The following is a 72,089-nucleotide window of genomic DNA, read 5'->3' as shown; positions in this document are numbered from 1 at the left end:
GATGGATGTGTTCAGACGTCTCTGATCAGCGATGAGTGTGGATCGGGATGCAACGCAACAGTGATGACTGACCGGTGACTATGGACATTCATAGTAATAAGCATTAGACATTTATATATGTTTGACTGACTGGGAATCAAACCCAGGTATCCTGCATGCCACGTGATTGTGTAAGCCAGCTTGTGGTAGCTAACGCAAGTCATCAGGTTTCAAGTGTCGAGATTAGTCATCACGCAAGCTAAGTTCTTCTGTTGCTCTTGTGTAGCGGGCTTAGATAAAAATGCTATTTTCAAGTTCGTCCCTTAAAGCACATTCAACAGTTGAAACAAAAACAAACTGTTTTCCTTGCCCCTGTTTCAGTAAAAATCTGAGGGATGGGGCTCGAGAAATCGAGGCACTCTCAAATTCATAGACAGAGCTCTGGATGCAAGGACTGACCACACATGAAATCAAAATTCTAGTTTAAACCATGTCTATAAAGTGTTTGTTTACATTTATTTTGTTTCCCTACATTGGAGTAAAACAAGCTTAAAATGTGGGTTCGGATGGGGTATGACAGTTGAACAAAGCTTATGAGGCATTTATAAGTTATATTCTTCAAGAATCAATGGGTACATATCATACGGTACATTTCTAAGTCCAACAATGGATGTAGCAACTGCAGATTGCCCCTTTAAAGGGGCATTGCCATTGACTATAAAAATAAGTTACTATATGGTAATTCAGAGTTCAAAGATGCAATGATGTTCGTATAGTTAACATGTCTCTCAGCATGGGGGCTCCTAGACATGAGGGGAAAATGATCATTCATAATGTGTAGTGTTTGATATAGATTAGAATATTCACGGATATAATATAGAAATTAATGTACGGAAATGAAGGTTTTATCCTTCTCAATTCCAATAGTGTGAACCTTCACTTTTTCTTCTACTGACGATTTCAGGACTACACAGCAACAAATCCTACCTAAAATACTGCGGGCATACAGATTTCATTGTCTTGATTCATTGAGGTGAAAGGTTAAACCTGGCAGGACTTGAATGGAATGGAGCGATGGGTTGGAGGAGTGAATAACACATATTAGGTGCCATTTGAAGACACTGAAAAAATGGCAGGCACACGTGGTACTTTACCGTACCACAGACCTAGGACTGCAGAGTTCTCATTGATGGTCACAGTAAGTGTACTGATCACAGGAGGTTGCTGCTGTAACAGTATAACTTTGGACCGTCCCCTCGCCTATACCCGGGCGCGAACCAGGGACCCTCTGCACACATCAACAACAGTCACCCACAAAGCATCGTTTCCCATCGCTCCACAAAAGCCGCGGCCCTTGCAGAGCAAGGGGAAATACTACTTGAAGGTCTCAGAGCAAGTGATGTCACTGATTGAAACGCTATTTAGCGCGCACCGCTAACTAAGCTAGCCATTTCACATCCGTTACACTGCCGCCTTAATTTGGGAGGACGGGTTCGTGGCAATGGTTGGAGAGGAATTAATGGAATGGTATCAAATACATCCAACATGGTTTCCATGTGTTTGATGCCATTCCATTGACTGCGCTCCAGCCATTGTTGTGAGCCGTCCTCCTCTCAGCAGCCTCCTGTGGTACTGAAGTATGACAGGCTATTATTTTGGATTTCAGTCACATCTCTGTAAGTCCAACATCAATCTTGCGTTGACGTGGGTGTCACACCCTGATCTGTTTCACCTGTCCTTGTGATTGTCTTCACCCCCTCCAGGTGATTGTCTCCACCCCCTCACCCATCTTCCCCATTATTCCCTGTGTATATATACCTGTTTTCTCTGTTTGTCCATTGCCAGTTCGTCTTGTTTGTCAGAATCAATCAGCGTTTTTGTTCTCAGCTCCTGCTTTTCCCAGTCTCTCTTTTTCTCGCCCTCCTGGTTTTGACCCTTGCCTGTCTGGACTCTGAGCCCCTCTGCCTGACCACTCAGTCTGACCCTGAGCCTGCCTGCCATCCGGTACCATTGCCCCAACTCTGGTTAACTGACCCTGCCTGTCTTTACCTGTCCATTGCCTGCTCCTGTTGGAATAATAGACCATTGTCAATTTGACATGTCTGCATCTGGGTCTTACCTTGATACCTGACAGTGGGAGTGGATGGTACTTGTCACATTTTCACATGCATCGCATCCTCTACCATATTGGTCAAACTCTAGCGAGGTAGGTAACCACTTCATGCTTGAGCTGAAGCACAGTAAGCCAGACACTTGACATTCAACCACAACACCACTCAAAGATCACAGCTCATATGTCAGGGCAAGAATAGAAAAAGCACTAATAACCTGCCAACTCATCATCATTTTAATGCACATCTAAGAGCCTGTTCCCCAGCTGGAGGAGGATGAAGCAATGCTGTCAGGCCCTGTTAGCAGACCAGGGAGGTGGGCTGGCTAGTCCATCCAGGTGCTACTAGGAGCCAGCAGGCTGGAGCCCTCCTCACAACGACCACCAGACAACCACTAGAGCTGCTTCCCAATTCACCTATTCCCTTAATAATGAACTAGTTTTGATCAGGTCCCATAGGGCTCTGGTCAAAAGCAGTGCACTATATAAGGAATAGGGGGCCATTTGGGTTGCATGCTTGCTAACTAGCTACAGCATTACAGAATCTGAAACATAAATTAGAAGAAGCTATAGAAATATTTTATAGATGGGAAAATAAACAAAAGAATGAAAGATTGACTCCCTTGAATGTTCTAGTCAACGTCCGCTTGGCTTTGTCCATATACTGTAGGTCTTTAGTAAAAAGATGGTTAATCGTAGTAATGCATCCTGTGGTTGTGAGGGTACATGGTGGGTTTTGTGCCTCGCTTTGCATGGGCTAGCTAGTTCGTACCGAGGTCAAACAGAACAAACAACACTGTAAATCTGCAGCACGTAGGGAAGGAATGGATGAGCTATATAAAAAATAATGAACACTACGTTACAGGAAGGGAACAGAGAGACCTAACCTCTGACCTATGATTCATTCCAGTCTGAAAAACAATGCCACAGACCAGCTATGGTGGGACAAAACAGCATATTAAAAAGATGTGGTTTTTAAATGGTTCCAGCTATGGTAGGGGAAAACAGGGCATATTAAAACGCTATGGTTCCAGCCCTGGTGGGGGAAAACAGGGCATATTAAAACGCTATGGTTCCAGGTCTGGTGGGAGAAAACAGAGCATATTAAAACGCTATGGTTCCAGCTCTGGTGGGGGAAAACAGAGCATATTAAAAAGCTATGGTTCCAGCTCTGGTGGGGGAAAACAGAGCATATTAAAACGCTATGGTTCCAGCTCTGGTGGGGGAAAACAGAGCATATTAAAAAGCTATGGTTCCAGCTCTGGTGGGGGAAAACAGGGCATATTAAAAAGCTATGGTTCCAGCTCTGGTGGGGGAAAACAGAGCATATTAAAAAGCTATGGTTCCAGCTCTGGTGGGGGAAAACAGAGCATATTAAAAAGCTATGGTTCCAGCTCTGGTGGGGGAAAACTGAGCATATTAAAACGCTATGGTTCCAGCTCTGGTGGGGGAAAACAGAGCATATTAAAAAGCTATGGTTCCAGCTCTGGTGGGGGAAAACAGAGCATATTAAAAAGCTATGGTTCCAGCTCTGGTGGGGGAAAACAGAGCATATTAAAAAGCTATGGTTCCAGCTCTGGTGGGGGAAAACAGAGCATATTAAAACGCTATGGTTCCAGCTCTGGTGGGGGAAAACAGAGCATATTAAAAAGCTATGGTTCCAGCTCTGGTGGGGGAAAACAGAGCATATTAAAAAGCTATGGTTCCAGCTCTGGTGGGGGAAAACTGAGCATATTAAAACTCTATGGTTCCAGCTCTGGTGGGGGAAAACAGAGCATGTTGCAAGGCTATGGTCCCTATTGTCTATCGGTTACTTCTACATGGTCATAGATTATTAATAAATCCTTTATTACATAATAGAGATGCATGTTGATGTTGTTGTTAATGTTAGCAGCTTTCATGGCTCAGACTAGTAGTGAGCGTACAGATGAATTATGAAGCCTTCCAGTCCAGATTCTTCCCTGAAATATCGTCAATCTGTAATATCGTCAATGCAAAAAAATGCATGAAGGCATTGATATGAATGGGTTCCAAAACATTAGATTTATCACTGGGATGGAAATTTCTATTAAACTATAAAACTGGGAGCTATTGAATGTCAAGCATTATTGATGTCCCTCCCTATTGGGACGGGATGAGTTAACACGCTACAAACAACAGCCTACTTACGGTGCTTATAAAATATCCAGACTGCATCCCAAATGGTAACCTATTCCCTATTTAGTGCACTACTTTTTACCAGGGCCCATAGGCCATGTTGGATGTATTTTATCAGGGCCCATAGGACCCATATAGATTAGGGTGCCGTTTTGGCAAAGCCCCAACCTGATTGGAGCAAAAAAAGTTGTGTAGATGATGTTAATGTGACACGTGAGGAGGGGCGGGAGGAGTAAACTGCATAGTTGAGAGAGCAGATAAACTGAGCCATATCTTTAATGAGAAAGTGATTGTGTGATTCATCATGTGTGTTTACTGGGCCCCGTTATGATATTCTCGTAAATCACTGACCACCGGGCCAGTGTTTAAAGATGCAATAAGTTAAAATAACCTCTCCCCTCTGATATGAAATATAATTTTAGATGTGAACCAAAGCCATATTCGATTTAGGGCTGGTTTCCCTGACACAGATTAACTCTAGTCCTGGACAACATTTTTGATTTTTAGTCCAAGACTAGGCTTAATCTGTGCCCAGGAAACCAGCCCTTAGTGATCATGAGTGTGTGGTCATCGTAAAGTCGTTGTGGTTGGTTGTTCTGTTGGTTGGTCTGCTAGTTGGTTGGTGATGTGACCAGTAAACACTAATAGTCAGCTCTCTTCTCTGTCTCGCCTGTCAGTAGCTTCTCGTTGGCAATTAAGGTCGGGGGCTTGTGCTCATTCCCTGACTTCTCTTGCTGTGTAAAGGTTGGCATGCCCTCTAGGAATGGAAGTGGATACAATGTTTTTCCAAATATAATGGTCTGAATTAGGGTTGCAAAACTTCTGGAAATTTACCATAGTTACTGGAACCTTCAGTATTATTGGTAATTAGCAGTAACTCTATGGCAATCCATCGTAACTTTGGTAATTTATACTTGAAAATCATTTAAACATTGTATCATCTCGTTTAATTACTTCATACATTTTACGTGATAATATGAAGTACCCAAAAGGGCCACTATGTGATAGAATACATAACATTCTTGAAAGATACCAACATTCTGGTAGTTTACTGGTAAATGCACAAAGTTTCCAGTAATATATTATAACCTCCCTTTGCAACCCTAGTCTCAATACCTGTCAGTGTACGCGTTCTGAGCACCTTAGTGCATTGAAGATCCATTCTCCTTCTCCCTTGGGACGCCAACCTCACCTCTTTAAACCAGGTAGTGTAGATCGGCTGCAAACTTTCATAGAGCTACAGTCGGTTGGTTGATGCCAAGGAACACTTGCTGAACCAAGCCAAGGTAAACTTCTTTATGTCAAATCTTAGACGGATTCAACCTGAAGAAGGGTCATGGTGATTAATCTACTGTAACTGATTATCTGTCTCAAAAAGACACATCCAACATTCTTCAACTTGTAAAATATGTGAGATGTAAGTTGCAGTGAACCCTCACTCCGCTAATATTACAATGTCAAAAATATGAACCTCAGAGTTATGGGCTGGCTGGTCAATCAAACTGACAATATCAACCCGGGATATGCATGAAATGGAGAAATGCAAACTTCTGTAAGCTACAGACAAACTGGTATTACCACTGGTATTACCGCTCCTTCTGAATACATCGTTGAGATGTGAGTTTACGTAGTTTTCTTGATTTTCCATCCTTACTTTAACACCCATAGAACAGAAGCCTTTTCTTCTCCTAAACCAAAGGAGTGATATCATCTCAATGTGTGTGTGTGTGTGTGTGTGTGTGTGTGTGTGTGTGTGTGTGCGTGCGTGCGTGCGTGCGTGCGTGCGTGCGTGCGTGCGTGCGTGCGTGTGTGTGTGTGTGTGTGTGTGTGCGTGCGTGTGTGTGTGCACTGTATGAGATATTCCAGCTCTCGCTCTCGCTCTCTCTTTCTCTCTCTCATACTCACTCTATCCCTCTCTTGCTCTACTCTCAATTCAGTTTAATGGCTTTATTGGCATGGAAAACATATGTTAAGCAAAATAGATAAGAAACCAAACAAAACAATTTACAGTAAACATTACACTCACAAACGTTCCAAAAGAATAAAGAAATTTCAAATGTCATATAATGTGCAAATAGTTAGAGTAAACAAGGAAAAATAAATAAACATAAATATGGGTTGTATTTACAATGGTGTTTGTTCTTCACTGGTTTCCCTTTTATTGTGGCAAAAGGTCACATATCTTGCTGCTGTGATGGGACACTGTGGTATTTCACCCAGTAGATATGGGAGTTTATCAAAATTGGGTTTGTTTTTGAATTCTTTGTGGATCTGAGTAATCTGAGGGAAATATGTGTCTCCAATATGGTCATAAATTTTGCAGAAGATTAGGAAGTGCAGCTCAGTTTCCACCTTATTTTGTGGGCAGTGTGCACATAGCCTGTCTTCTCTTGAGAGCCATGTCTGCCTACAGCAACCTTTCTCAATAGCAAGGCTATGCTCACTGAGTCTGTACATAGTCAAAGCTTTCCTTAGGTTTGGGCCAGTCACAGTTGTCAGGTATTCTGCCACTGTGTACTTTCTGTTTAGGGCCAAATAGCATTCTAGTTTGCTCTGTTTTTTTGTTACTTCTTTCCAAAATGTCAAGTAATTTATTTTTGTTTTCTCATTATTTGGTTGGGTCTAATTGTGTTGCTGTCCTGGGGCTCTCTGTGTTTGTGAAGAGCCCCAGTACCAGCTTGCTTAGGGGGCTATCTCTCAATCTCTCGCTCTCTCATGCTCTCTTTCATGCTGTCTCTCTCACTCGATCTCTCTCCTGCTCTCTATGTATACACACCATTATTGCCCACCCCCTCGTTGTTTAACTACTTAACTCCCTTGTATGACTGGGGAAAGAGACTACATTTTCTAACCGCAGTAGTTCCACTTGGTAATTGACCTCTTTTACTATGAGTGAGTTCTCACAGCGTGCAGATAGAGACCACCTTGTTGCCCTAGAATGTGTAAAGGGTACTGTCTGAGCCCCCTGCCGGGTACTGACACAGTGCCTGCTCTCCCTCAGGAGAGGTAAAGGGAAAAACTCATCCAGTCTAAATAGCAGGGCCTTGGCCTTGACCGTGTGTGTGTGTGTGTGTGTGTGTGTGTGTGTGTGTGTGTGTGTGTGTGTGTGTGTGTGTGTGTGTGTGTGTGTGTGTGTGTGTGTGTGTGTGTGTGTGTGTGTGTGTGTGTGTGTGTGTGTGTGTGTGTGTGTGTGTGTGTGTGTCAGTCATGTCTATGAGTCAGCTCATAAATCCAACAAGGATAATTTAAAGTGGCAATCAGCAGTTACATACATTTTTGGACTTATAAATTAATTATACTGCATGTACCCATTTACTCTTCAAAAATATAACTTAGAAATGGATAATGAGCTTAGTTCAACTGATGTACCCATCAGAACCCAAAGTGGTTGAGAGTGGTTACATTTCTCTAGCCCCATCCCCACGCTTTCGTAATGAATACTCAGGGAGAAAAAGGTATAGATTCACGCGCAGGGCACGGCAGGTGTTTATTTCACAGAAGGCAGGAATCGTGGTCACAGGTAGGCAAACAGGCAAGTGAATCAAAACTAAGACTGAAGGCTATAACTAGTTCTCACAAACGAGCTAGGAAAAGGCTTAGTAGAGTCAAAACGAACAATACCTTACAAAAGCAAAAACAGAATGAACTGAACTAAATAAGGAGCTGATGAGACCAGGTGAGTAATTAACACAGGTTAAATCAATGAACAAAAATGAAAGACAGGGCTCTGTTCAAGAACACAATGAAATAGAACACAAGGTTGACAAAGAAATAAAAACAAACCCTTACAGCTGTTTACCAAGAACAGCTTCTTATTTTCAATGATGGCATGGGAACAGTGGGTTAACTGCCTGTTCAGGGACAGAATGACAGATTTGTACCTTGTCAGCTCGGGGGTTTGAACTCACAACCTTCTGGTTGCTAGTCCAACGCTCTAACCACTAGGCTACCCTGCCGCCCCAAATATGTAGAATGTTTAGCAATTACGTATACTAAGGCATTTGTGAAAATTCTATAGCAATATAGAGTAGGAACGCGGCCATGCGTTTGGGCAATTAATAGACACTGCCCTAAAAAAAAACCTAGTAAAAACATCTGTCTCATTCAGGGCCGGAGTCTATGCAGACCGGTGCACTATAGCCAATCAGAACTACAGTCAAGCAAACAAGGCATTTGCCACACAGGATTGCTATCATTGACTTTGAATTGGACTGTGTGTTTACAGGCAGTCGCAAAGGTTCGACTTTAGATCATTAGAATGCATTTGCCAAAAGCAAAAAAATACACCTGAATCAATTTCTGCAAATATGTCAATACCACGAGAGTCCTCTTACATTTGTGAACTTTATAGTCATATTGATCAAACAACCATGAAAAGGTAGGCTCTTTCTCCCTCAGTTATGCACATCAACAACAACAACTAATGCTAGCCAGAGCAAGATGAGCTAAAATGTAGGACTGGATGATATGGCCAAAATATTATATCACAGGATTTTTTTTTTAATTGCAGGGTATTACGGTATTTGACGGTATTTTTAGTTTTTGAATAATAAAAGTTCTACATTTGCTTTATGAGTAGTGGGGGATCCTAGGGGGGTTAACACATACATTCTAAGTGATTTCAATTAGTCTTTCTCCATTCTGATTGTTTTATACTGGTCACAACTTCCGCCGAAGTCGGTCCCTCTCCTTGTTCGGGCGGCGTTCGGTGGTCGATGTCACCGGTCTTCCAGCCATCGCCGCTCCACCTTTCATTTTATGTATACCTGAGTTTTGTGGCAGCCGGTATGTTGTACTTTGTTTGTGGTACTGTGTGCTGCCTTACTTGTTTTGGGAATTTGGTATTGGTGACTGTTGCTTTCTGGTCTTATTATTTGCCTCAGTAAAGTGCTTCGTGTTCACTCATCTCTGCTCTCCTGTGCCTGACTTCTATGCACCAGCTACACCCACCGTTGACAATACTGTTCAATTCAACTTCAAACAAAACAAATTTCAGTACTTTTATAATTTCTGCATTTCCTGCACTCAATTGCAGTGGTGGAAAAAATACCCAATTGTCATACTTGAGTAAAAGTAAAGATACGTTAATAGAAAATTAATCAAGTGAAAGTTACCCAGTAAAATACTACTTGAGTAAAAGTCTAAAAGTATTTGGTTTTAAATATACTTAAGTATCAAAAGTAAATGTAATTAATCAAATGTACTAGTAAAAGTATAAATAATTTCAAATTCCGTATACTAAGCAAACCAGATGGCACCATTTTTTAAAAATTTTTTATATTTACGGGTAGCCAGGGGAGCACTCCAACACTCAGACATAATTTACAAACAAAGCATTTGTGCTTAGTAAGTCCTCAAGATCAGAGGCAGTAGACAACCAGGGATATTCGCTTGACAAGTGCATGAATTGGACTATTTTCCTGTCCTTCTAAGCATTACTTTTAAGAGTACTTTTCAGTGTCAGGGAAAATGTATGGAGTAAAAGTACAGCATTTTCTTTAGGAATGTAGTAAAGTAAAATGAAAAGTTGTCCAAAATGAAAATATTAAAGTACAGATACAAATAAAACTGAAGTATTACTTGAAAGTATTTTTACTGAAGTAGTACTTGAAAGTATTTTTTACTGAAGTAATACTTGAAAGTATTTTTACTTAAGTAATACTTGAAAGTATTTTTACTTAAGTAATACTTGAAAGTATTTTTACTTAAGTACTTTACACTACTTCTCAATTGAGATCATTTCCACACTGCCACGTAGGACTGCATGATATGGCCAAATAATCTAGGACCATTTTTACCAAATGTTGCAATTGCGATTTGACTTGCGAATTAGCGCAAAACTGTTGGAAACATGGAAATAGAATGACTATTCTAATTCTCTAGTTAGAATATAATAGTGGGCACTTTGAATACAGTGTTGTTTGAGATGACAACGAATTAAAATGCCAGGGAGGAGTTACTGTGACAGGGTAGGAATTAAAGTGTTGATAGGTGTTTCCTAGGGTACCCTATAAACTTTGGCTACGTTGCATGTTTTCTCTTAGCTACTTCATGTAGCTAACATATTCTTGCTTTGCATATTCCTCTTTGACTTAGATAACACTGTTGCACAAACAACATGCTGATTTACGTAGGTCTACACCATCACTGGTATTATCAGGCTGTATTAGCGAGCTATGTTTGCTCTTACTATGTACATTTATTAGCTAGCTATTAGCATTAGCGGCTAACAATTAGCATCTCACAAGATTTAGTGTAACTTGCTAACAAAAGACAAACTAGCTGTTTGCTGATGTAAGAAACACAAACTAATAGTCTTATTATAGAACACTAGTGGATTCATATTAAGAAGCAAAGTGAAAACAGCATTGTTGTCATCAACATTGTTGCATGTGCTGCATTGACCATGAAGACTGAACACAAGCCTCATCAAATGAGCTGCTTGAGTGGCAGGGGGCGTGGCTAGGTCTGTGTGGAAAGTGGCACAGAGAGAAAGAGCTGAGAGAGATGACTTGAGTAGCGAAGTAAACTATAAAAATTGACATTACACATTGCGTATCACAGTTAACAAAACAAACATTTAAATACCGGTATAGAAGGTAAAGTAAACCGGTCCCTGCACCAATACTGGTATTTCATAAAATATGGTATACTGCCCAGCCCTACTAAAATGTATCTGTGTCCAGTATAAAGGAAGTTAGGGGTATGTTCGTGAGTCAATGCTAACTAGCATTAGCGCAACGACTGGAAGTCAAAGGGTATCTGCTACCCATTGATTTACAGTCATTGCGCTAACTCTAGTTAGCAATTGCGTTAGCGCTAGTTAGCAACTTCCTTCAAACAGCACGCTGAGACATAGAAATGGTATCCACGTGTTAATCTGACTCTGGAAGATAATGGGCCTCATTGCCAAAATCCCAAAGTGTCCATTTAATACTTCACACATACTGTATGCATCAAATTGACTTGCCTAGTTAAATAAAGCTTTAATAAAAAAAAGTTTCTCACTTTTTACTTTGATTCCTTTGACATTTAAAAGGATAATTTCCAAACATTTTAATGTATCGTTTTTATTTTTTCCCCAGACAATGAGGCAAGCCAGGCTCTGAAGTTTAGACTCAGAGTGGAGCTTGGAGGAGGATGCAGCTAACAAGCTTTACATCAACTTATGCAGATACAGAGAAATGAGGCTGCCAGAGAGAGATGAGAAAATGAGAAGAGGGTAAACTTGCAACTGTAAAATGCATAATGCTCAATAAATAACAAGACCAATTAATTCCATTCCATTAGTGTCAGTTAGCTGGACGGTAAATCAGACAGACTTCATGGACCCATATGTGTCAGATCAGCTGTTCTGCTACAAAGGTGATGAGAAAAAGACCAGATTATTCAAAACTTTTCCATGAGCCAATATGGTTCAATGGTTGTTTTAATAGCCATATTTTATTGTTAATTAAATTAAGGTGGAGCTGGTATACAGAAGGTCAGTGTTGGGTAGCAGTCAGGGTGAAAAATGTGTCATATCTAGAGATCTATGTCCCTCCACTCTCAATGTTCTCATGTGACTGACTGGGTTTGAACTCGGGTCATCTACACACCAGAAGACAGTGTAAGCCCGCTTTCCAATGTAATGTGAATATGGGGGGGGGGGGGGGGGTCATTGGTTTTGATAGGGCCCCATAACAATTAGGAGCATTTAACTGCCTTGCTGCATCCAAGCCTTAATTAATTCCTTATAATGTAAAGTTTCCCCACCAACCAGCTCCCCCACCTCAGGGGAACCCTGGCAGCGAATGAAACAGCCTCTCCGCCTCCTCATGCTGCTTGGCATGTCTGTTTTTTATTACAGGTTGAACTCGTTTAGCTACGTTTAGTTTTTTCAACTTTCATTACACAAACCGCTCTTTTTTGGAAATAAGTTATTTGTGATAAATGACTGTTGGAAGCCCACACTGTATTTCACCACTGGACAGGAGTGTGTGTGTGTGTGTGTGTGTGTGTGTGTGTGTGTGTGTGTGTGTGTGTGTGTGTGTGTGTGTGTGTGTGTGTGTGTGTGTGTGTGTGTGTGTGTGTGTGTGTGTGTGTGTGTGTGTGTGTGTGTGTGGGGGGGGGGGGGGTGACTGACAAGGATATTAAATAATTTTATACACAGCTACAGTAAAAAAACACACACACACACTAGCAGACCCACCCCAAGGATGAATCAGGCTTACAAACAACTAGGTGAGGATGACTGCATGGCTGCTGCCTGTGGTCCTGTGTCAGGATAGTAGCTATGCCACCAGCAGAAAAAACACCCACCCGCCATGGCTGGAGCAGCTCCAAACTCCATGTTTTAACTATACCCTTCTGAAGGTCGGCTGATGAGGTGCTAAGTGTCTAATAAAGGCAGATCAATACTCCTTAAATCAGGACATTTATCCTTTAATACCTCACCAAATTCAACTCCAACTGATGTGAAACGGATCAGGCTTTCTATAACATCATCTGAAGAGTGGATAAAAGACACTTTTTCAAAGCGCCCTGAACATTTTTTAACAAGCTCTGTTTTCTCTTTCCTTCCATGCTTCCAAATGAGAAATTCTTGAATAAATATTAGTGTTTCATATTTGTTTTCCAGAGATTGTTCATCTACCCCTTGCAGTTTTAGCCTCGATACTCATTATGCCTAAAATATTGCTACTGCACATGAGATCAGTTGAATATGGGCACTATCATAACAACTGAGCAGCAGCGGTAGAGGTATCCCAACCCTACCAACACTATAAATCTATAGCTATCTATTTCCTTATCTCTACTAAACTGTTTCTTTATCTGATCCTGGATAACCTTTGTCTCTCTTGATTTCCCACTGAGTTCCTGGCACTGGTTCTATAGCTCTGGCTCAGGCCTGTGATCCATGACAAATCGTATGGTGTGTGGAGAGCATGGAGCCGCAGGGAAGCGCTTCACACAGCAGAGCTGTAAACACCAGACTGTATGGGGAGTGAGAGAGCGATAAACACGCGTGTAGGTTTGGGAAGCCTGGGTGGATAAATATGCTAGGCTTTGGGACTATAAAGTTCTATCTGACATTTTGGTATAAAATGATATATTCACTAAGGCCCCGATTCTGACCCGAGTTAAGCGAGCATGCGTAAATGGAACGTAATTAAGTTTTTATGCATTTTTCCTTGACCTTAAGCATGAAAATATTGTGCTATTCACCTGCTGTTTGTTTTGGGTGGAGCTCGAATAAATTAAAGTGTGGCATATTATGACTTTGACTTAATTCCCTAATAATTCCACCTACTTTATGCGCGGGGAAACCTAGAATAACATCTAACGAACCTACAGGTTCCAAGTGGAAAAACATCTAGGCTTACTTTCTTTTTTCTGATAGAAATAACACCATTCTCCATGCACTGTAATTTACAAATAGACAAGAGCTATCGATAAGAGCTAGATAAATGTGTAATCTGTTTGGATAAGGGAATTGTAGCCTAAATATAAATCCTACTTGTTTTATATCTATTTTACCTTATAATCGCTGGAGACAAATGTGAAACCAGTCACTTTTTTCCACAGTAAAGTTTATGAAATGCTGTGCATTTATGCAGAATTTAAATTGTACGGCCTTTTAACTTGCAGGGATGGGCACTCTCGAAAGTCTTAATTATAGGCTACCCCGACTTTCTCTGTCTCCTATGTCTATCATGTTAAATATTAGCCACTATCAATATCAACCATCAGTAGGCCTAATAACCACACATATTCAACTGCCAATTTACTGTTAGTTCCCTTCAGTTGGTATAGTATACATTATCATTCCATTTAATTACATTGTTTTGTTTACCTTCATTTGCTTCTTCCTCTGTAAACGCCATCATGGCCATGTGGTTGTTGCTGAGGATCATTAGTAACAGTTGATAATATTTAAAAAGACATGTAAGCGAATTAAATTGTTATGGAGTGAAGCACAGACCAAGCCTAAGAGTTTGAACCCGATGCATGGTGCAATCCTTGACTGTCATCACACAGTTCCAAGGTTAGTGCAGGCAATAGACTGTAACGATGTGCACTGAGAGTCAGGGAGCAAGTTCAGGGAGTGAGTGTTTTAATAAATAAATAAATGCAACATAAACCAAGAACCACAAACACCATACAGACTAAACACTGGAACAGAAACAATAACACCTGGGGAAGGAACCAAAGGGAGTGACATATATAGGGAAGGTAATCAGGTAGGTGATGGAGTCCAGGTGAGTCTGATGACGTAATGATGGTGACAGGTGTGCGTCATAATGAGCAGCCTGGTGACCTAGAGGCTGAAGAGGGAGCACGTGACATAGACAAGAGTACAGCCTACTATTAAACATATTATAAATATATGTACACTAACCTGCCAATATTATCATGGGTTGATAAACTGAATATCGCAATTTTCAGAATGAATCAAACCAGTTTTCTTTCTTTTGTGCGTAAAGGCTCTCCAAAGCTGTTATTTTATGATTCATAAATACTTTTCTTACCCTAAATAATCAAAAAATTGCATCTACCAATTGGTGCTGAAAGAGACGAATATGCATATATTTAGATGGCTTTCTTTCATTGATCCCTAATATTCTGAACCTGTTCTCTCCATATATTCTCGTGAGTCTGTCGACAAAATTATAACTGAAAGGTACACCGTATTTGTCACGACTTCCGCCGAAGTTGGCTCCCCTGCCTGTTCGGGCGGTGTTTGGCGGTCGTCGTCACCGTCCTACAAGCCACTATCGATCCCTTTTTCGTTTGTCTCTTGGTTTTGTCTTATTAGTTTCACCTATGTGTATTTTAGTTTAATTAGCGTCCTTATATATAGAAGGTTGTCCCGCCCTTGTTTTGTGCGGGATTGTTTTTGTTATCCTGTTATATGGTGGTTTTCGTGTGTGTTATTCTCCGGACTATTTTGGTCCTGTGTTTGGGCTGGGTATTGTATTCGCCCTGTGTGTTGACGTGACCGTTGTTTGTGCGCCGGAGAATAAACTGACAAATTACTGAAACCTGCTCTCTGCGCCTGATTCCACCCACCACTCTTAGTATATCGTGACAGTATTTAAAGGGATGGCTTAAGATAAATGTACTCGAAACTCTATTGAATGAAAACTCCACAAGAAAATCTGTTGGTGCGCAAGAGGAAATGTTTTCAAAGATTGAATTAGATTTATGCAGCGAACGCAAGGGAACCATGCCTGTTAAGTCTGAATACCAACTACTGAGAAGTGAGTAGGAAAGGTGTGTGTAAGAAAGATGTAACTTACTCCTTTGGAATTGGGCCAATAGAGTTACCCTTTAGTTGGTCCTTTACATGTGAGATATTTCAGAACGATGAAAAAAATGAAACCTCTATCTGCACAACACCTTTGAACTTGGTGCTATAAGGTTCTATCTGCAATCCAATCACACAATGCTGGGTTGTCAATCACAAATAATTGTATGTAAGGTGATATACTTAGTCGTGAAAGAGGAAGACATCACAAAGCAGATCTGGGACATGAAACATACTCATTATCTCAAAACTATACATTTTGCAGTTAGAACTTTATAGTCCCAAGTCCGTGATTATTCATATCCTCTTTTTCAATTCATTACATTTTTTTCACCACTTTTTCAGAAGAATGGCCATAACGTAAGCTCTTTATGGTAAAAATGAATAAATACAGGTACCTTAGAGCATGTTTTAGTCCCTTAGGAGAGGAATTGTTGTTTTTTGTCTTGTTCTATATCAACACGGAAACCTACATGGAAGAGGGTATTTCAAACATTACAAACTTACCACATTCTATTGATTAATAGCAAGTATTTTACTGACTTTGGGTGTCAGAGACCAGGAAAAGATATCAGTTTACTTATCCAGAGCTAAGCTCTAGCAATGATGCTAGTTCTCCATAGGATATAAGGTGCATTCGGAAAGTACAGTATTTAGACCCCTTGACTTTTTCCAAATTCTGTAACATTACAGCCTTATTGACAAATGGATGAAAAATAGTTTTTGTCCTCATCAATCTACACACAATATCCCATAATGTAAAAAAGCAAAAACTGGTGGAAACATTTTTTTGCACTTTTTATTCAGTACTTTGTTGCAGCACCTTTTGGCATCGATTACGGCCTCGAGTCTTCTTGGGTATGATGCTACAAGCTTGGCACACCTGTATTTGGGGAGTTTCACCCATTCTTCTCTTCTGGTTCTCTCAAGCTCTCTCAGGTTGAATGGAAAGCTACGCTGCACAGCTATTTTCAAGTCTCTCCAAAGATGTTAGATCAGGTTCAAGACTGGTCTCTGGCTGGGTGATTTAAGGACATTCAGAGACTTGTCCCGAAGCCACTCCTGCGTTGTCTTGGCTGTGTGCTTAGGGTCGTTGTCCTGTTGGAAGGTAAACCATCGCCCTAGTCTGAGGTCCTGAGCGCTCTGGAGCAATTTTTCATCAAGGATCTCTCTGTACTTTGATCCGCTCATCTTTCCCTCTATCCTGACTAGTTTCCCAGTCCCTGCTGCTGAAAAACATGATGGTGCCATGTTTCCTCCAGATGTGACGTTTCAGACCAAATAGGTGTGTGCCTTTCCAAATCCTGTCCAATCAATTTAATTTACCACAGGTGGACTCCAAGTTGTAGAAACATCTCAAGGATAATCAATGGACAGGATGCACCTGAGTTCTATTTCGAGTCTCATAGCAAAGGGTCTGAATATTTATATAAATAAGGTATTTCTGTTTTTTTATTTTGAATACATTTCAAAACCTTTCTAAAACCCTGTTTTTGCTTTGCCATTATGGGGTATTGTGTGTAGATTGATGAGGATTATATACATTTTTTAATCCCTTTTCGAATAAGGCTGTAAAGTAACAAAATGTGGAAAAAGTCAAGGGGTCTGAATACTTTCCGAATGCACTGAAGTGTATTTGCCATTTTAGGGAACTACCACTTTAACACATGTGTGATGAACATGAATTAATATATTTGATGATGTGTTTAGAAAGAAGAAAGGGTATTCTCTTTATTTCATTATTGTATGTCTGTACTTTTCTACTTAAATTACTTTAACATTCCGTGCCACATGGCCTTATGGCTGAACCCAGATTGACATTTCTACTCGAGATTGCACCCCCCAAAAAAACTAATTTGCAAAAGTCTTAGGATTTTGATACTCAACTTTAGGTACCTTTAAGGTGAGGACCCTGGGTTATGAAAGAATAATTCATCACAACCTGGGATGTGAAAACTTTGATGCTCAATATCTCAGAACTATGCTTTGTGCAGATAGAACTGTATAGTCCAAAGGTCTCGTATTGTTACTTGGGAGAGTCGGCCATGTGTCTAAGGGACACGTTTGGGGTTCTAAGTCTCAGACAGGGCTACGTCTTCATGAGCGTGTTTCCAAATCACCTCCATTACACCATGTACTGTATTGTAGGTTTGGTTTTTTGAAGCTTGGGTTCACATGGTCTCAGGTTTGAATGAAATACCTAATTCAAGGCAGGCCAGTATTACTGAAGTCTGCAGAGTAATTATGTTGTAGTTACTGTAAATGTTTATTCTGATCAAACACCTTTTTATAGGATTTCTCCTGAATGGACGATCCAACCAACAGAAAATCCCAGCGGAACAAAGGTACCACCTGAACTACAATGGTTTTTGATGTATCACTGTCTGTGCTGATTCACTATATTACCTTCAGAGGTGAAACTAGATAGTCATCAAGAGAGAAAAGAGAAGCACATTTCAGTGTGCGCAAGAAAAAAGTGTCAAGCACAGGTTTTGGAAAACCCCACTTTGACACATAACCGCAAAGATATGTTAATCTCTCTCAATCTCATAAAACACAAACTCATGCACGCACACACACACATACACATGCACGCACGCACACACAAACGCATGCACGCACACACACACATACACATGCACGCACACACACATACACATGCATGCACACACACGCATGCACGCACACACACACAAACGCATGCACGCACACACACATACACATGCACGCACACACACACATACACATGCACACATACACATGCACGCACACACACACATACACATGCACGCAAGCACAAACACACACACCAACAAACAATTTGCCTAAAACAACCCACACACATTTACAAATTTAACCCAATCAACCCCCATACACATAACCAATATTCACACACAGCCCAGATGAAAGCTGTCTTTAAGCACGGTGAGTTTGTACCAGGAGGGTAGCTACTGTTCACATCCAGTGTACAACCTATTTCCAACCACCCAGACCCAGACCTGACAACCTCCAGCAGCACTGCAGGTTAGGCCTCACTGCTTCTTTGTGGTTTATCCTTTTATAACAAAAAGGGGGTACTATGGCAACATTGTTAAATAACAGTAAAACTGAAAAGAGCAAAAATAAACAGAATTTCTGGCAGTAGCTTGAAATCAGTTGTAAACATAAACTTGTTAACCTGCCCATAACACTTGATTTTACACAAGCCATTTACAGTTCCTGAAGTAGCTACTTTTCCTTCTGTCTCTAGGGAGGAAAATACAGCGCTGTGGTTTTCCTGATCAGCCCCATCCAAATATGTTTATTAGAGATCGAATTCCAGATAAAGTAAGCGAATGGATGGAGAGGGGCTGGAAGAGAGAAAGATTCCCTCCTTTTCCAAAGGCTGTCTGATAAACTTGTTACATTGCCACATTGAACCTTTTCTCCATAGAGAAGCTGCACTGAAGGCCTGTGGTTCAGAACCACTCATATTCCACAGATTCAGCAACTTAACTCGCAACAAGTTCAGTTAAAAGCTACAGTACAGTAAACCTCAGAGCACATAGCAGTAAGTTTGTTTTATTTTCTGGCTCGTACTGTCAAGTCCTGACCATAGAAAGCCTGTATTTTCTATGGTAGAGTAGGTCAGGGCGTGACTAGGGGTGTTTAGTCTAGTTTGTTATTTCTATGTGGGGTTCTAGGTTTGTTTTTCTATGTTGGTGTTTGTGTATGATTCCCAATTAGAGGCAGCTGGTAATCGTTGTCTCTAATTGGGGATCATACTTAAGTTGCATTTTTTCCACCTGTGGGTTATGGGATATTGTTTATGTTTAGTTGCCTGTTCGCACTACATTGTCATCACGGTTCATTTATTCTTTATTTTGTTTTGTATTAGCTTAAGTTTCACTTTCATTAAAATATATGGAACTCGAAGTACGCTGCGCCTTGGTCCGACCATCTTTATTACGAACTACGTGACAAGTACAGCTACATGATGTTTGATACTAAAACCCATGGTACTTTTCATCATGTTCACAATCACCATCATGTCCAGGCAATGTGTGTACAGTACATAGCCCCTCACCAGTTCAATGGAGGTTTGATCTAACATACACCATGGATTACAACAGTAAATGACACAGCTGTCTTTGTTGGGTTCATTGGGTATGAGCTGAGCTCCATCCAGTCGTTGGCAGCCAGTGTTACAGTTGGACCAGCCTGGGATAAGGCTGTACCTGAGTTGAGGAGCAGGCATAGCGTGCAGGTGAGCGGGCTGAGGGAGGGAGGCATCCAGCAGGCTCACCTGTACACCAGCAGACAGGTGTGCCTGCAGCCTGGGCCTACCTGTACCTATAGCTCCTCAACACCCAACACCAATCAGCCGGCACAGATTCCTCTATCCGCCCCAATAGGGGTGACTGTCTCCAAGGTCCCAGGCAGGCAGAGAAAACAACATTTCAGCACCATGCGTATTTCCTGGCCCCTGCTAACGTAGACCCCCATGGATAACACATTCCAGTGATCAAGGCAGCTGTGAGAGCCACCCCCCCAATTCACCTCTCCACACACACACCCCCACACCCCAATCACACCCTCCCCACGAGCACTCAGGCGCATCGCCGAAATTCAAACCCAACGACCCTCACAGGCAACACTCCAGTTCCTGGAGAGACAAGAGGCAGAACATCTCATCCTGAAAGATGTAATATGTCCTCAGAGTGAGATGAGTGTGAGGGCTGCAAACACCGTGTAGGCAGGGATGGAGGTACATATGGTTCAGACAGGAGTTGAAGTTAGGAGCAATTTAAGTACCGTTACCTGAACTCTAATAGATTCATTTGATTCTATCGAATTAATTGATTCCACTTTATTCTAATAGATTATATGCTAAGAGATTCTATTGTTTCAGAGAGGATCCTTCCACTATAGGCCCTATTTTCACAAAACAAAGAGAAGGTTTAAGACTATAATACTCACAATATCTGTTATGAAATCTATTTCAAAACCATTTAACCGAGTCAGTCTTGCAACTGTTACATACCAAACTCACACGCCAACTATTTGAACAAACACAGTGCATTGCCATCTTGATATAAAGTATAAGGACTGAAGAGGCTTTCTGATTTAAAGAAAACATCTACTTATTCCACACACAAGAAGCTCTGACTAAAATACGACTCTGCCTATAGTATACATTACAATTTGCTTTGTTAAAAATAATTAGCACTTCTCGTCTTGAGTCCCCTGACGGACTGGAAAAGAAAATGTGTTATGGATGGTGTCACTGCCGCCCTGGTTGCCCACTTGGCATCTCAGAGTCATTATACAAGGGCTGGGTCATTGTGAGCCCGGCGGAGGTTTGCCTTGTTAACGAACCAGGAACTGAGAAGCATGGACCAAACTGAAAATGTACCCACTTTTTCCTCTCTCCATTGTGCTCTCTCCCATCCCTTTCTTTCTCAATATCTCTCACCTTCTCTCCTAATCTCTCTCTTTCTACATCACTCTTTCCCCTCTATCCACATCTCTCTCCATTTTCTCTTTCTCTCTCCAACCCCCTCCTTAGCTGAGCTCACCCTCCACTTCACTCTGGTTCTTCTCCCAGTTGCTCTGTATATTACACTTTCTCTGTAGAAACCTGTCAAATAAAGTGATGACCCTATTAACACACTACATGCAAATGACCAAACAGTCATGAATGCAGTCTTTACTAGGGTGAGCAACAGAGCTATTGAAGGCTCTTTCCACAGTTTAATTTTCCATATGCAGGGGCCACAGTTGTATAATGGCAGTGACTCACTTTTTAATAGTTGTGTAATTACATATTATTGAGGTTGAACCAGGTGAACAAACTGATTATTTAGTACACTATAAGGGAAATAGGGTGCCATTTGGGATGCACACTAGGCCTTAATAAGAATAAAAGGCACTGAGGGAAGAGGGGTGTGTGGCAGTGTGGGGTGTGAGTTTGGTGACAGGGCGGTCAGTGCCCTCTTGTACTTCCAGGTCACTGACCTGCTCCACGTCCAGGCGTGTATCTTCAACAGCATGGCGTGTGTTCAGTGGTCATCTGCCTTTTTTCAAAAGCAACTCATCTAGACTATCCACCATCCAGGGGAGGCACGATACAGCAGGACATGTTGGTTGGTGTATCCTTTACTCAAGGCTGTCACCTAGTGGTTTATTTTTAAAAGAATAGACACTCTTTTACTTGTTTACATTTTTAAAGGTTAGACAGAGAGTTTGAGAGCTGTAGCCTGTCCTTGATGTTGAGGCAGTAGCCTACAGTGGCTTTAGTTTCACACAGCTGTATAAAAACAAGCCACGGTCTCCTGCAGTGATTTGTGGCTCCACAGCTGACTGCCAGAGGAGAGGAGAGGAAGGTAGAGGAGGGGAGGCAGGTCGATGTGGCGTGGAGGGGGCATTGGGGTGACCTGGGGGCAGAAGGTAGAGGTGGGTGGGTGGGGAACCTGCAGGTGTGTGTGCCTGGCTAACTCCTCTGGCTAGGGACAAGTGCACTGCACCTGCACCACATATGCTCAATCAAACCCACACTCATTTGCATTCCAACATCCGCAATGCAAATACATACACACGGACAACAATAGTGTTACTGTGTGTGTGTTTGTGAGTGCGTGATGCCTTGTGTTACAACATAAAACACCTCTCTCTCTCCCCCAACACACGTCATCAGTCAACAACAAACAGATGTGGGGCAATCTATCTGACTGGGTAAGAGACATCACCATGATGAATGTCTTCTTCTCCCTAGACCTGGACTCCCTAAATCTCTGGGGAGGGGGAGGGGGGGGGGCGATGACACTCCTCCTTATTTTCTACCTCCTCCTCCTCTTGCTTGCTGGCAAATCATGCTAATCGCGGTCTGGTTAGCTCGACTGACTCAGCAGTTTGGAGAGCACTTTCACACGCTGGAGAAAGTAATCAGGAGTAAGCACTGTTCTGGAACAGCGGGCCTGGAGGGGCGGCTAGTTTCCAACCCCTCCCCCAGACTAGCAGTCAGACCTCCAGGAGCTCGGGATGCAGAGGAGATGCCTTGACTGATATAATGGCATGGACATGGACTTTCTGGTCTCACAGGGTATGTGACTTGTAATGGTAGTACCTTTGACCTTTAAGTGTTTCCTGCCACTTCAACAATATCTCCCTCAGGTTATATAGACAATCCCTCAGTATCCTGCAAATGATCACATTTTAGAGGACATTTTAGAGTGGCAGACAGTACAGACAATGAATCACCACAACCAACACAATCACCTATTACCAATAGACAATGTGCACAACAAAGATGACTGTATGCAAGAAGAGTAAATACACCAAATTCCCTTCTGGTCTAAGAGAAAGGAAACAACTGAATCCACTGTAGGGTTGTTCCATGTCATTTCCACAAGCCATGACACTCACAATCTCAGATTGTTCTGAAATATTTTAAGTTGTTAGAAACATAAGATAAGCATTCCAGAAACTTAATTTTGTTTAAATATAATTTGATCTCTGTGAATTTAAACTAATTGATTGCACCCAAATTGTAAATTTAAATTTATAGGATTAATTTAATATGAAATAATTACAAGTACTATGGAGCTGCAGCTCATAGTATTGTTCCCCCTATTTTTATAGGGATAGTTCACCCTAATTAAAACATTGCATCAGATTTGGACCAAACATTTTCCTAACAATGAGTAAGAATACAAAGAAGTGGTCAAAAACCCTCCATGGACTCCCCACGTCAATCCCACCTCAACAATGAGGATATAGCATCAGTTCTCTGTTTGACAGGTAGGATGGAGCTGCAGCTCAGAGGACTGTTTCTTCATCCTATGTAATGCATTCTCAATGAATTTGGTGATGTTTTTTAACCTCTATTTTACTAGGCAGGTCAGTTTAGAACACATTCTTATTTACAATGACGGCCTACCCCGGCCAAACCCGGACGACGCTGGGCCAATTGTGCCACCCTATGGGACTCCCAATCACGGCCGGATGTGATGCAGCCTGGATTTGAACCAGGGACTGCAGTGACGCCTCTTGCACTGAGATGCAGTGCCTTAGACCGCTGTGCCTATCGGGAGCCATCCTACGTCCTAATATCACCAGCGTCTGACTACTATATGGTGCTGTTCCTGCTATTAGGTGCTTATTTTTTAAAGAATTCCCCCACACACATGTTTAAAGGGATAGGTCACCCTAATTAAAAATTGCATTACCTGTTAGCAGTCTATGGATCATGAATGACAGCAACTTTGGTTTGTTAACCTGGGCACTGTTTCAAATGCAAATATTTTATCATTTGTGGCACAAATCTAATACAAGTCAATAGTACAAATATTATATAAACATTTTCACACTCTTTAAAACAAAATCACTTAAGACCAGGAACACCACCATCTAGTGGTCAAAACTTGGTAATATCAGGATGAAGAATCGGACATAAACTCAACAACGTCAATTACTAATTTCTCTGAACAGAGAAACAAAACAACCAAATTCACTGAAAATGGGGATCCTCATTAAATAAAAATACAAAAATACATTACATAGGATGAAGAAACAATACTCCATGCCGCAGCACCATACTACTTGTCACTTAGAGAACTGAAAATAAACTCAGTAAAAAAAAAAGAAACGTCCACTCACTGTCAACTGCATTTATTTTCAGCAAACTTTACGTGTAAATATTTGTATGAACATAACAAGATTCAACAACTGAGACATCAACTGAACAAGTTCCACAGACGTGACTAGGAGAAATGAAATAATGTGTCCCTGAACAAAGAGGATGTCAAAATCAAAAGAAAAAAAGTCTGTATCTGGTGTGGCCACCACCTGCATTAAGTACTGCAGTGCATCTCCTCCTCATGGACTGCACCAGATTTGCCATTTCTTGCTGTGAGATTACCCCACTCTTCCACCAAGGCACCTGCAAGTTCCCGGACATTTTTGGGGGGAATGGCCCTAGCCCTCACCCTCCGATCCAACAGGTCCCATACATGCTCAATGGGATTGAGATCTGGGTTTTTTGCTGGCCATGGCAGAACACTGACATTCCAGGAAATCACGCACAGAACGAGCAGTATGGCTGGTGGCATTGTCATTCTGGAGGGTCATGTCAGGATGAGCCTGCAGGAAGTGCAGGAAGTGTACCACATGAGGGAGGAGGATGTCTTCCCTGTAACACACAGCGTTGAGATTGCCTGCAATGACAACAAGCTCAGTCTGATGATGCTATGACACACTGCCCCAGACCATGACGGACTCTCCTCCTCCAAATCGATCCCGCTCCAGAGTACAGGCCTCTGTGTAATGCTCATTTCTTCATAGAGAAACGCGAATCCGACCATCACCCGTGGTGAGGCAAAACCGCGACTCGTCAGTGAAGAGCACTTTTTGCCAGTCCTGTCTGGTCCAGCGACGGTGGGGTTTGTGCCCATAGGCAACGTTGTTGCCGGTGATGACTGGTGAGGACTTGCCTTACAACAGGCCAACAAGCCCTCAGTCCAGCCTATCTCAGCCTATTGCGGACAGTCTGAGCACTGATGGAGGGATTGTGCGTTCCTGGTGTAACTCGGGCAGTTGCTGTAGACATCCTGTACCTGTCCCGCAGGTGTGATGTTTGGATGTACCAATCTAGTGCAGGTGTTGTTACACGTGGTCTGCCACTGCGAGGATGATCAGCTGTCCGTTCTGTCTCCCTGTAGCGCTGTCTTAGGCGTCTCAGTACGGACATTGAAATGTATTGCCATGGCCATATCTGCAGTCCTCATGCCTCCTTGCAGCATGCCTAAGGCACGTTCACTCAGATGAGCACTGACCCTGGGCATCTTTATTTTGGTGTTTTTCAGTCAGTTGAAAGGCCTCTTTAGTGCCTTAAGTTTTCATAACTTTGACCTTAATTGCCTACCGTCTGTAAGCTGTTAGTGTCTAAATGACCGTTCCAGAGGTGCATGTTCATTCATTTTTTATGGTTCATTGAACAAGCATGGGAAACAGTGATTAAACCCTTTACAATGAAGATATGTGAAGTTATTTCAATTTTTACGAATTAGCTTTGAAAGGCAGGGTGAAATCCCACCTCCGTTGTTGGGATCAGATTGGTGTGGGTTCTGGAGGATCCGTGGGTTCTGGGGGGCTTTTGACCATTCCCTTGGATTCCTCATGTCTAACTCATTGTTAGAAAAAAGTCTGGTCCAAATCGGGTGTTAGGTACTATATTTATTGAATATTATATGAAACCTATCAATTAAAATGGCAAATTTGGGTGCAATCAATCAGCTTAATTAAATATTATATTTCAACAAAAGAACGTTTCAGGAATGCTAATCTTTCTAACAGAAACGATTTCAGAACAATCTGAGATGGTGGGTGTCAAAATCCTCTTTCTTGTGCTTTTTGAGGTGGAACAACCCTGTATCTACTTGTGTCTGGACAGCATTAGAGAGAGAGCGAGAGAGAGTGAGAGCGAGAGTATGCATGTACACCACATGTCCGAAGAAAGAAGGAACCCCTCCTAATTATAGTCTCCAGCCACACACTGGAAGTTTCTGAGTAAACTTTTTCTCACTACGTGGTGGCAACACTCCATAGAGAGACCAGTAAAAATAACAAGCCTGAAAAGCTCTTCTGTTTCTTCATAGGAATTGTTTGTTTACACGTGATGAGGGGGTGAGGGGGAGTTTGGGGGGATAGAGGGAAGATGGGAGGTCTGTGTGTCGTGTGGTAGGGTAGAGTTTCCCCTGATGAGCCAAGGCATGTTGGGTAATCTAAACGATATGCACCACAAACGATGCAACTGGTGATCGTGTGATCATGTTTTTGCCATTTTTCCTCTGGGGAAATTGGGGGGAATTATGGGCGCAGCTGAACCCCGTTGATAAACAGGCTGAGGAGTAAAGTATATAAATGGTCACTACGCAGGCTTTGGAGATGAAAAATGACCCAGCCACATGTAAACTGTGGTCGGAAAACACAGAAAGCTGCTGACTAACTACAGTGGGGTAAAAGGTGGGGGCACCCTGTTATTTGGTCTGGGCTTGGGCTGCCTGACTGAGAGTGCCTCACTCATCTAAACATGTCCTCTTTAGTCTGGTTATACCAACCACCCAACCAACCCACCAACCAGGGCTGTATTTTTTGCCACCATCTGTATCACATAAATAAGTGCTCATCACCTTCCTCCTTCCATTCAAAATAGCCCTGCTGTTAAATAGAGACCTGTTGCGGTTATTGTTTTTGCTCTTTATCAGTTTAAAGGCCTGTTCGTGGGCACCCTATTTAAACGACACAGCTCATTTTAAAACACACGAAAGGAGTTCACTGACTGCAGTTTACAGAGGATAAAGAAACACTTCAATCTGAGGAGTTTTCCTAAGTCTTCAAGTGTCTCATTAAAACTCCAAGTGACTTCAATACAGATGGCATTTAATCGGCTTGGGGATTAGAAATAATATCGCATTGGGTTCATATCTCTAGTAAATTTGTGTCTTTTACTGGGTTGACAGGCATCATACTCAGAACCAATGAAATCTCTCATTCCCTGGAGCGAATGTCCTGTTGTACTTCTGCTGTGTAAACACTAGAATGTAATGATGTATCAGGTGAATGTTTTAAAACTGGGCTTTTTATATGGATTCTACCACCATTAGTGCAAATCAACACATCATTAAAAAAAGATAAAATAAACAAGCATAACCCTGTCACCTTGGAAACAGATTAACAACAGGTTTCCTACTGGACTAGAGGTTGGTTTGTAGACTGATGATGCCCTCAAAATACCACTCAGGGCTCCAGAGTAATGTTATTTCAACCCAACACGCTGACAGGCCCTGTCCAGAAACAAAACCTATCCCCTACCCCCCTAACAAGCCCTAGACACTTGGCCTCCACCTTATACCACCAGCACTGAGAGAGAGCTCAGCCTCTCAGGTCATGGGTTTATTCATCTGTCTCAGTTCAAAGGTCACAGTTCACCAACAGACAGGGTAGTAGTATTCCATCTTTATTACAGGAAGGTGCCAACCCAGCCCCTGCTCAAAACAAGATCCCTGATTGATTTATGGTATAGTAGCAACAGGGTTCATACCCAGGAGGCACCTTAATTGGGGAGGACAGGCTCGTGTTAATGGCTGAAGCGGAATCCGTGGAATGGCATCAAATACATCAAACACATGGGTTCCATGTTTGATACCTTTCCATTTGCTCCGTTTCGGTCATTAGTATAAGCCGTCTTCACCTCAGCAGTCTCCTGTGGTTCATACACATTTTGACAGATGGAATTTCATGACCTTTCCATGACCAACCATTAGCAGTGTTTCTATGTACATAATGTATAAAAAAGTAAGTATTGTTGTATTAACACCAGGAGGCTGCTCTCTGATCCCATTTACAATCTCCTGTAGTTGTGCAAGGCACTTAACCCCCAAAGTAAAATACCAGGTAGGCAACTGAATAATACTGGATGTGCAGGCATTTGATCAAACCCTGTTCAAACACATCAGAGGCAGTTTATCAAGGCCCGGCTGAGCAGCTCATTTCCAAAATGTGCTTTTTGTTAAATGGAGACTGGAATAAAAGCCCGCACACCCACACGTGGTCTGCCACTGCGAGAACGATCAGCTGTCCGTTCTGTCTTAAGCGTCTCACAGTACGGACGTTGTCATTTATTGCCCTGGCCACATCTGCAGTCCTAATGCCTCCTTGCAGCATGCCTAAGGCACATTGACGCAGATGAGCAGGGACCCTAGGCATCTTTCTTTTGGTGTTTTTCCAGTCAGTAGAAAGGCCTCTTTTAGTGACCGAAGTTTTCATAACTGTGACCTTAATTGCCTACTGTCTGTAAGCTGTTAGTGTCTTAACGACCGTTCCACAGGTGCATGTTCATTAATTGTACTTGGTTCATTGAATAAGCATGGAAAACAATGTTTAAACCCTTTACAATGAAGAGGGCCTGCCTAACTAGCTTTTTAATATTTTTTATTATAAATTATCCGACTAATAATGGGGGCCTCAAGGGAAGAAAACGGGCCGGTTTGGGGGCCTCAAGGAAATAAATTGCCGATGTGTTACAAATGCCATTTCTGGTCCCAGTCCGCCCCTGCTGACTATCATCTATTCAGTTGCAATGTCCCATACGACGGATGCCCAAATCAACTGGAAGTATCTACAAAACAAGTTTTGAAGCCAAATAATCCAAAAGAAAAGCTACATCTAATCTTTTTTCCTAAAATTACTGTTTACGATTCACAAATTATTATTTTGATTCACATTCGGTTTGATTGAACAAACACAGGCACTCTCAAGTGTCATTCCAATCCTGGCTGATATGCAGATTTTTTTATTTGATTGATCAAATATGTAAAAACTGTGCCTAAATAAATTAACAAATTATTAAATACATTTCCATGACTTTTCCAGGCCTGGGAAACACCATTTTGAAATGGACTTTTCATGACCATAAAAACACTGTAATAACTTTGTATTATGTTATGATGGATGATTAACCCACTGAAAGAGGTCAATCAGATTTGAGAAATTAGCAAGTAACATTAAGCCAGGTGGAACCAGCCTGATCGCTGTGGCTAGGTAAAAGTAAACTCATCTAAAAAGTTATTCCTCCCTGATTCAGCGGTGCAGTCTAAATTTCTGTCAGAAACTAGACAGTTAGTTTGCTTCTCACTCTAGCCATATTGTCAAAGGTAGACTGGTATGATTCCTTCAGTCACACAGACATCACTTCACCCCCCCCCCCCCAGGCTTGCACCGTGCAGGGTGGCCAAGATGATGGCATCACTTCTCAGAGCCAACGTTAGATAAACAACACCTTCACTGAAAGAACACACCATTGAGCATATCCCAGATTCTGCCAGTGATGGTAAGACAACAAACAAACCATGGCTGGGACTTCAGAAACTGTTATTCTGAGTCTCTTTAAAATAAGGAACCGTTAGTTTCTTTACATGTCTGGATATAAAAGCTTGAGAAAAGACTTGTGAGGAACAAGTTTGTCCCTTGTCTCGTCTGGAATCTTGCAGGGATACTGTGAAACTGTTATCCAAATGCCCTCTGGTACATGGATACAGCTGCCTGAAAGTAAAGCCATTTAACAGTTCTCTGGACACTGAGGGCCCTCTTGAATCAAATCTGATAATGTGCTTGCTGGGATAAAACAAAACATAACACAGAAAGATATAGAAAATTGAGAGCCCTTAAATCTCCTGCCTCAAATAAATAAATACATTTTAAAATGGTGTTTATTCGTTCACAATTCACATTCATTATAACACAAAGGGCAATAAACATCAAATAATAAAAAACATATTTGAATAGAAAATTAGATTTAAAACAGGGAGCCCTATGTCCCCATGGAGTCCATTGTAAACCATAGGCAGGTATCAGCCCAATCCTAAATGGAGCCCTAGAACCTTCAGCTAATGCACTTGTGCAGATCTGTGAGGATTCGATTTGTATATGCAATATGTTGAAACTTCCATCTAGCCTATCAAACAGCAAGGTGGAGTTATTACCATATTGATTGCACCTTTCAAATCCTCTGCACAATTGCATACTGGCTTAGGGGTCCATTTGGAATTGGGCCATCCTGTGATCCTTACATCACTCCCCACCGTTGGCGGCCATCTTGTTGGTCTCCTCCTTTCCTGTCAATGTCCTCTTGCTGATGCCGCTGAAGTACTTTTCCCTGAAGGCGTTGTGGCCTTGGTACGGGCTAAAGTGAGGGTCTGATAGGTGGGCCAGCGCATCTGTCTCCTACAGAGAGAGAAAAGACAATTCAGCCCCATATACCAACGACAGAAAGTTCTTGGTACAATTATACCTCTTACAATTGTGAGAAAAGTGTGAGGGTTTGCCTTCACAAAGTGGAACCAATTCACCTACAACCTCGGTTCAGTAAACAAATGTAGCGTCATAAAAATGCCTTTGAACACAGGTGAAGGAAGAAAGAAACCAGATGATATCAGACCTCTGCCAGGTATCCCATTAAACTAACCAAACAACCACAGGATAAAATTCTCACCTTGTATTCCTCTCCTTGCCATCACAAGCTCAGTGTAACAATAATAAATGTTAGCAGAGTGTTATGTTCCTCATATTTTCCTGGTTGGAGCTTTAGCCAGGTTGTTAGGCTGTGTTTGGAAGGCCAGCAGGCAAGAAAGTGTCGGGGCGGACGGACAGTTGGATGGAGCGGGAGGAATGAGGACTAACGAGGTGCCGGTGATGCAGAGTGCTTGAAGAGATGACTCCCCAGCTGGCCTGCCATTCGTCAACGCCACCTCTCTCTGTTGGCCCTGGTTACCACTGCCAGGCAACCTGTCCTGGACCTAGAGATGGTTACCCTCAGTCGCCACCACATCCAAGAGCTTAAAGAGCAATCCCAGATATGAAGCGCCTAACACTTCCTAAGGTGCCATATAGCAGGGCTATTCAATAACCAGAGGGTCAAAGTTTTACAGGTTCTTTTCTACCTTGTAGTCCTTGATAGGCCTAGAGTTCACACACCTGTCCCAAATCTGAACCTTTCCCAACACGACCATACACCAAACCATTCAACACAGAATAGGAAAGCACAGCAACTAACTTCAAAGTGCTCCGTGGTAGGAGTTAAAAACACAACCATCACTTCTCAATGGAAGCAGTTCAATTCACACAAACTGACACTGCAAACTCTCACACACGCCCAGCGCTGCTGTCCCATGTCATAGAGACATTGAACCACTGGACACTTCCCACTGAGTATTTAATTACTCTATTACAGTCATAGCTCATTCTAATAATTATACTACTGTACTTTGTATTTAGTTACTCTATTTATACACACACAACATGTTTATTTAAATACTGGATTATTGACAGCTCACTAATATATTTACTGATGTACATATCATTCTTAGCACAGTGCCTTTGGAAAGTATTCAGACGCCTTGAATTTTTCCACGTTGTTACAACCTGGCTTCATTGTAAAGCCTTAATGGCAAAGCAAAAACAGGTTTTAAAAATGCAAATGTACAGAAATACCTTATACACATAAGTGTTCAGACCCTTTGCTATGAGACTCGAAATTAAGCTCAGGTGCATCCGGTTTCCATTGACCACCCTTGATGTTTCTACAACTTGATAAGAGTCCACCTGTGTTAACTTCAATTTATTGGACATGATTTGGAAAGGCACACATCTATATAAGGTCCCACAGTTGACAGTGCATGTCAGAGCAAAAACTAAGCCATGAGGTCGAAGGAATTGTCCGTAACAGGATTGTGACGAGGCACAGATCTGGGGAAGGGTACCAAAACATTTCTGCAGCATTGAAAGTCCCCAAAGAACACAGTGGCCTCCATCATTCTTAAATGGAAGAAGTTTGGAACCACCAAGACTCTTCCTCAAGCTGGCCGCATGGCCAAACTGAGCAATCAAGTGAGAAGGGCCATGTTCAGGGAGGTGACAAAGAACCCAATGGTTACTCTGACAGAGCTCTGAAGTTCCTCTGTGGAGATCGGGGAATATTCCAGAAGGACATCCATCTCTACAGCACTCCACCAATCAGGCATTTATGGTAGTGGCCAGATGGAAGACAATTCTCAGTAAAAGGCACATGACAGCCTGCTTGGAGTTTGCCAAAAGCCACCTAAAGGACTCTCAGACCATGAGAAACAAGATTCTCTGATCTGATGAAACCAAGATTTAACTCTTTGGCCTGAATGCCAAGCATCACATCTGGAGGAAACCTGGCACCATCTCTATGGTGAAGCATGGTGGTGGTGGCAGCATCATGCTGTGGGGATGTTTTTCAGCCGCAGGGACTGGGAAACAAGTCAGGATTGAGACACAGATGAACAGAGCAAAGTACAGACAGATCATTGCTGAAAACCTGCTCAGGGTCTCAGATTGGAGCGAAGGTTCACCTTCCAACAGGGCAACGACCCTAAGCACAAAGCCAAGACAATGCAGGAGTGGCTTCTGGAGAAGTCTCTGAATGTCCTCGAGTGGCCCAGCCAGACCCCGGACATAAACCTGATCAAAGGATCTGCAGAGAAGAATGGGAGAAACTCCCCAAATACAGGTGTGCCAAGCTTGTAGCATCATACGCAAGAAGACTCGAGGCTGTAATCGCTGCCAATGGCGCTTAAACAAACTACTGAGTAAAGGGTCTGAATACTTTTCTAAAATGTAATATTTCAGTTTTATTATTTTTATAAATGACCAAAAATCAGAGGATAGAAAACAAAGGAATAACAATATAAACTGAAATCCCTTTTTAAATATGTCCAGTTTCAGCCCCCCTCAGGTTCTCTGGCAGGCTATTCCAGAGGCTGGGGGCATAGTCTTCGTCATAAGCTTTGGGACAGTTAAAAGGCCAGCGCCAGAGGACCTGAGGGACACATAACTAAAAAGCATGTCTGACATGATTTTGGGTGCACAATCATTCATTGATTTAAGAACCAATAGAAGAATCTTAGCATTTATTTTAAAACTCACAGGCAGTCAGCGCAGAGACTTTAAAACTGGTGTAATGTGCGCTCTTCATCTGGTCTTGGGGAGTACCCGTGCTGCAGCATTCTGTATGTTTTGCAGTTGACCAATGGCTTTCTTAGGTAGACACGACAGAATAGCATTACAGTAGTCAAGCCTGCTGTAATAAAAGCATGGATGAGTCTCTGTATCAGCCTGATCAGCATGTAGCTACATTTGAATTATGTGTACTTGCTTGACATTGTACTGAATTGTAAGGAGCTGGTAACATAACCATTTCTCTGCACCCGCTATAACATCTGCTAAACTGTGTACGTGATCTCATTATGAACGGTAGCCTACATTCACCAGCTTTTGCAAATCCTTACCTCTGATTGGATAAATAGTCATTTCAGTTTGAGATTGAACTTTGGCCTAAGATCACATCACATCACAACATATGGAAAACGGGGAGACGGCCCAGTCAGGAAAGCCCGTCTTGATTTGATTCTTACCATTACAGCCTCTAAAGCAGAAGCCTTTGAAGACTGGGTTGAGCAGCATTGCTGGATACAGCCTGCCAGGAGGAGACTATGGTAATGTGATAAACAGTGGGGTCCCAAATCGACACCCTTGATTAAAAAAAACAATGACTGTATAAAATAAATAGTTCAAATACTCTACAAACTTGGATGCATTTGCAGTTACTTTAGGTTGTTTCAGATTATTTTGTGCAATAGTAAAAAATGTAGTGTGTAGTTTTAGAGGCTCAGTATTTGAATGATTTATTTTACAGTTATTATTGCTCATCTTTATCAAGGGTGTCAATAATTTGACGCCACTGTATACAGTGCCTTCAGAAAGTACTCACACCTTGACTTATTCCACATTGTTGTGTTACAGCCTGATTTGGCTGACCCATCATATGCACAATACCCCATAATAACAATGTTTTTTTTAGAAAATTTAGCAAATGTAATGAAAATGAAATACATAAATATCTAATTTGCATAAGTATTCACACCCCTGAGTCAATACTTTGTAGAAGCACCTTTGGCATGTTCTCCCATCTTAGCCAAGGAACTCTGTAGTTCGGTCAGAGTGGTCATCGGGTTCTTCATCACCTCCCTGACCAAGGTCCTTCTTGCCCGGTTGCTCAGTTTGGTCAGACGGCCAGCTCTAGGTAGAGTCTGGATAGTTCCATATTTATTCAATTTTCCAATGATGGAGACCACTGTGCTCTTGGAAACTTTCAACGCTCTAGAAATAGTTGTTTACTTCCTCAGGTATATAGATCTACGAACAGTTCCTTGGACTTTATGGTATAGTTTTTGCTCTGACATGCACCGTCAAATGTCACCTTATATAAAACAGGTGTTTCTTTCTAAATCATGGCCAAACAATTGAATTGGCCAGAGGTGAACTCCAATCAAGTTATAGTGACATCAAGGATGATCAAAGGGAATTGGATGCACCTGAGCTCAGTTTGGAGTGTCTTAGCAAAGGGGTGGACACCTACTCATTCAAGGGTTTTTCTTTATTTGTACTATTTTCTACATTGTAGAATAATAATAATAATAGTAAGCTAAAAAGTGTTAAACAAATCAAAATATATTTTATATTTGAGATTCTTCAAAGTAGCCACCCTTTGCCTTGACAGCTTTGCACAATTTTGCCACTCTCTCAACCAGCTTCACCTGGAATCCTTTTCCAACAGTCTTGAAGGTGTTACCACATATGCTGAGCACTTGTTGGCTGCTTTTCCTTCACTCGTCGGTCCACCTCATCCCAAACCATCTCGTTGAAGTTGGGTGATTGTGGAGGCAAGGTCATCTGATGCAGCTCTCCATCACTCTCTTTATTGGTCAAATAGCCCTTACACAGCCTGGAGGTGTGTTGGGTCATTGTCCTGTTGAAAAACAAATGATAGTGGGACTAAGCCCAAACCAGATGAGATGGTGTATCGCTGCAGAATGCTGTGGTAGCCATGCTGGTTCAGTGTGCCTTGAATTCTAAATAAATCACTGACAGTGCCACCAGCAAAGCACACCCAAACCATCACACCTCCATGCTTCACGGTGGGAACCACACTTGCAGAGATCATCCGTTCACCTACTCAGCATCTCACAAAGACACAGTGGTTGGAACCAAACATTTCTAATTTGGACTCACCAGACCAAGACAGATTTCCACCGGTCTAATGTCCATCGCTCATGTTTCTTGGCCCAAGCAAGTCTCTTCTTCTTATTGGTGTACTTTAGTAGTGGTTTCTTTGCAGCAATTCGACCATGAATGCCTGATTCACACAGTCTCTGAACAGTTGATGTTAAGATGTGTGTTACTTGAAACCAGTGAAGCATTTATTTGGGCTGCCATTTCTGAGGCTGGTAACTAATGAACTTATCCTCTGCAGCAGAGGTAATTCTGGGTCTTCCTTTCCTGTGGTGGTCCTCACCAGTTTCATCATAGAGCTTGATGGGTTTTGCAACTGCACTTGAAGAAACTTTAAAAGTTCTTCAAATGTTCCAGGTTGACTGACCTTCATGTCTTAAAGTAATGATGGACTCTCATTTCTCTTTGAGCTGTTCTTGCAATAATATGGACTTGGTCTTTTACCAAATAGGGCTATCTTCTGTATACCACCCCTACCATGTCACAACACAACTGATTGGCTCAAACGCATTAAGGAAAGAAATTCCACAAATTAACTTTTAACAAGGCACACCTGTTAATTGAAATGCATTCCAGGTGACTACCTCATGAAGCTGGTTGAGAGAATGCCAAGAGTGTGCAAAACTGTCATCAAGGTAAAAGGTGGCTACTTTGAAGAATCTCAAAAATAAAATACATTGATTTATTTAACACTTTTTTGGTTACTACATGATTCCATATGTGTTAATTCATAGTGTTGATGTCTTCACTATTGTTCTACAATGTAGAAAAATAAAGAAAAACTCTAGAATGAGTAGCTGTGTTCAAACGTTTGTCTGGGACTGTATGTAAATTAGATATTTCTGTAGACGATTGAGAGGGAAAAAATTGATTTAATCCATTTTGAATTCAGGCTGTAACACAACAAAATGTGGAATAAGTCGAGGGGTATGAATACTTTCTGAAGGAACTATTTATCTATATATAGTAGCATGCTATGAGATATATGCTCCAGGTTTGGGGCACTGAGTCAGAGACAGATGCCAGTGTGTGTGTGTGTGTATGCGGTGATTCAGACAGGGCTTGCCTTTATGGGAACAATTGTGTTTTGAAGTGAAGAGGTTGTCAAATCCAAAGATGGATTATTTTCCATAAAATGTGTGATTAAGTAATTTATGTGCTGTATATAAAAAAAGCCAATCATAGCCAGATGCTGAGGTTTATGGCAGACCTCGAGGGAAGCACCATCGACATCCCCTTTAACTGTGTTGTATTGCGCGTGTGTATGTTTAAAGAACACAGACCGACAACACTCATAGTACACATATGTGCATGCTTGTACATACAAACACGGCACAAACATATTCAGTGGCACACACGGATACTTTACTTTGTAGGTACATGCATGTAATTCATAGTAAGCACACCACAGCAACATGAAAACCTACAATTATATAGTGTTGCAATCATATTCACAAAGGGATCCATCTACCTTTTCGAAATGAGTGATGTTCCACTCAAACGCATACACCCGCTCGTAACAGCAGTCACACACAGGGTAGACAAGTACAAAAGCATATATACACACACACCAGACAGACGGACGGACACATACAGATTGAAGGACCGACAGACACCCACCTCTGGTTCCTTGATCTTCTCCATGGTGATGAGACGTCTGGAGGTGTGGCTGGAAAGGGTCTGTTCACAGTTACTGACGAGTCTGAGACAGGCATTCAGGGGCACCATCTCTTCACAGTACCTACAAACACACACACATTCTACTGGTGAATCATTATGGTTGAGGACATTCACAAACAGCTAGTCCTGTACTGTAAACATGAACTAATACATCTAAAGGATTGATGGGTCCAAATCATCCTTCAAACTACAATATCTGCATCTCACCATACACTCACCTGCAGAGTAGACCAGCCTTAGCCTCCATGTAATACCCTCAAAATGACACTACATCCAGGCCAAGTCAGCTCTCTCTCCATTAAACTCAACCCAGATCAACTCTCTCCTCACTCCCTCTCGCTCACTCTCTCTATCCTCTTTCCCAACTCTAGGCCTGTTCTCTCTCAGCTCCAGGCCTTTACTGACCATGTCATGATCTGACTGAAGTGGACAAAAGCCATGGTGAAAAAGGTGAACTAGATTAGATTTAAGATATCGGGAAAACGTATTCTTGTCAGGTGCGCTGTGTGTGTGTGTGTGTTCGCGCGCATGTCGGCAAAGCACCACAACTAAAGCTGTCCAGGGCAAGGTACTGTATTTATTAGGATCCCCATTAGCTAGGGTCAAAGCTGTAGCTACTCTTCATGGGGTCCATGAAACATGATATTAATAGACCATTACAGCTGAAGGACAGAACTACATAAAATGACATAATACATAACATTAAATTGACAGGTGCAGAACTACATCAATTAAAAATAAGGACTACACACTTTCATATTCTTTTGCCTTAGCAATCCATGCAACATATTAAAATGGCTCCACTTCAGTCATCCATTTTTATTGAGTTACTTACTGCTACAACTGCAGCTCCTCATCCTAACCTCTCAGAACCAGTTGTTCTGTAAACACTAGCGAGAATCTCACAAAATTAGGAACCACCTTTGTCCCTGGTTCTCCCGCTTGACGTCAATACTATTCATAATAACAATAATAATAATAATAATACGATTAATAGATGCTACTGAATACAAGTGCCTGTAGATTACAGGCCTCTAGTGTGTGTGTTTGTCAGCACCGTGACCAAAGCGAGGCGTTCATTCTACCTGCCAATCACATCTTATTACTGGGTAGCTGGTCCTTCCACATGGGCAGTTTCATTTAAAGGTGGGTGGGGCCTTTCAATACAGCTTTTTCCATCTTCTCAGACAAATACAGAGTTGAAACCTCTGTGCAGATGTTCCATAGGCAGGCAGATTGTGGGTCAGGTTAGAGGCTATTTAAGCCCTATAGGATGAGGTGCATTAGACTAGCCCACCTGCCTTTTATGGCATGGTATACTGTAGGCCAGATAGACATTGTCAAGGCATATTAATTCAATTGTTGTCAAGATGGGGAGAGGCCTGTCTTTGATAAGGATAAGCTCAGCATTCTTAACCACACAACTGACCAAACAAGTCCTACAGTCTAAAGTTTTACCTTGACTACTGCCTGGTAATGTGTTCAGGTGCTAAAAAGAAATACATAATAAATATACAGCTGCCCAGCAATGTTCCAATGTCAACAAAACGCATGTTGACCTTTCCTAGCTCAAACTAAAATGAGTCCTTAGGACATTCCGGGAAGGTCTGGAGGTTGTGTCAATGTCTCCTGGAGATCCTTAGGACACCCCCTGTTTGCTGAGGAGATTGGAAAAAATAAATAAATAAAAGTGACGCAGACAAACTGTCTATTCAATCAACTAACATACAGCGCTGACAGACATTCATATTTCACAAGGTATGCAAATAAAAGGTCTCGTCATAGTCCCTAAAGCCAAAAGGAATTCAAGACAACACAGTAATATACTGTATGTGTCCATGATAGCATGGAACTCCCTGACATCTCAAATCACTCAAGCAAGCAGAAAAGTAGCTTTTAAAAAAACTAATTAAAACAGCACATCACAGCCCAATGCCTCTGACCTACATTGCTTGTAGCATCTCCTTCCAGAGCACATCTGGTGTTTGGGTTAAAGATAAGATATGCCCTTGACATCAGGATATCAGGGCCTGCTCAAAGAAAGCAACTGGAAGCAAAGCCTCAGTAGAGTAAGGACGTACTGCTCCATATGATATGATAATCTGGTCAGCTTACTGATGTTAAATCACCAGAGCAAGGTTTTATTGAAGTGAATTCTTATTTTGTGTGTGACGAGTGGATGCTGCTGGGTGTGAGTGGTGCGGGAATGAAAATGCAAAACAAGTTTATGAGAACCAGAGGAAACTCCGTATCAAGGGGACTTTATTCATTTTATAAATAAGTACTAACACATTGCACTATACCTTAGTTAACCCTTTATGGGCGGTAGACTAACACATTGCACTATACCTTAGTTAACCCTTTATGGGCGGTAGACTAACACATTGCACTATACCTTAGTTAACCCTTTATGGGCGGTAGACTAACACATTGCACTATACCTTAGTTAACCCTTTATGGGTGGTAGACGCACACATTGCACTATACCTTAGTTAACCCTTTATGGGTGGTAGACTAACACATTGCACTATACCTTAGTTAACCCTTTATGGGCGGTAGACTAACACATTGCACTATACCTTAGTTAACCCTTTATGGGTGGTAGACGCACACATTGCACTATACCTTAGTTAACCCTTTATGGGTGGTAGACGAACACATTGCACTATACCTTAGTTAGCCCTTTATGGGCGGTAGACTAACACATTGCACTATACCTTAGTTAACCCTTTATGGGCGGTAGACGCACACATTGCACTATACCTTAGTTAACCCTTTATGGGTGGTAGACTAACACATTGCACTATACCTTAGTCTACCACCCATAAAGGGTTAACTAACACATTGCACTATACTTTCATTAACCCTTTATGGGCGGTAGACTAACACAATACCTTAGTTAACCCTTTATGGGTGCTAGAACGTAACACAGCAAATGTTTTGTTTAGTTCATTTCTATGCACTAGACAGGGCGAAGGAAGTAAGTGAAGCCCATCTGATCAGAATTATGACTCTGTTCAATTTATAGGACGGAGTGGAGTAACGAATCTCTAAAATGTCCACAATGCCTCGCTTTGGTCATTGCTGACACACACACACACACACACACACGAGAGGCCTGTATTTTATAGGCACATCTATTAATCACATTATTATTATTATTATGAATACTATTGACATCAAACGGCAGAACCAAGAACACAGGTGGTTTCTGATATTGTGAGATTCTCGCTAGTGTTTAGAGAATAGCTGCTTCTGAGAGATTAGGATCAGGAGCTGTAATTCTAACAGTAAGCAACTAACTAAATGGATGACTGCAGTGTAGCCATTATTATGAATACATGTAGATTACGAGAGAGTGTTTGTTTGCATACGTAGCACTTTCTCCTACCAGCACCACACTGGGCCATATTTTCACCTTACTGTTTGTCTCCTTGGTTGCTATGGCCACTGTGGAATACAGGCCTCTAATGTGTTGTGGTGTGTGCGCGCGCGTGCTTCAGGGAGCACCGCGACCAAAACGGGTGTTAATTCTACCTGCCAATCACCTCTTATTACTGGGTAGCTGGACCTTCCACATTGGCTGTTTCATTTAAAGATGGATGGGGCCTTTCAATTCAGTTTTTTCCATCCTCAGACAAATATAGAGTTGAAACCTCTGTGCAGATGCTAAGTAAGCAGCACAGGAGGCTGCTGAGGGGAGAACGGCTCATAATTATGCCTGGAACAGAGCGAATGGAATGGCATCAAATACATCAAATCAAAATGTGTTTGGCACATGTGCCGAATACAACAGGTATATAGACCTTACAGTGAAATGCTTACTTACAAACCCTTAACCAACAATGCAGTTTTTTTTAAATACCCCCCCAAAAAATAAGAAATAAATGGAGCAAATAACTAAAGAGCAGCAGTAAACTAACAATAGCGAGGTTATACACAGGGGTTACCAGCACAGAGTCAATATAACCGCGTGTTTGATACGATTCAAATAATTCCGCTCCAGCCATTACCACGTGCCACCAACCTCATGTGATATGAAGACTGGGGGGGGTCAAGTTAAAGACCATTTAAGCCCAATAGCCTTTATTTCCTGGTCAAGGCTCTAAGGAGCATGTTTGCGCCTAAGTTGAAAAATGTAGGAGCACACAAAGAAATTTAGGAGCACAATGAAATATATTTGATGTAACAAGCCGTTTTCTTTGTAGCAATAGTGCAAGGGTGACTGACGGGCATGAATCTGCACTCAGTGTATTCTCCATGCCACTCAGGGGCTGCCGCACAGTGAAGTGATCCTTGCCACAATTATCTTTATTTTTTTGTGCTATGGTGCTCCAAATAAAAAAATGTCAGGTCCACAGCAAAATATTTAGGCGCATATGCGATTAAAATGGTCGCACTGTAGAGCCCTGATGGTATACTGTAGGTCAGATAGACACCGGCATTAAGCACACGGATCTGTCTCTCAGTAAGGCAGCAGCAGGAGTGTTGTAGACAAAAGGAAGTCGATAACCCCTTAAACCAACCATGGGAGTTCAAACCCCATGAGCTTCCTGTTAGCTTTGCACTCTGCTTCATTAGCGCCGTCTGGCTTATGACTTTAACCCATAGAGAATGATAGACACATCTAGTGACCAAAAGGCCATCTTAGCATTGGCAGCGCCATTGAGGGCTTCAACCACACAACAGCCATTTTAAAGTAGTCAACTCGGTGAGGATTCCTATGGGTTGTAGCCTCAATGGCGCTGCTCATGCTGTCACAGACGCTATAATAGCACAGATATAGAGGACTCATCTTTATCTCTATGCTTTAGCCTCTGAGATAATGGGTCTGGTTCCTGCCAAGGCACTGCAGCAGAGAGGAAATGGCAACAGACCACACCGCGGCTGGAAAAGTCTTGAACTAGTTCAAATTTAAACAGAGAGAGAGAGAGCAAGAGCGAAAGAGCGCAAGAGAAAGACTAATGAGCTTGAGAAGCCACAGAGTTAATTGAAACACTGAAAGGCAGCTGAGGCACAGGGCAAGGCTGTGCTCCTCATGACGACGGCAGAAATGTTTTAATTGGCCGGCTTGGGGGACCTCATTGCCTAGGCTTGTGACCAGTGTTAGGGGACCTCGTATTGGCCTGCGTCTGGTCCGACCCCAGCCCAAAACAACACAACAGTAACACAACACAGCAAATTGTTTTTTCCTACAGCAGCTGCACTGCAACCCCCCTTTGTGACTCCAGTGTTTACAAACAAGCATGTTGCTCCACAGTCCTGTCCCCTTTGACCATTTAGTCACCCTGTTCTATCTCAAAGGTCCACCGCAGTAACAGTCATTGGTGAATGGCGACATCTAGTGGTGTAGTATATCGCGCTCTCTCAGGACAGACTTAGGACCACCTAAATCTAACCAGCTAAGACATCTACTATTAATGTTTCAACAGTGTTACTAACCAACTTTGTGCAATAACATTTTCTCTCAACTGAATTCCCACCTCTACCAAAAACCCACATGCCTTGTCTTATTAGCATCCCCTAAGTCTCTTGTTCATAACCTCTCTGGTTACACAGTGGCAGTGTGGCAGACTTTCCCTTTTCTCTCCATATATTTTCTTTCTCTAAGACCCGCCTTCTTCTTTACTCAGTAAATGTGGAGATGAGTGGAAGGGTCAGAGCAGGACCAACACAGGGGTATTTTTGTTCTGACCCAGTCCTGACATTCTGGAGGTCATGACTCCTGACAGATACTGTGAGGACCTCCAGCCCAACCCAGCCTGGGTGCAACCCGGCCTTTCTCCCTCCTTCCCGTCACCATAGCAGGGTGACAGAAACCCAATAACCCCCTGACAGCCTCCCAATCCCCAATGTGGAGCCCACAGATCAGGACCTGGAGACAGGCTGTGTTTGGTCGGTGTCAGCATGTCTGGCCTCATGGGTTTATTTTGGCACTCTGCACTGAATGAGACAGGGTCAGGAACTGCTAAGTAGTTACACACCCAGAGTGAGGAGAAGAGCAGAGCACAGGCACAGTCAGTCAGACTGAGGCACACAGTTGCACAGACTCTCTCTCGCTCTCTCAACCACCAGTGCTAAAGGCTGTAGCCCTCTCCTTTCTCCGTCTCAACCACCAGTGCTAAAGGCTGTAGCCCTCTCTCCTTTCTCCGTCTCAACCAGTCAGTGCTAAAGGCTGTAGCCCTCTCTCCTTTCTCCGTCTCAACCACCAGTGCTAAAGGCTGTAGCCCTCTCTCCTTTCTCCGTCTCAACCACCAGTGCTAAAGGCTGTAGCCCTCTCTCCTTTCTCCGTCTCAACCACCAGTGCTAAAGGCTGTAGCCCTCTCTCCTTTCTCCGTCTCAACCAGTCAGTGCTAAAGGCTGTAGCCCTCTCTCCTTTCTCCGTCTCAACCACCAGTGCTAAAGGCTGTAGCCCTCTCTCCTTTCTCCGTCTCAACCACCAGTGCTAAAGGCTGTAGCCCTCTCTCCTTTCTCCGTCTCAACCACCAGTGCTAAAGGCTGTAGCCCTCTCTCCTTTCTCCGTCTCAACCACCAGTGCTAAAGGCTGTAGCCCTCTCTCCTCTCTCCATCTCAGCCAGTCAGTGTGGGGAACTCCAGTGTGTGTGTCACAGACAGTCAGGGGGAACTGCTGGAGGTGAGCAGGAGGTGTAATTGAAACATCACAGGGCTGTGGTGTATGGTCTGGTTTCATCTTCCTGATACTCAGACCCTGCCCTGTAATCAGTGGCCAGGAGTCCCAGGGGCCTGTATCCTGTCTGTGGTCCGCAGTAAACCAGCTGTATGGAACAATACACCCAATATACCTCAGGACACCTGCACACTGACCAGAACACCACTAACCCCAGGCCTGGGACAGAGAATGAGATGTGCTGATGGGAATAAACTCCTGGTCCTGACAGAGATGCTTGTGATGCTTATGAGGGGAAAAGGTGCAGAGAGAAAAGCCCTCATCTAAACTAGAATGCTTGGTTAAGCAGATCTAGTACAGTAGCAACACTTCATCAGGGTGTAGGCTAAATCACCAGTGTGACTGTGGCCCTCTAGTGGTCTAACAGGGTAAAGGGGAAAGATAACAGCATGTATCAGCAGGAAAAACTGCTGACTGGTGAGGATGACCCTGTGTGCAATAAGGTCTTATCAAATGCTGTTTGTATCTATTCGACATCACGTCAGTTGATGACAGTGCTATTTGGTTTACACATTGAAGATGGAGACTGTGTAGACAATACATCTATGAGCTCAAACCCATGTAAACACCATGACGATACAGTAGATTCAACAACACCAGATGTGAATATCTGACCAATTCAGACTATAGAGCTTTAACAGGAAGTGCTGTATCCAGGGACCACAGATGGATATTAACCATGTACCTATATGTCGATAACTCTGGTGCAATACTGGTGTTGTTGTGAATGGTCCCTGACAAATAAACAAACACAACATTACTCACTCTGGCCTGTAGATTGGTAGCCAGTAGACTAGCCGCCCTCCGATGACCAGGTGTTGAGCTGAGAAGTTTAACAGGTCAGTGAATATGTCACTCAGGTGGTAGGCCATGGAAACCGGAACATGGCTGTCTCCAACGCTGGATGAAAGATAAATGCATCTTCACTATTTATACACTGATTTAACATAATCTGAGAGGACTTTATATCTCTCTAGTGTATCTATTGCTTGCTTGCAAGTTTTACAGGCTGTCTTTTTCAAAACTGAGCAAATATACAAGGCACTATAAACAACACTGAGACTCAAGAGGAAGATGAAGACGTACTAGTCTTCAGATGGCTTCACACTGTTTACACTGTCCTTCTGAGAGCCTGTTCTCCTGGTTGACTCCCGAATCCCATACGGGGCTGACAATTAAACAAACACACACAAAAATGAAATTTAAGAGATTTGAACAGATTTAAATCTGAACAAATCACAAAGAATGTGGACTTCAACAGAATAAGACGTTTTACTTGTGCATGGCCGTACAGGAGACATTACAGGATGGAGGACCCTACATGGGAAGAGAACACACAGAGCTCTAGGATAAGAACGTACGGTCAGTGATGATGGTATCAAAGAGCACTCCGTCCCTCCAGATAGGCTTGGAGGCGTCAGACACAAGGACGTCCACATACAGCTTCTCTGAGCCGTACTGACGCAGGTTGGCTCTGATGTTCTCATCTGGACCCCTCCACTTCTGGTTCTTACGACTCGCTTTTCCTGAAAAACAAACCAAAATACTATTATACAGCAATGCACTTGGTTGTAATTAGGGCCGGGAGGATAGCAGTATCGCGATAATCATTAGTTTTGTGGCAAGGAAACAAAACACGAAGCGGATTTAACCTCTCTAGGAAAACAGCTTGAATGTTGAAAACATTATGTCATCGAGATTCACATTTATTTATTTTCCAAGCTATAGCACACAATATTTTACACACAGCAGGTGTAAAAAGACCAGTAGAGTTTGATCTTTCTTATTTATTTTTTGCCATGGGAAAAAAATAGAGATACGTGATATGATTACAACTAGGACCGGGGGGATACCAGTATCAAGTGTTAGGCCTATAGGACAATGACGATAGAAAGAGCATAAACAACATAATGTTCATAATATAAATGGAGTAACACACTTGCCAAAGAACAAGATATTTAGCTCTGGGTTCCAAAATAAGAGAACGTAAACAAGGCCATTTCTAGGATATTACCTATCCCATGGATGGTGTTGTAATCAATATCCGTTCCACAGACATATGCACCAAAATGAGAGCATGCAACCAGGAGGCTACCTGAGAGAGAAAGAGAGAAAAAAATATCCAATAAGCACAGACTAGCCTTGGGTTCAGCTAAATGCAGTGCATTTCTGCAAGTGTCAGTTCAAAGACCAAAAGTAAGTTATCTCTTACCAGTCCCAACGAAGGGGTCGTAGACCAGGTCGTGAGCCTTGACCCTGGCGTGGTTGGCCATGATAAAAGACAACCCAGCATCCATACTGGTGTTACCTATGAAGTGCCTGTTCTTCACACTGTGAGAGCGAATCAACTCACGCTGGCCATCTGCAATCTAAGGAACATACAGTTGATAAGACAAGATCAAATATAGGCTTACCTTTATCATTAAATGAAACAGTGCTTCTCTGGTACCTGGCTTATACACGGGGGACTTGGGAAGACTCATAAGGACATAGGCATCATAATAAGTTTCACAAGAGGGAATACTTCAGGCAGACCAAAATGTGATTGGCAACCAAAGAAGGTTAACAACCACTGTGGTAAATAACGTTCATGAGTTATAGTAATTACTCATTTGTATACTGACACAGAAATGAAGGAGCACACAGCACACTGACTCACCCATCTCCCAAAGTAGATGTAGAGGGGCTCGTCTGGGATGTTGTTAGGGTCAGTTCCATAGTCCTCCAACAGACAGAAGATGTGTTTAGGGTTCCGTAGATTGACCCTTCCCTCGAAGGAGAGATATTCCATTGCCTTGGGGAGGAAGACCACAGGGTAACTTGTCCAGGTGCATACTGCTTATCAGTGCCTGCCTTTAACACAATAGGGCAGTAAAAAAGGTAGAGTAAGTTGACTTTTCTGGGATCAATCTTAAATACAAATTACTGGGAGCAAGTCAAGTGTATCATACTCACATCTATCTTCTTAATTCTATCTTCGAACTCTAGAGTCTTGTTGAAAGTGTAGACATTGATTTTGTATGTTGAGTCTTTCTGTAGGAAGGGTGACTGTTGGGAGCAGTAAAGTTACACACATTAGATACTCCACATGATTAGTTTGCCCTCTATATAGATGTAATGTAATTTCTCACAAACCATGTTCTCTGTTGGATATTTCAAAAGTGAGTTCCTGAGTTCACTGTGCGTTCTGCCATGACCCCACAGCTCAAATGCAGACCTAGGTGATAAACAAATAACCACAAAAAGGTCATTACAATTGACTGTGACATTCAAGTTGAGAATCATCTCAGAAGAGAAGGGCTGATGAGCAATGCTGCAGTACCCCTCTAGCTCTTTTCATTGCAAATCCATTGTTGATTTGTCTCACTTACTTTGCACAAACAGTTCTGGCCATGATGCTGTTGACATCTTCCTCTGACAAGCCATTCAGGAGCCAGAATGGAGACTGGGGAGAAGAATTACAGAAGATTTTAGGATTTGAGAAGCCTATGCATGGACAGCTGATAGTGGTCAACTCCTCCCTTCATTGGTAAAGCTATCAGGCTAATAATACATATAGACACTAACGTATTTTACCTTTTCTTTGAAGTTTTCACCTGGATCAAACGGTTTGCCCCTGAGGGACAGCAGCGACCTAATCTCCTGTAATGTTACGATGGACAATAAATAAAATCAGAACATTTCTGAAGAATTCAAACATGACAGCTTGTAGATAGTAACGTTACTATCGTATCAAGCTAATGTATGGGAGAAATTCTGTAATGAGACACCAACATCTTTAGAGATAGAAATAAATAACACAACATTTACAGTTTGACTGAGAGGTACGACATTTATATGCATACCGGTAGCCTGAAGTCAACATTGTCGTGGGCCAGATGTATCAAATATTGCAGGCATATTCTGCTACAGTGGATCGCCATGTTCGAGTTCTTACGCAAAATACACCCGGCTTAAAACTGCGTTCCCGCGAATAGTGGTTCCTGTCTGTTTCAAAATAAATACCACTTTACCAGCAATGATTGTGCAATGGATGCATGTATTTTGTCAAAGCAAAATTTAAATGTGCATGTTTTTGTTTTGTCATTAATGTCTAAATCATTGTGTGCTTATTATTCTGTATAGCTGCCACATAACTGCTTCATAAATGAGGGTGCATCATTTTACTGTAGAGGGAGCTAATCCACCATCTAAACATATCCGAGGGGTAACCGCTTTACTTCAGAACACCGCTCACTGACAGGGCACGTGACACCTCCTCAACGATTGGATCAAAATTTAGCCGCCTGCATCATCACCACATTGTCATTGGCTACTTTGGATGCCTATCAGTGTTTTTCACTGTTCCAATGTAAAGTTCCATAGCATGGATACAATGTTGCTAACAGACACACGTTCCTCAGGCTACATCAGTGTTCGTGACAAGAAGTGTTAAGGTACCAAAAATCAAATATCAGGACCAATGTCAGCTATTCATAACGGGTCGACACGGACAGAAGAAGAAAATCTCGGAATAATCAATACATCGACTTTGACATTGTAGCAGTGACACTTGTCAATTTACCGTATGTATGTCACTTTCAGTTTACAGATGTGTGCTCACTTTGCATTCCTATATTTCTTGTAATGTGAAATTAATTTGTGCGAGATGAATTAATTGTTTTTCATTTATAACTCAATCTGGAACAGGGTATCATGTACCCTAAACATTTGAGGGGGCACAAAGTATGTGAGGATGGCAGTGGGTGGTCACCTTCCAGAAGTTGGCGAATTTAGCAGCTTTTTCCTGCAATCTAGAGCCACAATCATTATGCTTCATTCTATGTAAAAAAAAAAAAATATATGTTTATTTTACTGCATATCTAAGCATACCTCTAGAGCTCTCTGTATCCTCCTGACTGGTGTTTTGTTTTTTTAAAGAAACTAAATATATATATCTGCAGGTCTACTAAAATCTAGGTAAAAGATTCAAAGGAATGTGAGTCTTATTCAGTACATTTAGTAATTGCTAGCTTTTCTATAGACTACCAACCTTGCCAGCAGGCATGCCAGCTAAGATAGATAGACAAGCTAGCTACTCATAACTTGATTGATAGCCTGAAATTGGTAGCTAGTTATGAGGTTGGGTGATTGGGAACCTATCTGGACTAGCTAAACCCAACTTCATAAAATTGCTCGGTGGCTAGTAGTATTACAGAGAAAAACAACATATTTGACAAAAAAGTGTATAATATATATATATACACTCAGCAAAAGTATATATGCAACATGCAACCATTACAAAGATTTTACTGAGTTACTAGTCACAGATATCTTAATAATACATGTAGGGGCGTGGATCAGAAAACCAGTCAGTATCTGGTGTGACCACAATTTCCCTCATGCAGCGCAATACATCTCCTTTGCACAGAGTTGATCAGGCATATTGTGGCCTGTGGAATGTTGTCCCACTCCTCTTCAATGGCTGTGCGAAGTTGCTGGATATTAGCGGGAACTAGAACACTCTGTCGTACACATCAATACAGAGCATCCCAAACATGCTCAGTGGGTGATATGTCTGGTGAGTATGCAGGCAATGGAAGAACTGGGACATTTTCAGCTTCCAGAAATTGTGTACAGATCCTTGCGTCATAGAGCTGTGCATTATCATGCTGAAACATGAAGTGATGGCGGTGGATGAATGGCACTATGGGCCTCAGGATCTCGTCACGGTATCTCTGCATTCAAATTGCCACCAATAAAATGCAATTGTGTTTGTTGTCCATAGCTTATGCCTGCCCATACCATAACCCTACCGCCACCATGAGGCACTCTGTTCAAAATGTTGACATCAGCAACCTGCTCGCCCCCACAACACCATACACGCTGTCTGCCATCTGAAATGTACAGTAGAAACCGGGATTCATCCATGAAGAGCACACTTCTCCAGTGGCCATCGAAGGTGAGCATTTTCCCACTGAAGTCGGTTACGACACCGAACTGCAGTCAAGTCAAGACCCTGGTGAGGATGACGAGAACCCAGATGAGCTTCCCTGAGACGGTTTCTGACAGTTTGTGCAGAAATCCATCAGTTGTGAAAACCCACAGTTTCATCAGCTGTCTGGGTGGCTGGTCTCAGACGATCCCGCAGGTGAAGAAGTCGGATGTGCAGGTCCTTGGCTTGCGTGGTTACACATCTGCGGTTGTGAGGCTGGTTGGACGTACTGCCAAATTCTTTAAAACAATGTTGGAGGTGGCTTATGGTAGAGAAATTAACATTCAATTATCCGGCAACAGCTCTGGTGGACATTCCTGCAGTCAGCATGCCAATTGCATGCTCCCTCAAAACTTGACACATCTGTGGCATTCTGTTCTGTGACAGAACTGCATATTTTAGAGTGGCCTTTTATTGTCCCCAGCACAAGGTGCCCCTGTGTAATGATTATGCTGTTTTATCAGCTTCTTGATATGCCACACCAGTCAGGTGGATGGATTATCTTGGCAAAAGAGAAATTCTCACTAAGAGGTACAGTACCACTCAAAAGTTTGGACATGCCTACTCAAAGGGGTTTTCAAATTATTTTACTATTTTCTACATTGTAAAATAATAGTGAACACATCAAATCTATGAAATAACACATATGGAATCATGTAGTAACCAAAAAAGGGTCAAACAAATCAAAATATATTTTGTATTTGAGTTTCTTCAAAGTAGCCACCCTTTGCCTTGATGACAGCTCTGCACACTCTTGGCATTCTCTCAACCAACTTCACCTGTAATGCTTTTCCAACAGTCTTGAAGGAGTTCCCACATATGTTGAGCACTTGTTGGCTGCTTTTCCTTCACTCTGCTGTCCAACTCATCCCAAACCATCTCAATTGGGTTGAGGTTGGGTGATTGTGTAGGCAAGGGCATCTGATGCAGCACTCCATCACTCTGCTTCTTGGTCAAATAGCCCTTACACAGGCTGGAGTGTATGTTGGGTCATTGTCTTGTTGAAAAACAAATGATAGTCCCACTAAGCTCAAACCTGATGGAATGGTGTATCCCTGCAGAATGCTGTGGTAGCCATGCTGGTTAAGTGTGACTTGAATTTTAAATAAATCACTGACAAACCACCATCACACCTCCTCCTCCATGCTTGACGGTGGGAACTACACTCTGCGTCTCACAGACACAGCGGTTGGAACCAAAAATCTCTAATTTGGACTCATCAGACCAAAGGACAGATTTCCACCAGTCTAATGTCCATTGCTCGTATTTCCTGGCCCAAGCAAGTCTCTTCTTCAAATTGGTATCCTTTAGTAGTGGTTTCTTTGCAGCAATTCGACCATGAAGGCCTTATTCACACAGTCTCCTCTGAACAGTAAATGTTGAGATGTGTCTGTTACTTGAACTCAGTGAAGCATTTATTTAGGCTGTAATTTCTGAGGCTGGTAACTCTAATGAATTTATCCTCTGCAGCAGAGGTAACTCTGGGTCTTCCTTTCCTGTGGCGGTCTTCATGAGAGCCAGGTTCATTATAGCTCTTGATGGTTTTTACGACTGCATTTGTATAATCTTTCTAATGTTCTGGGTTGACTGACCTTCATGTCTTAAAGTAATGATTGTTGTTTCTCTTTGCTTATTTGAGCTGTTCTTACCATAATATGGTCTTTTACCAAATATGGCTATCTTCTGTATACCACCCCTACCTTGTCACAACACATCTGATTGGCTCAAACACACTAAGAAGGAAAGATATTCCACAAATTAACTTTTAACAAGGCACACCTGTTAAATGAAATGCATTCCAGGTGACCTCATGAAGCTGGTTGAGAGAAGTGTGTGTGCAAAGCTGTCATCAAGGCAAAGGGTGGCTACTTTGAAGAATCTCAAATATAACATATATTTTGATTTGTTTAACACTTTTTGGGGTTACTACATTCCATGTGTTATTTCATAGCTTTGATGTCTTCACTATTATTCTACAATGTAGAACATTTTAAAGTAAGGAAAACCCGTGAAATGAGTAGGTGTATCTAAACTTTTGACTGGTACTGTATATATATATATATATATATATATATATATATTTTTTTTTTACAGGACAAATTGAGGGGGCACGTGCCCATGTGCCTCCTATGGGTATGATACCTCTGATCTGGAAGAACTCTCACCTTCATCAGAGCATTAGTAAGATGATGACCTGTTATTATAAACTATATTAGTTATAATAAAGTTATCATAACTTTATTCAGGGTGTAATTAAGTATTTAAATAGGCTATTTGTGATGAGTACTTTGTCTCCGTAAATTAGAAATAGGCATAGGCTACCATACACAGACATGTAATTGTGCTCTCAACAGTTGTTCATTAAAACTTTTATTACACCCACAGAAAATGAACTATGCCTAAAAGTGGACAGATCACTTAATATGTACAAGACATCTGAGACACCACCATGGAGAACAATGATGACAGGACAGTGTGTGTGACATCAGTGAAAGGGTTAAAGGACAACTGGCAGAGATGGTCCAACGAGCACCAGGAGTACCAGAAAGACAACCCCTTCAGTAACGACCGGGGGGCTATGGTGAGTGCGACTGCCCAGCAGCAGAGGCTCCAGCGGGACCAGGATGGCTACGGGAGGCCCCTGGAGGGCTCCTTGACAGAGCAGAGGGGCCAGGATGCCCACATCCACATTAGCCGGGAGGTGGAGGAGCTCTGCCAGGTGATCAGGGACATAGGGGAAAGCTGTGGGGACGGAGGTAGGGAGGAGAGACCTATGGTGACGGTGGAGTTTGGGAAGCTGTTTGAGCACTATGTGAACATCTCCAACAAGGTGGTGGGGATCCTGCTGAGGGCCAGAAAACAAGGCCTGGTCAGCTTTGAAGGGGAGATGCTGTGGCAGGGGCAGGATGACAGGGTCCTCATCACACTGCTACAGTCACCAGGATGAGATGACAGGGTCGTCTCTATGCTGCTTCAGTGACCAGGTTGATGCAGCTGACGGACAAGGCGGTAGCCAAGGCCCTGTCCAGAAACATCCCCTAGCCCTTAGGCACTCATGTACAGTAGTTGTGAAAGGATTGACTAGGTCTAAGCAATATGATAAATTACATTAGGTAGCAAGGTGCAGCTACAACACCTATCAATTCTTTCAGATTTACACCTGCAGCTAGTAGGGGTAGTTGTTTCTGGACAGGCCCCAAGAGAACCAACCTGTGGCAGCAGTGACATGCAATATGGTGCTGTAGGATGAACCTGAGCCTATTGGCCTGAATGGACCTTGCGTTGCATTCCCAGTTACACAGCTACACTGTAATCTACATAGCGTTTACAATGTTCCTTAGCAACCTTTGTAATTAGACACAGAGGAAAGGTGTACTTTTTAGGGCACAAATACAACACACTGACACTGTAGGCTTATGTTAGAAATGCTGGAAGGAGGCTATGAAACTGGATACATGGTTGACAATGTAGCAAAATGTACCACCATTTTATTTACATTCAGTAGAAATAGCACATCACTTTTTGGGCCACTGGAATTTGTGGAATTCACACTGTACTAAATTCACATTGTTCAATTTAACAAGGGTTGTTTGAGGAATGCTTTTGTAGCTACTTGCACTCATAACACAATATGATGAAATATACTCTAACACTTTACTCATTTGAAAAATAATTATTTTGTCACCAACTAATATACTTTATTACACACACACACACACACACACACACACACACACACACGTGTTCATGTTTACAAAGGAAAGCACTGATGTTTTTCAATAAAGTCTTCCAACAGATCACCAAAAATGACTGTTAATTCATGATAAATTGCATTAGAATGATAGGTAACACTTTATACTTTTTATAAGGCATTAGAAAAGGGTCATAAACATTTATATCAAGTCATAAAGCCTTATAACTGCATACTTTACATTAAGTGTTACTGAATGATGTTTCCCACTAATGAGAGACCAGGAAGGAAATCTAATACCCTAGTGGAGGCAGCAATGCATAATTTATTTAACCTAACCATGAACAACCATTTACATAAATACATGTTGAGATTTTTTTACAGCGACACGTCAACCAATAAATACAAACACATGATGCAGCAGCATACAACTAAACATACATTACATAACCAAAAGGTTGCTAGATCGAATCCCCGAGCTGACAAGATAAAAATCTGTCGTTCTGCCCCTGAACAATGCAATTAACCCACTGTTCCTAGACTGTCATTGTAAGTAAGAATTTGTTCTTAACTGACTTGCCTAGTTAAGTAAATCAAATATATATACATTTAATAATTTACTTTGTTGAGTGTTCCATCGGGCTGCAGTGCATAACAAAATTAAGAATCACTCTCCAACATTCCTAATAAAATAACACAGTTAATGTAGAGTATTGTGTTAAATGAATGTGTGACTCAAGAAACAATTGTTTGTGGATGACTGAGCTCCTATTATGCATCTTGATGAATTAGTAATGTAGGTATTATTCAGTGAATATATTAAACCGCCACACTCCAGCGTACACTTCCATTTTACTCTTTGATCATATATGATTGATTACCATTCATGCAAAACAGTTGCTTTTCTGACCACTTGACTGAGGCTGAAAAGAGTTGATACTGCTCATTATGTTTCTCTGCTTTTAGTTATTTTACGTCATAATACAAGATCCTGTTGACAGTGACTGCATCGCGAATGGCACACTATTCATTGAACTACTTCTGAGCCCAGATGGGAAAAGGGTGCCATTTGGGATGCCGGCCAGTGGCACAATGCACATGCATTACTCATCTTTATCGAAGGTATCCTGCAATGACACTTACAGTATGTTTCCCAGTCCCAATACATCCCATTCACTTACCATTCTCAGGTCTCCTGGTTATGATCACTTAAGAATGTCTTACTAATCGTTCTTTACATTAATACTGGAGCCTATGCACACACATGTACACTGATCAAAAAAACAAGGGGAACACTTAAACAACACAATGTAACTCCAAGTCAATCACACTTCTGTGAAATCAAACTGTCCACTTAGGAAGCAACACTGATTGACAATACAATTCACATGCTGTTGTGCAAATGGAATAGACAACAGGTGGAAATTATAGGCAATTAGCAAGACACCCCCAATAAAGGAGTGGTTCTTCTCAGTTCCTATGCTTCCTGGCTGATGTTGTGGTCACTTTTGAATGCTGGCGGTGCTTTCACTCTAGTGGTAGCATGAGACGGTCTACAACCCACACAAGTGGCTCAGATAGTGCAGCTCATCCAGGATGGAACATCAATGCGAGCTGTGGCAAGAAGGTTTGCTGTGTCTGTCAGCGTACTGTCCAGAGCATGGAGGCGCTACCAGGAGACAGGCCAGTACATCAGGAGACGTGGAGGAGGCCGTAGGAGGGCAACAACCCAGCAGCAGGACCGCTACCTCTGCCTGTGTGCAAGGAGGAGCACTGCCAGAGCCCTGCAAAATGACCCCCAGCAGGCCACAAATGTGCATGTGTCTGCTTAAATGGTCAGAAACAGACTCCATGAGGGTGGTATAAGGGCCCAATGTCCACAGGTGGGGGTTGTGCTTACAGCCCAACACCGTGCAGGACGTTTGGTATTTGCCAGAGAACACCAAGATTGGCAAATTCACCACTGGCGCCCTGTGCTCTTCACAGATGAAAGCAGGTTCACACTGAGCACGTGACAGACGTGACAGAGACTAGAGACGCTGTGGAGAACATTCTGCTGCCTGCAACATCCTCCAGCATGACCGGTTTGGCGGTGGGTCAGTCATGGTGTGGGGTGGCATTTCTTTGGGGGGCCGCACAGCCCTCCATGTGCTCGCCAGAGGTAGCCTGACTGCCATTAGGTACCGAGATGAGATCCTCAGACCCCTTGTGAGACCATATGCTGGTGCGGTTGGCCCTGGGTTCCTCCTAATGCAAGACAATGCTAGACCTCATGTGGCTGGAGTGTGTCAGCAGTTCCTGCAAGAGGAAGGCATTGATGCTATGGACTGGCCCGCCTGTTCCCCAGACCTGAATCCAATTGAGCACATCTGGGACATCATGTCTCGCTCCATCCACCACAACGCCACGTTGCACCACAGACTGTCCAGGAGTTGGCTGATCAGGAGCATGCCCAGGAGTTGTAAGTCATACAGGCACGTGGAGGCCACACACACTACTGAGCCTAATTTTGACTTGTTTTAAGGACATTACATTAAAGTTGGATCAGCCTGTAGTGTGGTTTTCCACTTTCATTTTGAGTGTGACTCCAAATCCAGACCTCCATGGGTTGATAAATTTGATTTCCATTGATAATTCTTGTGTGATTTTGTTGTCAGCACATTCAACTATCTAAAGAAAAAAGTATTTAATAAGAATATTTCATTCATTCAGATCTAGGATGTGTTATTTTAGTGTTCCCTTTATTTTTTTGAGCAGTGTATATTTGTATCACTTTTGATATCTTTCTTTACCAAGGGAAAAATGATCCCAAAATCATTCCAGTCATTACTATTTCATATACTGTGGTAAAAAATAAAGCGTAACTATTGGTAATTTTCACAAAAGTCTTTAAAATTAGAAGGAAGAAATATTTGGCTTAATTTCTGATTTGGCTGTTCAGCTTGATATGAGAATTAAAAACCTCAGTTGAGTTGATTTGTACCATCATCACTAGTCTCACTGTAACCTGCTGTCACGCCCTGGTCTATATTTATTATGTTTATCTTCATTTATTGGGTCAGGCCAGGGTGTGACATGGGTTTATTTGTGGTGTGTTTTGTCTTGGGGTTGTGTGGGGTGTATAGCATAGTCTATGGCTGCCTGAGGCGGTTCTCAATCAGAGTCAGGTGATTATCGTTGTCTCTGATTGGGAACCATATTTAGGTTGCCATATTCTTTGAGTATTTCGTGGGTGTTTGTTCCTGTCTCTGTGTCTTCACCAGATTGGACTGTTTAGGTTTTCACGTTTCCGTTTGTTGTTTTTGTATTGTTCGTGTTTTTTCGTTCTTCAATAAATATGTCTAAAAAGTACCACGCTGCATTTTGGTCCGCTCCTCCTTCAACAGAAGAAAGCCGTTACAGAAACACCCACCACAACAGGACCAAGCGGCGTGGTAACAGGCAGCAGGTGCAGCGAAAGGAGGAATGGACATGGGAGGATGAATTGTTTGGAGAAGGACCCTGGGATCAGCCTGGAGAATATCGCCGTCCCAAAGAAGAACTGGAGGCAACGAGAGCTGAGAGGCGCTGGTATGAAGAGGCAGCACGGCGACGCGGTTGGAAGCCCGAGAGTCAGCCCCAAATATTTCTTGGAAGGGGGCTCACAGGGAGTATGGCTACGCCAGGTAGGAGACCTGCGCAAACTTCCTGTGCTTACCGGGGGGCTAAGGAGACCGGGCAGGCACCGTGTTATGCTGTGAAGCGCACGGTGTCTCCAGTGCGGGTGCATAGCCCGGTGCGTTCTATTCCAGCTCCGCGTATTGGCCTGGCTAGATTGAGCGTCGAGCCAAATGCCATGAAGCCGGCTCTACGCATCTGGTCTCCAGTGCGTCTCCTTGGGCCAGCTTACATGGCACCAGCCTTACGCTCGGTGTCCCCGGTTCGCCTGCATAGTACAGTGCGGGCTATTCCACCTTGCCGCACTGGCAGAGCGACCGGGAGTATTCAACCAGGTAAGGTTGGGCAGGCTCGGTGTTCAAGAGCTCCAGTGCGCCTGCACGGTCCGGTCTACCCAGTACCACCTCCACACCCCAGCCCTCCGGTGGCAGCTCCCCGCACCAGGCTTCCTGTGCGTGTCCTCGGCCCAGTACCACCAGTGCCAGCACCACGCATCAGGCCTACAGTGCGCCTCGCCTCTCCAGCGCTACCGGAGCCTCCTGCCTGTTCAGCGCTGCCGGAGCCTTTCTCCTCTCCTGCGCTGCCGGAGTCTCTCGCCTGTTCAGCGCTGCCCGAGCCTTTCTCCTCTCCTGTGCTGCCGGAGTCTCCCGCCTGTTCAGCGCAGCCAGAGCCTTCGTCCTCTACAGCGCTGCTGGAGTCTCCCGCCTGTTTAGCGCAGCCCGAGCTGTCAGTCTGCATGGAGCAGTCAGAGCTGTCAGTCTACATGGAGCAGCCAGAGCTGTCAGTCTGCATGGAGCTGTCAGTCTGCAAGGAGCTGTCTGTCTGCAAGGAGCTGTCTGTCTGCAAGGAGCTGTCAGTCTGCAAGGAGCTATCAGTCTGCAAGGAGCTGTCAGTCTGCAAGGAGCTGCCAGTCTGCATGGAACTACCAGTCTGCGAGGAGCAGCCAGAGCTGCCAATCTGCATGGAGCAGCCAGAGCCGCCAGTCAGCATGGAGCAGCCAGAGCCGCCAGTCAGCATGGAGCAGCCAGAGCCGCCAGTCAGCGTGAAGCAGCCAGAGCTGCCAGTCAGCGTGGAGCAGCCAGAGCCATCAGTCTACCAGGATCCGCCAGTCAGCCAGACTCTTCCAGATCTGCCAGTCAGCCAGACTCTTCCAGATCTGCCAGTCAACCAGACTCTTCCAGATCTGCCAGTCAACCAGACTCTTCCAGATCTGCTAGTCAACCAGACTCTTCCAGATCTGCCAGTCAACCAGAATCTTCCAGATCTGCCAGTCATCCAGACTCTTCCAGATCTGCCAGTCAACCAGACTCTTCCAGATCTGCCAGTCAGCCAGGATCTGCCAGAACTGCCAGCCAGCCAGGATCTGCCGGATTCAACTACCTTGCTGAGCTTTCTCTCAGTCCCGAGCTGCCCCTCAGTCCCGAGCTGCCTCTGTCCCGAGCTGCCCCTCTGTCCCGAGCTGCCCCTCAGTCCCGAGCTGCCCCTCAGTCCCGAGCTGACCCTCAGCCCAGTGGGGTTCCGGGTGAGGACGACTAGGCCATGGTCGGCGGCAAGGGTGGACTATCCTAGGACGCGAGGAAGGGGGACTAAGACATTGATAGAGTGGGGTCCCGCGCCGGAGCCGGAGCCGCCACCATGGACAGACGCCCACCCGGACCCTCCCTATTGTTTTGATGTGCGTCCGGGAGTCTGCACCTTAGGGGGGGGTTCTGTCACGCCCTGGTCTATATTTATTATGTTTATCTTCATTTATTGGGTCAGGCCAGGGTGTGACATGGGTTTATTTGTGGTGTGTTTCGTCTTGGGGTTGTGTGGGGTGTATAGCATAGTCTATGGCTGCCTGAGGCGGTTCTCAATCAGAGTCAGGTGATTATCGTTGTCTCTGATTGGGAACCATATTTAGGTTGCCATATTCTTTGAGTATTTCGTGGGTGTTTGTTCCTGTCTCTGTGTCTTCACCAGATGGGACTGTTTAGGTTTTCACGTTTCCATTTGTTGTTTTTGTATTGTTCGTGTTTTTTCGTTCTTCAATAAATATGTCTAAAGTACCACGCTGCATTTTGGTCCGCTCCTCCTTCAACAGAAGAAAGCCGTTACACCTGCTAGGGAGTATAGTACACTCACACAGAGAACCACGGAGGGAGACCAGACCAGTCCTGACCTGCTCACTTCACTACTAGTAAGGTAACCCCGTTTCTCACTGGACCAGCCCAGACTGCAACCCACCACTCAGTTGGTCTCTCCCTTAAGAGTTCAGCTGTTGAATCAACTGGTCCGCCTGAAGTAGACAAACACACATAGTACAATAATAAATCAATTACAATGCATGGCTTCTTCATGGCTTTTTGATGTCTGAATTTCCAGTCCATTGTCACGCTCATGTAGTGTATCTAAAGGTAGAAAAACAAAGGCTCTTGCATGAGGTGAGACCAACCTGATGGGAATAGACTGATATGGGTGAGTGTCCCTGACATAGTGTATAGATGGCCATCCTTTAACCTGGGAAGACCCATATACACACCAAAGGCAGACACAGGTAAAAATAGGTTTCTTAGTCCGGTGTATTTGGGTCTTTAGTCATCTTACTTCATCCCAACAGATTTCCCCAGTACAGTAGTCTCCACATGGAGTTAATCGACCATGAAAGCTGGCAGTGATAATGCAGTGAGAGATTAGTGTTGGCTGACTGGCTCTTAACAGATGACAACAACACAACAGCCAGAGTGAAATAAAAGAGCTGCTGCAACAGGAACAATGGAGCTGTTCATCATCTGCCAATCTAGACTGTCTAACTACATGTATATGTTTAAAAAAGCACTCTTTCCCAAACACAATGCTAACAAGCTACTCCGACAAGTCTAAATGAGTGGAGTTGATGTGTTGGTGTCCATGTGCTGTCAAGGCAGCAAGGCAAGGGAAATTGTTGTTCTATCCCGACTGTGGTATAGTACGAACACTGAACTCAATAGGTGGATAATATTACCACAGAACAGACAATGTGGGGGGAATAGTGAAACATTTATCACACAAATTCTGACAGCTACTGTATTACAATGGCCAATTGAAAGAGACTTACCATGACAAACCAATAGGAGTTGGGTCTGTAGAAGAGGCGGGACACGAAGCCCATTTGACTGGCAGGTGCCAACACATGGTGATGCGGGTGAGAGACAGAACAGAATGGGGGCCAGTGGAAGCCAAACTTGTAGACAGAAGCAGGCAATGTTTCTTTTCATTTTGTCTCTGCATGATCTGCTGTGACAACAGCAGCATGTTCAAAATGCTAAATTCTACAGACTACTGAATGTGATTTGCTGTTGTATTTAATTGTATTAAGCCAAACCAATTAAATATGCATGCATAGCAAACATTTAGCCTATACAATTGGAGTCACTTGTTAATAAAAGTGCCGGGACGATACCAGTATTGCAACACTCATCAGTATCGTGGCAAATAAATAAAAACGCAACATGGATTTAACTTATTTTGAAAAACAGCGCTAATGTTGGAAAGATATCATTATGTTGTCATCTAGTCACATTTGTTCATTTTTCAGGCTCAATCACACAATACTTTGCATACAGCAGGTTTTTAAAGAACCGAAGAGTTGTCTGCTTGTATTTAATTTTTTTTTGCCATGGAAAACACAATACTGGTATAGTCACAGCCCTAATAACATCTGAAGATTGAAAAACGCTCCTTCATTTGAATCGTGTGACATTAACTGGAGAGAATGTTGTGGTCACACCTAACATCGCTGAGGTCTAAGACATTGTTCTTCTGAAGGATCTCCATCCCTATCTCTACCATCTTCTCTACTGATCACAGACACAGCAGGATAATCAGTTAAAACACACACACACACTGTCACACCCTGACCTTAGTATTCTTTGTTTTCCTTGTTATTTTGGTTAGGTCAGGGTGTGACATGGGTGATGTATGTGTTTTTGTCTTGTCTAGCGTTTTTTTGTATGTTTATAGGGCTGTTTCCCTTCTCGGTATATTGTATGTCTATGGTTGCCTAGATTGGTTCTCAATTAGAGGCAGCTGTCTATCGTTGTCTCTGATTGGGAACCATATTTTGGCAGCCATATTCTGTGGGTACTTGGTGGGTGATTGTTTCCGTGTCTGTGTTTGTTTCACCACACGGCACTGTTTCGGTTTTTCACGGTTAGTTTATTGTTTTATACGGTTTCGGTTTTTCATTCAAATCTACTATGGACACTTACCACGCTGCATTTTGGTCCGATCCCTGCTACTACACCTCCTCTTCAGATGAAGAGGAGGAAATCAGCCGTGACACACACTCTAGAGGTCGACCGATTATGATTTTTCAAAACCGATAACGATTATTGGAGGACCAAAAAAAGCCGATACCGAGTAATCAGACAATTTATTTTTTCTTTCATTTATTTGTAATAATGACAATTACAACAATACTGAATGAACACTTATTTTAACTTATAAGTTAAAACATAAAAACATCAATAAAATCAATTTAGCCTCAAATAAATAATGAAAAATGTTCAATTTGGTTTAAATAATGCAAAAACAAAGTGTTGGAGAATAAAGTAAAAGTGCAATATGTGCCATGTAAAAAAAAAAGCTAACGTTTAAGTTCCTTGCTCAGAACATGAGAACATATGAAAGCTGGTGGTTCCTTTTAACATGAGTCTTCAATATTCCCAGGTAAGAAGTTATAGGTTGTAGTTACTATAGAAATTCTAGGACAACTTTGACTATTGGATGTTCTTATAGGCACTTTAGTATTGCCAGTAGAACAGTATAGCTTCGGTCCCTCTACTCGCCCCTACCTGGGCTCGAACCAGGAACACGTCGACAACAGCCACCCTCGAAGCAGCTTTACCCATCGCTAGAGCAAGGGGAACAACTACTTCAAGGTCTCAGCGAGTGACGTCTCCGATTGAAACGCTATTAGCACGCACCCCGCTAACTAGCTAGCCATTTCACATCGGTTACACCAGCCTAATCCCGGGAGTTGATAGGCTTGAAGTCATAAACAGCTCAATGCTTGAAGCAATGTGAAGAGCTGCTGGCAAACGCACGAAAGTGCTGTTTGAATGAATGCTTACGAGCCTGCTGCTGCCTACCACCGCTCAGTCAGACTGATCTTTCAAATCATAGACTTAATTATAACATAATAACACACAGAAATACAAGCCTTAGGACATTAATATGGTCGAATCCGGAAACTATCATTTTGAAAACAAGACTGTATATTCTTTCAGTGAAATACGGAACTGTTAAGTATTTTATCGAACAGGTGGCATCCATAAGTCTAAATATTCCTGTTACATTGCACAACCTTCAATGTTATGTCATTATGTAAAATTCTGGCAAATTAGGCGGCCCAAACAGTTGCATATACATTGACTCTGGTGCAATGAACGCAAGAGAAGTGACACAATTTCACCTGGTTAATATTGCCTGCTAACCTGGATTTATTTTAGCTAAATATGCAGGTTTAAAAATATATACTTCTGTGTTTTGATTTTAAGAAAGGCATTGATGTTTATGGTTAGGTACAGATGTGCAACGATTGTGTTTTTTTCGCAAGTGCACTTTTGTTAAATCATCCCCCGTTTGGCGAAGTTGGCCGTCTTTGTTAGAAAGAAATAGTCTTCACACAGTTCGCAACAAGCCAGGTCACACAGTTCGCAACGAGTCATGTTAGCAAGCAATATTAACTAAATATGCAGGTTTTAAAATATATACTTGTGTATTGATTTTAAGAAAGGCATTGATGTTCATGGTTAGGTACACATTGGAGCAATGACAGTCCTTTTTCGCGAATACACACCGCATCGATTATATGCAACGCAGGACACAATAGATAAACTAATAATATCATCAACCATGTGTAGTTAACTAGTGATTATGATTGATTGATTGTTTTTTATAAGGTAGGTTTGATGCAAGCTAGCAACTTACCTTGGCTTCTTACTGCATTCGTGTAACAGGTAGGCTCCTCGTGGAGTGCAATGTAATCAGGTGGTTAGAGCGTTGGACTAGTTAACCGTAAGGTTGCAAGATTGAATCCCAGAGCTGACAAGGTAAAAATCTGTCGATCTGGCCCTGAACAAGGCAGTTAACCCACCGTTCCTAGGCCATCATTGAAAATAAGAATGTGTTCTTAACTGACTTGCCTCGTTTAAGGTGACTAGTATGATTCAGAGAAGTGTCATAGGATTTCTCAAACATACATTTCCAAGGTGTACTTCTACAGCAACCTGTTAAGGCTCGGGACAATACTGCCCCCTTTGGATGAATTGCGTGCCCATAGTAAACTGAAAAAAAATCTGTCCAAAATTGCTAATATATGCATATAATAATTATTGGATAAAAAACACTCTAAAGCTTCTAAAACCGTTTGAATTATGTCTGTAAGTATAGCAGAACTCACAGGGCAGGCAATCTCCCAAACTAGTTTTGGCATCCAGAAAGTTGGGGCAACTTTGACGTCATCGCCCCCACCCTTCCCAACCAGCTATGGATCTGGAAACACTTTCTATGTCTTCCACGAGATGTCCTCTATCAGTAGAGTGTTTAATTGCGCAAATCCCGCGAGCTTTGACCCTTTGGCAGGCAAAATAGTGGGTGTCGCGAGAAAATACGTGCGCGTTCGAGCGCGAATTGTACACAGTCATCCATCCGTTCCAGATGGTCTGAGAATAATTGCTTTTGTCCGGTGGAATCGCCAATTGTTTTGTACGTTTATAACATCCTAAAGCTTGATTCTGCACTTAGGTTGACCAGTTTAGTCAACATATAATATGTAATTTTGAAGTTTTGATGCGCAACTGTTCGGGACCAGAAGTCATTTTGGATGCATTTCAGCTGACACGGGTAGCCTATGCTACTATAACTACACACGAACTGAAACAAAACGATGTATTGGGTAAGTATGACTCCTTCCACTACATTCTGATTGAAGACCATCAAAGATAAGGGAATATTTATGTTGTAATTTTGTATTTCTGTTGACTCCAACATAGCGGAGAAATATTGCTTACGTCTGAGCGCCGCCTCAGATTATTGAATAGTGAACGATTTCTGTAACGTTAAAAAGAAATGTGACAAAGAAGTTGCATTAAGAAGCAGTGTATCTTTCTAACTATATGTAGAACATGTATATTTAGTCAAAGTTTATGATGTGTATTGCTCTTATCTGGCATTATCTGGCGGAGCTATCTATAATTTCTCCGGACATTTTTGAGGATTTTCTGAACATGGCGTCAATGTAAATGGAGATTTATGGCTATAAATGGCATATTATTAAAAAAAAACATAAATGTACTGTGTTACATGTCCTATTACTGTCATCTGATGAAGATATTCAAAAGGTTAGTGAATATTTTTTCTTTTAATCCTGCGTTTGTGATTGCATCTTTTGTTCGACAAAATGGCTACATATCGTCTGTGTCTTTGTGGTGGTTTGACATACATATGTGCTATGTTTTCGCCATAAAACATTTTAGAAATCTGACTCGCTGGATAGATGAACAAGGTGTTTATCTTTCATTTGAGCTATTGGACTTGTTAATGTGTGGAGGTTAAATATTTCTAAGAATATTTTTGCATTCTGTGCTCCACCTTTTGAGTTGAGCGGGGGGGTGGGGGGGTGTGGTGCCCTTGGGGAACGTGTAGCGTGAACACGTTAATAAAGGTGTTAAAAAAAATATATATATATATTTTTAAATCAGCCAAATCGGTGTCCAACAATAACGATTTCCGATTGCCATTCCGACTAATCGGTTGACCTCTAACACACATCTTTAAAGTTGCATACCTAATGACACATGCTCTTTACTGAGTGGTTTACAGTTTCCAACATATATGTGGGCACAACCAGGAAATGGTGGGGCTCGCTGGTTCAACTAGGACGTCCATCACAATCAGCATTGTTTTCAGTTTGGAAGCTAACCTGCCTAAAAACTATTTTGTTGGGGGTCAATACTGTATATTGTTTCCACATAGCTATGGAGTATGTTCATAGAACAAGGGGGTTAACGGATTAGCTCAAATGACCTGTCATTAACTGTCAGTGGTCATCATTGTCGCCGTTTATCTGACAGCTAACATAGCTAGCCAACGTTAGGCTAACGTTACGTTAGCCTAGCTAGCTAGTTTATCGTTGGTGAGTCGACGGGGAAAGCAAACATTTACCCAACTTGGCAGTACGCACTAATGACCACCTGAAGGCGGAAGTGAAACACGTCCCTCACTGAATCAGTCGAGATAAAATATTTACATTTTAGTCATTTATGAACAGATATGCTTTTCTATTTTCTGCCACATCTTCAACATGTATACGTTAATGCATCGATTATATTGCATTGTTGTTTATGCCTAAATTATTTAAAGATGGGATTTTTTAAAGCCATTTTCGTGTTCTGCAGCAGCCAGACCAGGAAAAGAAAGATACAGATTAACTTGATTTCTTTTACTGGTCATAGCCTATAATTTAGTTGATCTAACTCCTCCTTACTATTTACAGTAATAAAGATGTGCTCAATTTAGGTATTTTGTATTTTATTAGGATACCCATTAGCTCTTGCGAAAGCACATTAGGCTGTATCCTATGTAGACCTCGTTTTTGAGATTGCAGGTGTCGTTTTCATTAAACAAACGTCCTTTCTTTGACAGTACAACAAGATGTAAAACAATGCTGTGACATTTTATAATTTCTTTCAAAATCAATACTTGTACAATGACTGATGTGTGACTACTGAGGTGGCCTTAGGCTACCTATTGCTAGATTAATTTCAACATACAGAAATGACTGGGCATCTAGTATGATATTTCAAACTACTGGGTTAATCTAACACATGTCATATCATTTTGTTATTATAAATCTTGCTTTTATATTGTTGTTGATGAGATGAATATTAGTATTACTATTTCAGGCAATGATGCTTATTGATCTTATAACAATCAGTCACATAATCACACAGGTTTAAAGCACATTTATGTCACCTGGAAATGCAGAATTTTAATAAGGAGCCATTAACAGTGCCAGCACTGTACAGCACACATACAGAAAAACAAACATACTTACAAACTCAACAAATACAAATAGAACAGAACAAAGCAAACAAAACAAAATACTTCCCTAGATAACATTTCTTTAAATAGTGGTTAGAACGTTGGAATCCCCTAAACAAGGCAGTTAACCCACTGTTCCTAGGCCGTCATTGAAAATAAGAACATCAAAGTAATGTGAAGAAGATGCCAAATTAAAACAATTGGTACATCTTATATCCTGTTTCGTTCTTGACATTTTTTTTCATTATTCTCTTTTACAAATGTAAGAAAACATTTAACATGGGATTTAAACCCATACCTTTAGTACAAACCATTAGACGCCACAAGTGAATGGACTTCCAGGTATTTCTAAAGGTTTTTACAGTCCTCAGTTAACCAGGCAAAACACAGATACAACCTGGGTTAATACTGGTATAATAGGTTACGCGCTGGTAAAACACAGCTAAAAACCAGCCTAAAAGTCACGAGACCAGGTTTTACACAGGACAAACCCAGGGGAGAATGACTGCCCCCTCTCATTCAAGGCCAACCACAGTACTGCAGGCATTATTTGCAGAACACAGGATCCCCATTATAGTGAATGGGAAGATGGCAATCTTTGTGTAAATAAAATAATAACAAACAAAAAAATAATGCTACTGATAATTGCTTCTATTATACCATATGTATGTAATGGCAGCGTGCCTTACCCCAATCTGCCTTCAACGTGAAAAACTCAATGAGAGGGGGCAGCACTGAGCTATTCTGCAGCGTCACATCCTGGAGTAGCTCAAACTAAGCATGTTATGCCTACGTAAATCTCCCACATGAGACACCATCTTGACGGACTTCCTTGGCTTCAAATGCACTATTGAGTTTTCACATAGGAATGACTGGTGTCACATGATCAATGGCTTTGTCCGTTCATATATGAATTAAGCTCACTGTACTCTAACAGCTTGAGCACAGGCTAAACCTCACTGGACACAAGTAAAGCCATGTTGTAAACCATAGATAGACATGGCTCTGGCTTTTTTCTCTCTTTTCCGCTTCTGATTCTCTGTGTCTCGCTCTGTTTACTGTACAGTCCAGACCTCCAGGTCCTGCACTGTGAAGTCTTGCTGGGTGGACAGGGGCTGGTTGTTGAAGGTGTGACAGGAGTAGCTGGCACCGTGGTACAGATCAGCATCCAGCCAAAGGCCAAAAAGCCCCCTAGAGGTCAACAAGAGAAACATATATCAGACCAGAGCCAAGGGATGTGGTTTAGCCTATCTGATCTGTAGACATCAATGGGTTTGTGGAAGCTAACTAGATTTACTTTTAGATTAGGTATTTAGGTATTAGGTATTTTAGGAAAATTCTGAACACTTACCCTCCTCCACCAATCTGTAGAGAGTCCATATGGCCCCTGATGAAGTACGAGTTCTCACCACTCCACCTGTAGGCCTGTGTGAAGAGAGAGGTGTCAGACTAACTCAGGGGAAAGTCAGGGGAAAGATACTGTGATGTTGACCACAGCCTATTAACTACAACGACAGGGGCTGTATCTATATATATATGTATCTGATACCCTATTCCCTATAGTACAAAGGTAAGCTCTGGTCAAACGTAGAAGTGGACTATATAGTGAATAGGATGCCATTTTGGACAAAGCCGTGCACACAACAGCATGCAGTGTTACCTTGAATGCAGGGTCGAAACTGTAGACAAAAGTCTCTCCTGTTCCGTAGCAACAGTCACTCACTCTGAAGGGATGGGAGGAGAAGGCACCAAACACCTGAGAGAGAGGAAAACAAACCTATTAGCATTTTACTGGGATCGTATGACCCATTCATAATGTAATAACAATGTACATGGATGTAATAGTACGTTAAATGTCAATCAAATAGAACAGTACGTTGTTGAGATGTCACCTTTTTTTCCATGTCTTTGATGACCAGAAGCACAGGACTGTGATGTGGGCCATTTGCCTGTACAGAGTCTTCAGGCTGGTGCCATGAATGGCTGTACTGTAGACCAGGTTCCATGGATACCCCTGTGTCCTTGCTGGCATGTGATTGGCTAGCTGGGGTTTCAGAAACAGAGGATGAGATTGATGATGAGAAAATGTCCCATTAAATTCACATGTCAAAGCTGTGTAGTGTTGAGATGAGTATGTGCACTTTATTTGCCCGGAACTCAGTATAAATTGAAGAACCCCAAAAAAAGTCCCATATTTAGCTTTGAACATATCAAATAAACCAAAGCAATACGTTCCTCCCATGAGCTGGCTGTGTAGCTTATATAGTGCTGGGAGATGATTGCTTTACTTTTCCTTTACTTCATTAGGTTTATTTGATAAGTACAAAGCACCTTCATCAACATTTCTGTAAACGTGCCAGGATTGACTGTATTAGCTACATTGTTTCGTTTTGGTGTAGGTTAACAGTAACTCACACTCTCGATGTGGTGGTCATTAAGGAGCTGGCTGTGGTTTCGGAGAACAGGAAGTAAGTCCTCAGGTTCCTCGTCCTCAGAGCGGTTACCCTCCTCTGAGCTGCACACGCTCCGTCGACGCTTCACTGCATCCCTCCCTGTGATGATCTGCAGGGAAATAACTATTTAAGGGGAAAGTTCATGCAAATTACAAAATGACACATTGATTATGTCCCCGATATTATAATTTTCCACATTCATGTTCAAATTATCTTAAAGTAACTTTATTAAGATACACAATCAATTTCAGATACTTGAAGATGATTTGGACATGAAACCACAACTCTGTTCAAACACACTCTCTTTTTCTCTCTGCTGTTAGTTTCTTAACCACACTGATATTGTAAAACATAAGGCTGAGTGATTAACTGACAAGCGCAAACACACATAAAACATGAAACCACCCACAATCAGTACTAGTGAGGGAGGGTGGGTGATAAGACTAAATACAATCATTTCTTTCCAAGAAATTACCATTTTTGCAGACCACCCAAAAACGACTCTTCAATCAACAAAAAAGGCATACAAACTAGTACATTATCTCACGCTAAACATTACAATTCATGAATATCTGAGTATAGTTAGCAACCCACCTCTACATATGGCTCCAGGAATTTGTTTGCAAAGTAAAGCACCTTGATGTTCTCCTGCATTGGTCTCATGTCTACTAATATTCCTCTTAGTCTAACACAACTCACGTATACTAATAATGTAACATTAGCCTTAGTATATGATACTGTATGTACCACAGGCACAGGCAAGAGTGTGAACTGATAACCTGTACCCAACCATCAAATGCTCTCTCTTACTTCATTCAAGTTTCATCCCCCTAAATATCATTGGCTGATAGCAACCCTGCTTATGGTAACGTCAATGGCCACCTCCGTTTTGTGGTTCAGGTTAATTTCTCGAAAAACAGGATGTCGTTTTCAGTTAACTGAATTATGGGAAGTATGCCCAAATATGGGATGTCCACCAAGTATGTAAAGATTGCACTAACAGCAGTGGGCAAACAAGTAGCCTGGGTTCTAGTCTGTCTGCTAACCTTCCACTCCTTGTACTCCTGGGTTCTAGTCTGTCTGCTAACCTTCCACTCCTTGTACTCCATGCCATATGCCAAACATGTTTAGCATTATGAGAAGTGGCAAGGAGTGGAATGTTAGGAGAAGAAGACTGGTACCCAGGCTAACACATCTGTGCGTTGCAGTGACAATAGTTCATAGATATTTCATCACAACAAACCTAGTCTGGAAAAATAAATGTCAAATTTAAAAAAGTTTCAAACTTGCTTAAATCTATTATTTCATACTTGTATAATTTTTCTAATCCATTCTTTATAATGATAAACTGCTCTCATTGTACTAGAGATAGAGATCCTTGAGAGATAGAAATCCTTGAGTCAGAACTCACCTCCCAGTTTTTGGAGGCAGGGGCAGCTGGGTCGAGGAATAACTTGTCAATCACAGCCAGCTTGTCTTTCTCCACTACCAGATAGTGGGGATTCTTGTGGTGTCTCATGTTGTTGTCCTTGGTGTAGAAGTGGTCAACCCTGAGGAGGCAATCACAATACCAGTCAAAAGCTTGGTATTGGTACACCTACTCATTCAAGGGTTTTTCCTATTTTTCCTCCATCAATATATTGTTTATGTACTTTATATTATGTAATACATGTTTCACTAAAAGCCCACACACTCTTCTACAATATTATTGAAATGCAATCTAATCTAACAACCACAAGCCAGAAATCTTTAAACAAGTCTAAAGTTAACCAATTTCTGCATGGAAAAACAAGTCTTTCAGCTACTTTTCAGAAATAACACTTACAGGAAAAAGTTAATTAAGGGTCCAAATACATGACTACACACCATTGTAATGCCACTATCGGATCATGCATAGCCTTCACTTGTGGCTCACCACCCACATGCATTCTTGCACACACAAGACCTGAAGTCTCATGCAGAAGAGGCTGGAGCTGACATAGGCCTAGCTATTCCCCCGAACAAGAAAATCCCCATAAGCTGCAACATCAAAATCCCTCCCATTGCTCTAGCAAAGAAAGGGCAATATTTGTCTTTACAAACCCGTATTTCTCCAAATCAAGCGTCCAGGTTTGGTATCCAAAGTAAGTATTGTGACTTACTCTTCAATGCTGTAATTGGATCCCATGCTGAATAGTAGCCGGGGTAGAAAGGTGGTTCAGGGGGTGGAAAAGGAGGTGAAGAAGAGAGGATGATGTGGTGAAGATGAGAGCGGATGGTCTGGAGGCTCAGAGCTTTAACAGCATGTCCACCCCATCTCAGCCATCAGGCATCTTATACTCCAGCGTTGCCTTAGATAAGCCCCTTTCACCATAAAACCCTTTCTTAAGGTCCTTCAAGGCTGCCTGGCATGGTGGATTTCATAATGGCGTTAGATAGCCTCTGTGACACATCTTGACTTGCTACAGTATGCCTCCCTGGGCTGAATCTGGGTCAGAAAATGACCGTGTCGCAGAGACGCTAATTTCCAAACAGATAAAGGTCTGGTTGACGGACACTGTCTATCTCTGTCTCTTTTCTTGATAATTTTGTTTTATTGTAATCTGCACTCTATTGTGTGAAACACAGCCAGTCCCAATTGACTCCCTACCACTTCACTTTGGCCCTTACCCTTCAAGGTGTGCATATCTGTGAGATGGAAGCTCCTCCACTACAGTGCGTATATCTATCCAGACCCTGTACAGTCTTCAAATCTCCAAGAGTTAGTGTCAAGAGGAAGGGGTAAGGAGCAAATTGGAAACTCTGTCTAAAAGAAAGCCAGGGGTCACAGAGGAGGCCAAGAGGTTACACAAGAGTAGCCAACCGTAAGATGGAAGAAATCCATATCAGACTGTGTGGGGGCTGATTATACAGACACACATGGAGGGTCGATGGTGTTGACAGTTACATGAATATGTGAAATTTATTTTATTACTTTAAATATAAATGGACAACTTTCATGAGTGAAAAACATTAATCATGCGCAATAGACAGCAGTGAGTTAAAGATCTACTGGTACCTACTGTATATTAAAAAAATGAATGCAGATTGTTTTCTCAATCTGGTATAGTGGGTGTGATTTCCAGGATAATTGCTTAATAATTACAGTTTGTACTGTACCTGTTAGAATGTTCCAGATGAGTAATGGGAAAATCTCACATGGACCTGGACATGCTAAAGGCATGCTAAAGGCATCCTTAGTGCTTTGGGATCGTGTACAAAATGCAAGTATTTAAAAGTACAAGTATTTAAATGAAAATGTGTATATTTAGATGGGGGATGGGGAAGAAACCCATGGCATGTCTTTAGTTTGGTTTGCTGTGGTAGACTGCTGTAGACCCCGTGGCAGGCCCTCTATCAAAAACAATAGAGTAGAAGGATGAGGAATTATCATCCAGAATACAAACAGAGTTTGACACTTCATCAGATCATTATCATAGAAACTTTGACTGGACCTAGGGATATTACATGTAAGAACCACTGAAACGTTGTATAGCGCAACCCCAATCTATGAAACCCATTGATTTAAAAAACGTACTGTTTCACACAGAGGTTATCATTCCAACTCTTATTGTGTGTTTTCATGTCAATAGTGGTGCATGTCTGAGTGATAATAGGCAGTAGAAAACATTTGTCTATCACCCCTAACCTGCGTCAGTTAGTCTTACCTGCTGTAAACTCTGTACGTGCCAAATAA

At 42.3% G+C, this 72,089-nt stretch overlaps 3 protein-coding genes across 6 annotated transcripts; 1 reads left to right on the top strand and 2 right to left on the bottom strand.

Annotated features, from left to right (window-relative positions):
• Nucleotides 1–29,764: 29,764 nt before the first annotated feature.
• LOC135522086 (tRNA (guanine(10)-N2)-methyltransferase homolog) lies at nucleotides 29,765–47,487 on the bottom strand. Of its 2 annotated transcripts, XM_064948012.1 has the most exons (13): nucleotides 47,379–47,487; nucleotides 47,110–47,175; nucleotides 46,905–46,978; nucleotides 46,669–46,750; nucleotides 46,489–46,581; nucleotides 46,193–46,327; nucleotides 45,746–45,902; nucleotides 45,548–45,628; nucleotides 44,895–45,059; nucleotides 44,620–44,701; nucleotides 44,299–44,433; nucleotides 36,786–36,906; nucleotides 29,765–30,296 (listed from the first exon to the last, which is right to left on the bottom strand). In XM_064948012.1, the coding sequence occupies exons 1-13, from the start codon at nucleotides 47,454–47,456 to the stop codon at nucleotides 30,144–30,146; spliced, it is 1,422 nt and encodes a 473-aa protein (XP_064804084.1). In that variant the 5' UTR covers nucleotides 47,457–47,487; the 3' UTR covers nucleotides 29,765–30,143. The 2 variants fall into 2 exon arrangements, with proteins under 2 accessions (XP_064804084.1, XP_064804083.1); XM_064948011.1 differs by lacking the exons at nucleotides 46,669–46,750; nucleotides 46,905–46,978; nucleotides 47,110–47,175; nucleotides 47,379–47,487 and having other exon boundaries at nucleotides 46,193–46,386; nucleotides 46,489–46,571.
• Nucleotides 47,488–47,902: 415 nt separating this feature from the next.
• LOC135523083 (actin-binding Rho-activating protein-like) lies at nucleotides 47,903–53,370 on the top strand. Of its 3 annotated transcripts, none has more exons than XM_064949810.1 (2): nucleotides 47,903–48,098; nucleotides 51,893–53,370. In XM_064949810.1, the coding sequence occupies exon 2, from the start codon at nucleotides 51,957–51,959 to the stop codon at nucleotides 52,452–52,454; it is 498 nt and encodes a 165-aa protein (XP_064805882.1). In that variant the 5' UTR covers nucleotides 47,903–48,098; nucleotides 51,893–51,956; the 3' UTR covers nucleotides 52,455–53,370. The 3 variants fall into 3 exon arrangements, with proteins under 3 accessions (XP_064805882.1, XP_064805883.1, XP_064805884.1); XM_064949811.1 differs by having other exon boundaries at nucleotides 47,903–48,102; XM_064949812.1 differs by lacking the exon at nucleotides 47,903–48,098 and adding an exon at nucleotides 51,602–51,688.
• A 12,406-nt stretch (nucleotides 53,371–65,776) lies between these two features.
• LOC135523082 (nuclear receptor coactivator 7-like) lies at nucleotides 65,777–69,174 on the bottom strand. The gene is given in 7 exon segments (XM_064949809.1): nucleotides 65,777–67,112; nucleotides 67,273–67,346; nucleotides 67,582–67,677; nucleotides 67,814–67,854; nucleotides 67,857–67,965; nucleotides 68,337–68,483; nucleotides 68,969–69,174. Coding segments are annotated over 7 exon segments (672 nt in total). The 5' UTR covers nucleotides 69,038–69,174; the 3' UTR covers nucleotides 65,777–66,976.
• Between the last annotated feature and the right edge of the window lie 2,915 nt (nucleotides 69,175–72,089).

Source organism: Oncorhynchus masou, chromosome 30 (genome assembly GCF_036934945.1).
Source record: "Oncorhynchus masou masou isolate Uvic2021 chromosome 30, UVic_Omas_1.1, whole genome shotgun sequence".
In the NCBI taxonomy this organism is placed as follows: Eukaryota; Metazoa; Chordata; class Actinopteri; order Salmoniformes; family Salmonidae; genus Oncorhynchus; species Oncorhynchus masou.
Note: the sequence above shows the minus strand (reverse complement) of the source record. Positions and strands in the feature narration are given on the sequence as shown.

Bases quoted from the DNA above. Each gene is read 5' to 3' on its own strand.
- LOC135522086 (XM_064948012.1), bottom strand. From the start codon at position 47,456: ATGGCGATCCACTGTAGCAGAATATGCCTGCAATATTTGATACATCTG. The intron at 45,903-46,192 runs GTGAGTCAGTGT...TATGTTCCTTAG, and splicing joins ACATCTACTTTGGGAGATGG to ATTGCAGATGGCCAGCGTGA. The intron at 30,297-36,785 runs GTGGGTGTCTGT...CTCTCTCTGTAG, and splicing joins AGAAGATCAAGGAACCAGAG to GAGACAGATGCGCTGGCCCA.
- LOC135523083 (XM_064949810.1), top strand. From the start codon at position 51,957: ATGGAGAACAATGATGACAGGACAGTGTGTGTGACATCAGTGAAAGGG.